This window comes from Nanorana parkeri, unplaced genomic scaffold (assembly GCF_000935625.1).
Source record: "Nanorana parkeri isolate BGI_ZX_2015 unplaced genomic scaffold, ASM93562v1 scaffold2182, whole genome shotgun sequence".
NCBI classification, from domain to species: domain Eukaryota; kingdom Metazoa; phylum Chordata; class Amphibia; order Anura; family Dicroglossidae; genus Nanorana; species Nanorana parkeri.
Window position 1 is genome coordinate 125,884 of NW_017308450.1, and position 69,747 is coordinate 195,630.

A 69,747-nucleotide genomic window follows, 5' to 3' on the forward strand; every position below is an offset into this window, starting at 1 on the left:
ACCTAAAATATTGTTCTTGGGTGTACTTATCCTTTATCCAGTTTACATATTAAAAGGATACTTTACCATATAAATGTGTCAATACTCATAAAAGAGGTTCATTTACTTATCTCGTATTATATGGTTTACAGAGTTACCCCCGAAGGAGCAGCTTGATAGATGGGTGCTTCTGCCACTCCCAGTGACCAATCTGATACACCAGAAGCAGTTGAGTTGGGCTTTATTGAAAACAGGTAAAAAGCCCTTTAAAGGGCATTGGATTACACAAAGCAATAAGGACAGATTAGAACAAGGGATGCACCGATACCGATACAAGCATCGGTATCGGCGGCGATACCGAGTATTTGCATGAGTACTCGTACTCGTGCAAATACTCCGATACAAAAAACGAGTACCTGTGCCGCGTCCGCCATCTTCATGGATCCTAATCTGCCGCACACAAGACCTCCATCGCGTCTTCAATGAAGCAAGATGGCCGCAAACTCCTCCTCCAAGTCCTCAATCACCTGCTCCATTCTGACCTCTTCTCCGCTGATTGGCCAATTGGATGATTGACAGGCTTCCTCACCAGTCAGGAGTGACTGGTGAGGAAGCCTGTCATCATCCAATCGGCCAATCAGCGGGAGAAGAGGTCAGAATGGAGCAGATGTCACAGCCTAGTCATCTGCTCCATTCTGATCTCTTCTCCCGCTGATTGGCCGATTGTTTTCAAAGTTTTTTATTGGTTTCCATGCTTATAAAACTTTTAATCGCACACAGAAATAAGGTAAAAAAAATTATATAACATATATATCATAATAGGCATTATCTAGCAATCAATAATCTTTCGACAGCAACAAAGCATGAGATACATTGCTTCTTCCCCTGCCCTGACTTCTCTATAGAATTCAAACATTTCAAAAAGCCCTTGATACTTATTAAATTTCAAATACAAGCTCAAACAACCACAGACAGGATGAATCACAGCACAGTAGATTGTGAGTAGAGACTGTAAAAGAGAATGCACTATCTCTTAAGCCAGAGGCTTAGTCCTGCTGGCATAGGGGGCCCTTCCTTAGATAATTTGAAGCATCGCTTACTGGGAGTATTTGTAATCCCAAGGTAGACAGAAGTAGAACAACAATCGACTGGACAGAATTTCTCAGCAGACAGCAGAAATGGCAACCACAGCCAAACAGACACATCAGTGTGGTGGCAAGGACTCTCACCACTCAGTTGCTTTGGCAAGGTCCCCCCAGACGCAGTCTGGTCCTCCTGGATGACTGCTCCCCCACTCAAGTTGGATATGAATTGGAGCTAGGCAGCAGTTTCTGAGTGAGGTCAAGCAAAAGATGCTCTGGGCCTCCCTCTTGCCTGCACTTGTTTGATGATCTCCTTCTGTTGATGATCTACTGCAGTCAGCATACAGCCCATGTATGTCCTCCTGGATGACTGCTCTCCCACTCAGGTTGGATATGAATTGGAGTTAGGCAGCAGTTTCTGAGTGAGGACAGGCAAAAGACATTTGGGCCTCCCTTTCTCCTGCACTTGTTTGATGATCTCCTTCTGTTGATGTACTGCAGTCAGCATACAGCATATGTCACAGCAGCCAGTCTCTTGCTTGCAGCAGAATAGGACGTAGCCCAAAGTTCAGGCCACTCTGCATCAACATAACACGTGGCCCTGGACTCCCTAGCATACAGTCAAGACACACCATCTTGCAGTCTTATCTCTCTGATGTGGGCACCGGCCACTCAGCACAGCCTCCTTGAGCCCTGTCGCCAGGCCCAGCAGCTTATACAATGGCATCAGCAGCACTCAAGCCCTCTCTGTTGGACGGCTTACAAAGACGCATTCGGCACTACAGGCTCTAAATGTGTGATACTAAACAGGAACTGCCTAGTTCCCATACTCATTTCTACCTATTCCATTTCCATTTGTCAAATTACATATAGCTACTGGTAAACAACAATAACACCATGCTGTTTATGCAACTGGATCATATTCTTCCACTCAGGTGCAAACAGGCCTACTTACATTGACCACATTTTGCCCTGAACAGCCAAAATGAAAGATTCACTTTGAAGTGGACCTAATGTAAAAAATGGCTGCATAAGAGCATAAACTGTGTATGTCTTTGAAACTAGTTTCACTTAGATTTAGTGGCGTCCCAACTAAGCTTCTGGTCTAATGAGAATGTCCTTATTGACCCATGAGACACTTTCACCAAATTGGGAAATGCCAGTTAATGAGCCTTGGCTCTTAAAAAGGAACTTTACCTATATCTTCAAAATAACAACAAATGCACCTTTAGAAATGTTTAGTAATGACAATATACAAACACATCCTCATAGATAACTGCCAGCTTTTTATTTTTTGCATACCTTGTTTTCCTTTTCCTCTCCATTCTTTTCACAGTGGCCATTTTTACTAAGGGCAGATGAAGCCATCTCCCTTTACTTCTGAGAATTCTGGCACATGTGACTAGGAGATGCGACTGTGCACATCATCTTAGGGGAGAAAAATGCCTTTCCCTGAGATCTTGTGAGATTATAGATGAGATTTCTCAGGTGTGATAGATCTCATCTTCCCTGGACAGAGAGGTTTATTCTCTACCACAGCCCACAGCGCTTCTTGCTATGGTGCTGATGGGTTTCAGGCCAGATCCTTTTTGCCCCTCTGTTGCAAGATTCTCACAATGGTTTCAAGCCTCTCTGGCTGGGCAGATCATCTCAGTACCTTGTCAATGTAGGGTCTCTGGAATCCAAGCTATCAAGCAACCTGCTGGACAGCCAGGCATTCTAGCTATTCCTGCTGAACTGAATGTAGCAATTGAAGATCCATCTAAAGTAGATCCAGTCTTACAAAACTACTGTGTTGTTGTACATAAATCATGAAGGCAGCATATGAAGCTTGGCGCAGCTTGAGAAGTGGAATGCATCTTTTATTGGGCAGAAGGTCAGGTCCCAGCCTTCTTGGAGGGGCACATAGCATGAGTCATCAGAGTCTCGATCCAGTAGCATGGTCACCTCCCCCTCTCTTTTGAGAAGTATTTAATTAGATCTTTTAACAGTGGGGAACGCCAGACATAGATCTAATGGAATCCTATCACAATCATGCATAGCTTGTGCAAGAGAACCGATGGAAGATGCTCTGGTGGACCCCAAGACGTAATCCTTCCTTTCTACCGCCTAAGCTTTCTCCCTCAACTCATGCTGATGAGCACATCAGAAGATATCACCACCATTCCAATAGCTCCAGACTGACCAAGAAGAGTCTGGTACTCAGAAGTCCAGTGGCGGATCCCAGCTCTTCAAAGCCTTTTGTCCCAAGATCTGATCTTGCACCCTGCTTCTCAGATGCTGGCTTTAATTGAAGCACAGGCTCCGGTTTGCAAAGCACCTTTTCACAGGGTGTGTATTCATAGGTGGAAAACTTTCTTCCCATGGTGTAAGTCCCTCAGTTTAAAACATTGTGCCTGCTTGGTTGCTAAAGTTCAGAGCTTTGTTCCTTTGGACATGCATCAGCACTTAGAGCTGAGCACCATTAAAAGTCTCTCTCTGAGGCCCCCGTTTTCCTTTTTACTCAAGGCTGCATCTTCATTTCACAATTTTGAAGACATAGTGCTTCTGTCCTTCACTCTCTTATCCAAAGGAGATTGCCTTACATGTTTAAGATGAGGTGAGGACTGTATTAGTTTATATGGCAGCCACAGCTTCCCTTCAAAAGATGGAGTCTTTAATTATAATCCCTGATGGTTCTTTTAAGGGGTCTCCGGCTTCTATTGTGACCATCTGTAGATTTGTCATGTAATTTCTCAGACTTTTTTCTCAAGGGACAGAATCCTCTGTTCTTTGTCACTTCCCTTTCTCTAATAAGTGCGTCCTGTGCCTTCAGACACCAGGCGTCCATCATCCAGGTATGCAAAACTACTACTTGGTCCATATAGAAAATGTAATCATGTGGATGTGGCCACATCAGTGGATGCCAGCTTTGTATGTAAAGCCCTGCAGCCTGCAATGTCACACACTATTCTTCTTGGGGTTGCCATAACACTTGTCCTAGGTCTTGTCTCTTCCTTTTTTGGGGAGTACTTTTGGATGTTTAATATGCAAAAGAATGAAATTCCATGTCCCCTAATGAATCCTGAGAGAAAATAGTATTTTTATATACCCAACATAAAATAGTAGTTATACACACGAGGACTTTAATGGTATCTCTATATAATTAAAGTAAACCTTGCAGTAAAATTAAAGGTCCATTTACACTGTCTGGGCACCTTACACCTTCACAAATCAACCTACTATTAGTAGATGTAAAATGTAGCAAAGAAAAAAGTTAGGGTTATACTTCCCTCATCCCTGTGTCTTGCCTGCACCATGAATGACATCACACTCTTTCCAGCTAGATTCTGGGGAAATACAGAGTAGTCAAAATCTTGTGAGATGATGCTCTTGCAATGGACTAGAATGTGTTCACATGAGATCTCGCCTGCTCTGCATTCCCCAGGAATCTCCCAGGCGTTCCGGTAACATAAATAGATGAAATTTAAAACAATCTACTTCTCATTTGAATTCAGTATTTATACACTGTAAATAGCTACATATACAGATAATTATCAAGAGTAGAAATACATACTGTACTAATTCTGTCTGTATACCTCCTCTCCAAATCAATACCTATGTTCCCTGTCTCCCTAAAAGGGTGGCCACAGTTTGAGGACTAACGTAATTAGTGGACTCTAGATAAAAAGAATATTTTCTCTATATTTTCGGAAGCAGTTAACAAACCCAAATAGTCTCACCTCCCCCGTCAGCCAATGAGCCCACATCCATGTGCTCACATAGTAAACTTACTCCCAATCACAGAAGAGGCCCCCCTCCAACCCTAGGATCCCTGAGGTAAGAACAGTACTAAAGGTCAATATGGTAGAGAAAGGAAGGCATGATACCTTAATACCTGTTATCTCCAGCCAGATTACCTCACTGATGCCGTTGCATGGTGATGTCAGCGACAAGATGCGGGCCCAGCTAGAGTGCCAGAAAGTATGTTTCAACTTGGAACACAGATACACTTCCGTGTTGACTCACCATAAAATCCTTTCTCCAATGGTTCATTGGGGGACACAGTGACCTCCCTTTATGTGGTTGTTATTTTTGCTCTGTTGGCCAGTTACCACATATGAGCGTTTTCTCTGAATGGTTACCTTCCATTCCATGGTTTGCTCACTGCTTACTAATCCTGACCCTGTGTTGCATATGCAGAGGTAAAGCCACTGGATTGGGCTGTGGCCTTGCTGCTCTGCATAGAGTCCAGCCTTCTAGAAGCAACAGCCAGGGGCGTATTTACCGCGAGGCAAAGTAGGCGTTTGCCTAGGGCGGCCCCTTCCTGGGGGACGGCCGTAGTCAAACGCCTATGTTGTGAAGAGGAGGGGAGAGCTGGAGCCCGTCTGTGTGTAGGAGTGGAGGGCGGCTTGCCTGCTTGTGAAGAGGGTGGGAGGACGGATGGAGCCGGACAGCGCAGCCGACGGATGGGATCGTGACTCAGAAAACGAAAAGCAGCCGGCGGCCACTTACTCGATCTCACTGCTTCCTGGGTCACAGAGCCGCTGTGACCCAGGAAGCAGTGAGATCGATTAAGTGGCCGCCGGCTGCTTTTCGTTCTCGAGTCACAATCCCATCCGTCGGCTGCGCTGTCCGGCTCCATCCGTCCAAATCCTATTTTTTTGCTGCTCACATATTGTGGTGTGGCAGTAGGCTTAAGCCACATTTAGGTGTTAGTTTAGAAATAGGTAAGTTTAAATGTTATCCAAGATAATTTTTTTGAAGCCCGAAAAAACTACCAAACAACTATATTATGTATACTACTTTTTATATACCCTTTTTTATTTTGTGTGTACAACTTTTAATAAGTTTTAGTTTTTCTGTTTTTCCCTATAGTAGGGAGTGTCAGTTTATGATTATGAATTTCTATACCATGCACTATATTAAAGCTGTACTTTGGGCGCCCCCACTAATTACTGGCTTAATAATAAAAGAAACTCTACCTTTTACGGACCTAAATACGCGGTGGCTGGAAGTTCAGGTCCCAAGTCTTCTTCTTCTGTACACAGGTGGTGGTGTTTTTGTATTTTCTAGGGCACCGTCTGCAGGATGTGGACACTTCTTATTGTCTGTACAGCGCTACAGTCTTCTCAGGATCCAGAAGAGTGTTTGCAGGCAGTGACATCAGTGCAAGAGGATCAGCCCACATAGGCACATCTGCAGCTATGGATTACTGGTCTCCACTCCCAGAAACTGCGCCAGCAATGGATCTGGACAGTGGTGAGTATGATTTGGCTTCAAGAGGAAGGGAGAGGGTCACAATTTGTCTGGAGATGGGCCTTAAGTAAATGTCAAGAGACCATAAAAAAGGGCAGTGGCTGAGTTATTTCTATTTATTTATGCAGAAATAGATAAAAACTCATTTTGAGAGTGATCCCACATTGCCTCGAAAAACACCTTCTAGTGCAACAATCTACACTGTGTGTGTCTATCTTCAAGATTAGTGTATGTATAAAGTCAGTCGCACTCCAATAGAATTTCAAGTCAAAAACGGTTTATTGACTCGATTGCTATCACATCAAATAGTGACGTTTCGGAACAACAGCAGCTCCTTCTGAAACACATTCTGTTTGCCTGAAGAAGGAACTGCTGTTCCGAAATGTCGCTATATGATAGCAATCGAGTCAATAAACCGTTTTTGACTTGAAATTCTATTGGAGTGCGAGTGACTTTATACATACACTTATCTTGGATTGCAGAGGCATCTGCAGTCACTTTGGCACCCACCCGACTCTAAGGGTATTATTCGGTCAGGAGTGAGATGGGTACACTGGATTTGGACTATCTTCAAGGTTAACCATCAAGGCTGTCTTCTATGTTCAGTATGTAAATTATCTGCTATCTCTGTATGTATGAAACAGATTTCCATTTCTGAATAAAATGTTTATAACAATATACTAGCATAACTTTTACCAATTTTTTTTTATCTCTTGGGTAAATTTAGGGAGTACAATGGTGGGCGAGGACCTTCCCCTGCAGGTGGACCAGAAAGAGAGTAAGGTCAAGCCAAAAAGGCTTGACCTTACTGCTGCCATACATCTGGCAGACTAAGAGACTGGAATGGATAGACTAAGAGACTTGGAATGGATAGTTGATGATGTAAGACTATATAGACTGCGCCACCATTAGAGAACCTGTCAGATAATAACAGGCTTTCAGGAAGCTCATACCTGTAAAGAGGCTAAATATGTATCTTTTCTGCTGCTTGGACCACTTAACGATGCTCTGTTGCTGGTCCCCTGACGTCCACTGGGAAATTGACATTTCCAGGAGTGTTGATCTCTGGTTCCTCGCTCTGATTTAATTTCACAGTAGGATACAGTAAGGACGTAAGCTCACAATGAGGAAACTGGCAGGGAACCACAGAGATCAGCTGCAGGATAGAAAGTTCACACAGATAAATCCAGAAGCACTGGCAACATTGTATCATTTGATTTGCACAACATGTCTACCACTTGAAGATGCAAAAATTTTTTTATTGTGATACAAACAAAAAATAAGACAAAAAAAAAATGAAAACTTGTGGGTGCATAACTATTCACTCCCCAAAGTCAATACTTTGTAGAGCCCCATTTTTATGGTTGCACAGATAACATTTTTTCAAGACCAAGTACAAGTACTTTCCCTCAGGTACTTGCCGATACCAATTACCGATATGTGACATTGAAAAAAGGAAAAAAAAAAACAATACAGACTAATGATTTTAGGTCAGTTTCTTTACAATTAGGAAGAACTGGAACTCAATACATGATTATTCAGCAATGGAGAATGGCAACCAGCAATATAGGACTACAGATCCCACCAATCCATGTTTATAAAGCAATGGAGAATGGAAACCGGGTATAGAGAACTACAGATTTCATTAATCCATGATTATACACCAATGGAGAATGACAACCGGCTATGGAGGACAACAAATCTCTGCAATCCATGATTATTTAACAATAGGGAATGGCAACCAGCAATCTTGGATTGCTGAGATTTGTAGTCCTCTATAGCTAGAGGCCCTGGTGCGCCCGCACCGTCTGCTCCAGCGGTTGTTCCGCCACTGGTTCGCATGTCACTAGGGCTATAGGTGGGGCTCACTAGAACTGTACTGGCGAGCTCTCCACGGCTGCGTTTGGGTCTCATCAGGTCTGCATGTGGGTCTCTCTAGGTATGCATGTGGGTCTCTATAGGTCTGCATGTGGGTCTAACCAGGGTTGGGTTTGGGTCTCACCGGGGCTGCATGCAGGTCTAACCAGGGTTGTATTTGGGTCTAAACAGGGCTGCATGCAGATCTCACCAGATCTGCATTTTGGTCTCTCCAGGGCTGCATTAGGGTCTCACCAAGCCTGCGTTCGGGTGTCACCAGGGCTGCATTGGAGGGTTCCAGGCTCTCCAGGGCTGTACTGGTGGGTGCCGGGCTCTCTATGGCTGCACAGGCTGGGGTGGGGCTGTCCAGTGCTGTGCCGGTCTCAGAAAGGAGATGTGCAGTCGGACCGGCACTGTCAAAGACAGCTAGCAAGTGTGGGACCTCAGGCAGCCAAATCTATTAAAAAATTTAAAGCATCAGTATCAGCGCTATGTATCTGGGCATTTTCATCAGTACAAGTACTTGTGAAAATGCCCAGTATCGGCACTGATACTAGTACCGATGCATCCCTACTCCTTTTGTAGCAATTACAGCTGCAAGTCTCTTGGGGTACGGCTTTATAAGCTTGGCAAATCTACCCACTGGGATTTTTGCCCATTCTTCAAGGCAAAACTGATCCAGCTCCTTCAAGTTGGATGGGTTTCACTAGTGTACAGCAATCTTCACAGATTCTCAATTGGATTGAGGTCTGGGCTTTGACTAGGCCATTCCAAGACATTTAAATTTTTCTCCTTAAATCACTCGAGTGTGGCTTTAGCAGTATACAGGTGAAACTCGAATAATTAGAATATCGTGCAAAAGTAATTGCAGTAAGTGCTGCAAAAGGGGCCCAAACCAAGTACTGAGTACATATGCATGCTTGTACTGTACTTTTCAGAGGTCCGATATTGTTCTATGTACAATCCTTGTTTTATTGATTGCATGTAATAATCTACTTTTTTGAGGCTATGGATTTGGGGTTCTTGGGGTTTTCATGAGCTGTAAGCCATAACCATCACAATTATGACAAATCACGGCTTGAATTATCTTGCTTTGCATGTAATGAGTCTATCTCATATATTAGTTTCACCTTTTAAGTTGCATTAGTGAAATAAATGAACTTTGCACGATATTCTAATTATTCAAGTTTCACCTGTACTTAGGGTCATTGTCTTGCTGGAAGATGAACCTCCCAGTCTCAAATCTCTGGCAGACTGAAACAGGTTTCCCTCAAGAAGTTCCCTGTATTTAGCGCCATCCATCATTCCTTAAATTCTGACAATTTTTCCAGTCCCTGCCGATGAAAAACATCCCCACAGCGTGATGCTGCCATCCTTCACTGTGGGCATGGTGTTCATGGGGTGGAGAGGTCTTGGGTTTGCGCCAGACATAGTGTTTTCCTTGAAGGCCAAAAAGCTAAATTTATGTCTCATCTGACCAGAGTACCTCCTTCCATATGATTGGGGAGTCTCCCACATGCCTTTTGGTGAACAGCAAACGTGTTTGCTTATTTTCTTTAGTAAGCAATGGCTTTTTTTCTGGCCACTGTCCCATGAAGGCCAGCCCTGTGTACTGTACGACTGAAAGTGGTCCTATGGACAGATACTCCAATCACCGCTGTGGAGCTTTGAACCTCCCTCAGGGTTAGCTTTGGTCTCTTTGTTGCCTCTCTAATAAATGCCCTCCTTCCCTGGTCCGTGGGTTTTGGTGGGCGGCCCTCTCTTGGCAGGTTTGTTGTTGTAATGATTGAGCGAGTTTGGCTGAGGATCTCAGCTGCGGAGAGGCTTTGTGGATGGCTCAGGTGGGGGGTTCACACTTACACTCTTTAGTGTGGCTGAGTGAGGTTGGAACCCTTAACACATCATATGCCACCACAGGCTGTAATTGCAGAGATAACAACAAGTGAACCTTCCCTCTTTGCAATATTGTGGTTAGTTGGGGCCTGTGGGGATTTGTAGTTCAAAATAAAGTAGTTCACTCCATGAATGCAAAAAACTATAGCAACTACAGCAACTTGGCAGAGGAAAGAAAAGTAGTCCCGTATTTGTTTTGGTATACAGTAGTTCACTCCACTAATGCATAACACTATTGCAGGCTTATCAAACAGTAATTAGGAGTACTCCTGAGCAAGCCCCCTTTGTAGAGCAGTGTCTCTTTAAACCCCACTGAGTTGCAGGCAATGTAAACAATTACAGGGTCCAGGATGGTACTTGCGGTTTGTTGGGGTATTCAGAGCCCTCCAGGAGTACAGGGCGAAGGATCACTGCTGTGCTGGAAGAAGTCCGGATTAATGCTGCTGGAGTGAAAGGTTCATGTGCTGGAGCAGAGGTATGAGCCCTAAGAAATTGCTCAACGTTCTACCTCGCTAGAACATTGAGCAAGTGTGCCTTCCAGGCTTTTATGAGTAGGCAGGTGTGTTGGGGCGGAGCAGTCAGCAGAGGCCCTCCCGAACGTCTCCTAGCAACGGGATGCTTCCGAAGGGCCAGGCTGCTACGCCCTCACTCCTATGTGTGACGAGTCCGAGGGAGACGTCTGGAGGGAGGAGCCGAATACTCAAGCCTGCCGGCCCGTCTTCTAGCACCGAGACGGCGCCGCGGTTCGTGACAGTTGTGCTGCCATATTATTTCCATTTTTTAATAATGGATTTAATGATGCTCCGTGGGATGTTCAAAGTTTGGGATTTTTTTTTATAACCCAATCCTGATCTGTACTTCTCCACAAGTTTGTTGCTAACCTGTTTGGACAGTTCCTTGATCTTCATGGTGCCGCTTGCTTGGGAGTGCCCCTTGCTTAGTGGTGTTGCAGACTCTGTGGCCTTTCAGAACAGGTGTATATATACTGAGATCATGTGACACTTAGATTTCGCACAGGTGGTCTTTATTTAACTAATAATGTGACTAAACCTAATTAGTTGCGCCAGATCTTATGTAGGGGCTTCATATCAAAGGGGATGAATACATATGCACCAGCACTTTTCCGTTTTTTTATCTTTTAAATCAAGTTAATTTCTTGATTTCACTTCACCATTTTGGACTATTTTGTGTCTGTCCATTACATGTGATCCAAATAAAAATCTATTTTAATTCCAGGTGGTAATGCAACAAAATAAGAAAAATGAAAAGGGGGTGAATACTTTTGAAAGCCACTGTAGATAGAGGAATAGAAGGGGGCTATTGCACACAGGCATACAAAAATAGAATCAGGCATAAAATGACTAGTAGGTTAGTGTAGAACTTGTCCTTGGAGTCTACCTTGTTGTGGTGGTAGGCTTGCAATCTGTTGGCCAAAAATGTATTCAGAGATACGGTATAAACTTATCCCCACTGCATTTCAGTACACTTTCTGCCTCTTCATGGGCTCCCTGACATCTGCTCCTTATATCATGCCTATTTTACCCAATATCGCATGTATCACGTCTGGCCCAACTTCTGTCATACTTTATCCACCCTTGGTATATAACACTTGTTGTCGAATGTCCTGCCACCTTGGGGAGAAATATAAGGAATCTGTTCTGAGTGTAATAAAACAGCACATGTGGGAGAAGAGAAGCAAGAGAATTGTAGCATATCTGTCTCTCTCTCTCCCTCCTTGTAGAACTACTCTGGCATCACCAGACTCATGTCTAGGAGTGTTGGATGCCTGGTGTCCTGACCGTTACATCACTATTGTGTCCTGCAAAGAGGTAGCACACGTAAAACTAAATTGGACAGCAGGGCACCAGGCATCCGACATTCCCATAAGTGTGTTGGATACTGAAGATTCTTCAGCCAATGTAGTTCTTAAGGAGAGCAGGATCCAAAGCATGGGAGTTGGGACAGGTATTATACCTCTTCTTTACAGGGTTTTTTCATTTTTAATATGCACATGTTATTAAAGTGTACCAGGCAAACGGGCATATTGATAAAAGCACAAGTACCCAAAAGGTGCCTGAACATATCTGTACCAGCTCCAAAACCAGGGATGTCTTTTTACACAAATAGGGACAGGTAGGGACAGCCCCAAAGTGTCAGATTCTGGGATGAAGTCAGCATTTACATTATCAAGTGAACAGGATTTCAGGGTTGCTTTTAAAGGCATGTGTAGACACCCCTTGGATAATTAGGGCCGGCTTAAAATCTTGTACAAATTCATGTTAGTAATTCACTATTTTTTTTTTTATATTGCATGCATTACTATATCATCATACTGCCCCCAGACTCACACAAGGAAATGAGGAGACGCTAATACATATGACACAAGGAGACACAAATTAATTTGACACACACACATAGATAAGAACTAATAAATATACCAAAGGAGGATGACAGTCAAAAGAAAAAAAACTCTTATTCTCATACTGGTTTCCTCCTTTCAGAGCAGTCACCACAATCAAGAGTGTGCAAAAACATTGTGCATTCACACACAGGTCTTTGTCTCTATAAAAAGATCTTTTATATAAGCATGACAGGGCAAAGCTCAAGCTTCAATTTGACGTAGCACCGTTTATGGCCACACGTTTAGGAGCAAACTGCCATACTTTGCCAAGCCAAGGCTTGACAAAGGTCTAGACATGACCCAAAACGATGTTTTGTACTGCCATGCTTATATAATAAAGTAATAGTTGTTTAAAGTAGTATTACAGTCACAAATCTTTTCGTCATTGTCCCCCATGCTGCTTTAAGGACTTACCTTAAATGATGTCTCTTGATCCGACCATCTTCTGATCCAGCCCAGACTCCTGTCTCTTACTGTCCCACAGTGTCTGTCCGATGTGCACGTTCACGGTTATGTGCATTCACCTCCGCTGTGTCTCTCTTCTTCTCCCCACTGAAGATCTCTACTGTGCATGCGCCCGCCCCATCATCCTGTTTGGCCCCTCGAGAAGCTCCTGATCTTCAGACGGGAGCGAGCGGCAGTGACAAAGGTAACTAATTACTTTTTTGGTACATTTAAAAAAAATTTTTTTGCATATACAGTTGTGTGAAAAAGTGTTGGCCCCTTCCTGATTTGTCATTGTTTTGCACGTTTGTCACACTTTAATGTTTCAGACCAAACAAATGTAAATATTAGTCAAAGATAACACAAGTAAACACAACATGCTGTTTTTAAAGGAGGGTTTTTATTATTAAGGGAAAACAAAATCCATACCCACATCGCCCTGTGTGAAAAAGTGTTTGCCCCCTAAACCTAATAACTGGTTGGGCCACCCTTAGCAGCAAGAACTGCAATCAAGCGTTTGTGATAACTTGCAATGAGTCTGTTACAGCGCTGTGCAGGAATTTTGGTCCACTCATCTTTGCAGAATTGTTGTAATTCAGCCACATTGGAAGGTTTTCGAGCATTAGCCACCGTTTTAAGGTCATGCCACAGCATCTCAATAGGATTCAGGTCAGGACTTTGACTAGGCCACTCCAAAGTCTTAATTTTCTTTAGCCATTCAGAGGTGGACTTGCTGGTGTGTTTTGGATCATTGTCCTGCTGCAGAACCCAAGTTCGCTTCAGCTCGAGGTCACGAACAGCTGGCCGCACATTATCCTTCAGGATTTTTGGGTAGACAGCAGAATTCATGGTTTCATTTATCACAGCAAGTCTTCCAGGTCCAGGTCCGATATTGTTCTATGTACAATCCTTGTTTTATTGATTGCATGTAATAATCTACTTTTTTGAGGTTGTGGATTTGGGGTTCTTGGGGTTTTCATGAGCTGTAAGCCATAATCATCACAATTATGACAAATCACGGCTTGAATTATCTTGCTTTGCATGTAATGAGTCTATCTCATATATTAATTTCACCTTTTAAGTTGCATTAGTGAAATAAATGAACTTTGCACGATATTCTAATTATTCGAGTTTCACCTGTACTTTCTTTCTCATTTGTTCCTGGATTTCTTTGGATCTCCGCATGCTGTGTAGCTTTTTGAGCATCTTTTGGTCTACTTCACTTTGTCAGTCAAGTCTTATTTAAGTGATTTCTTGATTGTGAACAGGTGTGGCAGTAATCAGGCCTGGGTGTGGCTAGAGAAATTGAACTCAGGTGTGATAAACCAGAGTTAAGTTATGTTTTAACTGGGGGGGGTGGTATTTATGGCAGAGGAGCCATAGGCTCCTTCTGCCATCAATCAAACTGTTGGGTGGAGAGAAGGGGCATGGCCTGCCGCAGGGCTTTGTGTCTATGGACGCACACAGCTACTGTGGGCGCGGCCGGGAACGAGCATACACGAGTGCCTTCACAGCAGCGGCGTAGCTGATGGAGCCACCAATGCAGGAGGGGAGAGCGCTGCAGGGACCCACTAGAAAACGAGGAATTGAAAACTTTTAAGGAAAAACTACAGCAGTTTTATACAAAAGTGGGTCTCAGGACATTAGTTACAATACAAATCAAGACAACATGGTAAGAAGGGCCCTGCCCATGAGAGCTTCCAATCTATACATACAAGTAAGGAGGTACGCCCCTGGATGCAGACTGTACACGTTTATACTCCGATGAGTTTTACCAGCGTACAGTCATTTATTTGTACAGGCTGTTGCAAACACCTGTGACTTCCGGGGACAGAAACATGGCCATTTTTTAAGATGTACAGCCCACCATACCTGCGTGAATGATCCCTTAAATGTAAAAAGCCCAGCGTGTGAATGTACAACATTTTTGCATGTTTGGATTTCCTCCTAGTTGCCTCAAGAGGGTCCATTCTGTCACCAGGCAGTGAACATGGTGTGTGCTCCTGAAGTACCAGTTTCTTTAAAACCCTATCTAGGGTGAGGAAAAAAACTACTGTAGCCCTGTTTCTGGAGTCATGTGAGATGACCGTCTCCGATCAGCTACCGCTGCCAACCTGTGGGTAACTTGAAAACCCTGAGCTTCCACTACGTGGCAGTATGGGACTGGATATATCTTTTAGCGACAGTGCCTCCACCCAGCTGGGCCTTGTACACCCAGTGGTGTACAAGTGGGACCCTCAGTTGAGAATTACCTGGTCCTTGGGCATATTCGTCTGTACTTACAATTCTGATCAGTAGTGGATAGGAGTAATGATCTTCAGTCACTTGGGATATACCGTATTTTTCACTCCATAAGACGCACTGTTTTCCCCTTAAAAGGAGGGGGAAAATGTGCCTGCGTCTTATGGAGCGAATCCTGACGCCCGAGACATGCAGTTTCGGGCACCGGGCGAGTAGTTTTTTGTACATTTAGCCCTGCTAAAGCAGAGCTAAATGTACAGTAAGAGCCACTGCTCGTTTAATACGAGTGATCTAATGAGATCACTCGTATTAAAACCGAGCAGCGGCAGCGATCGAGATCACCATAGAGCAGACGAAGAACGGACGTTTTTCGTCTGCTCTGTGTGATCACTGAGACTGTGGCGCTGTAATCACAGCGCCACCTGTCTCAGCGGTCAATAACTGCAGCTTCTGTCACAGAAGCTACAGTCTGTCGAGTGCTCCATAAGGCGCACCGGACCTCCCTGCATCCTATGGTCCGGTGCGTCTTATGGAACGCAAAATACGGTATTTGAAGTAGTTTTATTCTGCTTGTGCATGGAGAATAAAGGTAGGAGGATGAGGAAGCACAGGATACCCTTTTTGGTATAACAAAACATATTCCTCTGGTCTTCTATATAGATGTACGTCTTTCTGATTCCTTCTTCTATGCAGCTATACTGACTGGACACATACCATGTAAATGTGGCTCCTTGTAACTGAGGTTCTAGTGTATGCTCAGTCATTACACCAAGTCAGGACAGCAGTGGAAGGTTCTAGTGTTTGCTTCCGAAGCTCAGTCCGTCACTCACCATCTCTGTGGGGGACACCTGCAGCTTGTTTCCGCTAGGCCAGGATAACACTCAACACAGCATGTGACTAGGAATAATCATTGCACGTCTAACCAGCACAGCCAAGCTGACTAATCTACCCTAATTGATCACAAAAGTGTAGAAGGAGAACTTGGAAACATTCTAGATCCCTACAGTACCTTTGCAGTGGGGCTACCCAAGCACTGCAAGGATTAAAGTAGAACTGAATCCAAAGGCTTTTTTTTACTTTGTATATAACTTCTAGAAGGCTTTTTATTGCCATCTGTGCCCCTTTAGGTAGATTTCACTTTCTGTCTGATAGTCGCAACAGGAAGTGAGAAGAAATACCTACAAACGAGGGAAATCCCTGGAAGATCTCTCATCTATTCCAGTTCTGATGACCACCCAAAATTTGGGATTTTGTTTCACTTTCAGGCTGGCTTCATACTCGATGCGCTGGGGCTGTGCTTTTTTCAGCTAAGCCCCAATGCTAGAAAAGGCAAATTGCCTTGTTTCAAATGGGTTCAGTTTACACCACCAGGTTGTGGTGCTGTGTTCTGAAACAAGTATTGCATGCAGTTCTTTTTCTCAGCGCACAACCACATGGCTGTCACATTGGCTTCAGTTGCATTTAACCGCCTATTAATGTCAGGGCTTACCTTGCCTCCTACACACCAGGTTGTGGAATGTCCCTCCATGTCATAATGTATAATGCAGAGCTATAGGTTCTACATTATATGTCATGTTGTCAGTGGGTCTCTGACTGCCAGAGCATAGAGGGGGGAAGAGCCTATGGGGGGCGGTCTTGGAGCCTGTGCGGGGAAAGAAGTGGAAATCACTCATCTCATAGGTCTCCTTTAAGGGGATGGTCTCGGAGCCTGTGGGGGAGATGGTCTTGGAGTATGCAGGGGGACAGTCATGCAGCCTGTGAGAAGGGGTCTGGGAGCTTGCTGGGGGTGGTCTTGCAGCCTACTGGGGAATAGTTTTGGAGCCTGTAGGGACGATCTTGAAGCATGCAGGGGACGGTACTGGAGGCTGCTGGGGGATGGTTTAGAGCATATTGGAGCCTGCAGGGGGATGATCTTGGAGCCTGTGAGGGAAGTTTTCTAACTTTGAGATGGGATTTAGACCGCTCTGGTGGGCAAACAGACATCAATAAAAGTTCTGCCCCTACTATGCAGACCTATAATAGAAGTTTGTTCTGTGTAGAGCACTGACATTGTGGCAGTCCCTCAGTCTGTGTGTGAGACTTCCCAGAGAAATGATGCCGCTTCTATTTAGGGCCGGGATGCCAGCATTCTATAATTAGAAGACAACACATGCACTGTATGGGATGCCCGCCTCCCCTTTCCTTTCAGGGCTAAACACTACAAATTCTGAGTGCCCCCCTCCCCCTCCATTTGCCCTCCTTATCACTGCTCTATGACATCCCTCAGACAGCCGCCCGCCACTCTCCCCGGGGCCCTATGTCCGGCCTGCTCCGGTCTCCTCCCCTTCCTCCCCTCCCTGGCTCTCTCTCTCCCTCCCTCCTTGGGTGACGCAGAAACTTTCTAGAAATCCTTCCCATCGCCCTTTGCGTTTCCAACATGGAGGACCTGACGGTGGAAGTGCGCGGCTCTAACGGAGCTTTCTACAAGGTAAATGGGGCCGCGGCTGTGTCTCCGGTGTGTCGGGGAGCCGTGCGGCCGGGAAGAGAGCAGTTTGGTGCGGAAGGAGGAGGCGGCGGCCCGGGGGAAGCTCAGCTCTCAGGCTGGGGATGGCGAGCAGTGGAGGCCGCGGCTTTGCGGCGTATGGAGAGCATTGTGGTGCCATGTCTGGGGGGCTCCCCATGGAGTCGTTGTACGGGACATTCCTCATTGGGATGGTGCTCGCATGTCATTAATCATTCATGTGCTGGAAGGGGATGGGAGGATTGAGTGCACATCATGGGGCTTCCTACCCCCTCATAGGGAAACCTCCCTATATTTACCTGTATCAGGATGTCGGAGGATCCGTTGTCCTATCTGCTTATTACTGGCTGCATGTCATCAGATTCCATGATCAGAGCCCTGTATATGTATACACCCATGCCGATTTTTCACCCAGTGCGTCTTTATTGTAAAATTCAGTCCTCTACATAGTTGGCCGTTCACCACTAACGTGTTTCGCCCAATCGGGCTTAGTCGTGGAGTGGCAGCGCCTGGGGTTGCTCTGGATGGGGACAGTGTTCTACTTTTAGAACATGGATGGGATTGGCTTATTTGTTTCGGGTTTTTCCAAATAGATTGGTGCAATCTTTGTGTTATGTTCTGTCCAGGCCCAAACCTTTTTGGTATTTAGAGCCTGGTGCTCAACCTGCGGCCTGGGGGACCCATGTGACCCATTAACCTTTTTTTTTAATTTGTGCGGGCCCTAATACTAGCACAAGTCATGTTTAAGGCGCACAAATATGGAGGCATTTATTTGTAATGGGGTTGGAATAGGGATCTTTTTTAGGGCTCGTATAACGTGTCTCCAATTTGTTACTAGCCATACATGGCCCAAATTGTGTCTTGATGCCTGCTGAATCAGCTAACATTCTAGCCATGGATGGCTCAGTTTGCACCCCCTACTGCGTGACCTACATTGATTACAAAATCTAAGGACTCGCTGCTGCAGGTTGTTGCCGGCAGTCTGACTACAGTAACTGTCAGGTGTAATCTGCAGTCTGACAGCTTCCTCTACTCCTCATTAAGTGAACTGAATCTCATGGTGTGGTCTTTTGGCAGTGTTGGGGGGCCACACCACTGTTCTAGAGCAATGGGGAACTTATTAGAGTCCCAGTACATTTATGAGGGCCAGCATAAAAAAGGGCTGCAGGTATGTAGTTTGTATTATTTTCTGTTTCTCACAACTGCCTGTTTGTGTCCAGCCCTGGTATTGTTATTGGACCCACATATTGTGCCATGGAATACCAAGTCCAGCCATCGGTTTGCTCAGGAAAGTTCTGGGACTCATGTTTTGGGTCTTGACACCAGGGCTGCAACTAATGATTATTTTCATAATCGATTAGTTGGCTGATCGTTTTTTCCATTGATTATTCGGATAAAAAACAATTAAATACCATCCTTTAAAATAAAATACACAAATGCAGTTACAACGTTTACTTCAGAATAAAACTGCATGTACAATTTTTCTGTAATTGGAATGCGCAGCATTGCGGTACCGTGCGTTCCAGAGCGATCACACTGTGGGTGGAAGGCGCGTTTGGGGTGCCAAATTAATGGCACTGCAACTAATCCCCCGCAGCACAATTTCAGTCCAAAACCGAAAATGACTTTTTTCTTTTTTTTTTTTAATGTATTGCAAGCACAGCCAGGGAATGGCAGCTGCCAGTGGTAAGATTCCACAGACAGCAGCTGAATGTAAGTACAGCAGGTAGTGGGTTGGTTCAAGAGCCAGCCTGCTATTGGCCATTTCAAATTGCAATAGCAGGCTGGCTATTGCACCCACTCACTTGCTGTTCCCTCCTCCCAGCATGGAGGAAAGTGCTAGGGGATCCAACCAACTCGATAATAAGAATAGTTGACCACTATTTCCATTATCGATTAATCAGTTAGTTGCAGCCCTACTTGATGCACAATTTTTAGTATTGTGTTAGCTGTTATCAGAAACCTTCAGATGACATTAAGCACATGGCCACCACATCAATCCCAGTATTAACCACCAGACTGGTTTTAGTTTTGCCCCTGTGGAACCTCTGAGTATGTTTATAGGTGACCTGTTAGTTGATGCCTCCTTGCTAGGAAACCATTCAGTGCTTGTAAACAAGCAGGCTTTTCACTCCTTTCTTACAATAACTGCTTTCAAAGTATAGTTCACACCAGTTCACTCATATCTCTACTAGAATTTGGTGATGTCCTTTATGGATAAAGTGTGTGTTCAGATTAGGGGCTTTTTTTTTTTTTTTTAAAGGAAAACTATGGGGTAAGTGTTTTTCCCCATAGTTCTCCTAAGGGTCACGGGAGGACACAAACTAGCGTTCTCCCTCGACCCAAAGCTCAGTATATCGCGAGCCACAGCTCACGGTATACGAGATCCACCCAGCTATGTGATTGACAACTGGCTCTGCCTATTGTCCGGTCCACCAGTCAGCGCTGGAGGATCGGAGCGGGAAGGGGGGGAATCCCTGCAGGGAGCCGTGAGTGACAGTCACGGCTCTCTGCAGGGAGATGATCGATCAACGGTATGTGTTCGCTCACTTCCCGATCTATTGAGCCAACGTGTGACAGTTTTAGAGCTGCAGCTAACGATTATTTTCAAAATCGATTAGTTAGCCGATTTATTAAGTTCGATTAATCGGATAAACAATCAAATACATTTTTTTAAATGGCTCCAGTGATGGACTACTAGTTTGTATTGAGATTGTAGTCCATCACAGGAGCCAGCTTTGGAGCGGTGGAAGTAAAAAAAGTGTGGTGTGCAATATAGTGAAATGGAAAGTTTACAATTATACAGCAATCAATGCAGAATGACACCGGCTATAGAGGACAACAAATCCCAGCAATAGTACATTATAGCTGGCGGTATTCTGCATTGCGCTGTATAATGTACCTTTGCTGGGTTTTGTAGTCCTCTATAGCTAGTGATATTTGGCATTGCACCAATGTATAATGTATTATTGCTGGGATTTGTTGTGCTCCTCTATAGCTGGTGGAATTCCGCATTGCGCTGTATAATGTATTATTGCTGGGATTTGTAGTCCTCTATACAGCGCAATGCAGAATATCACCAACTATAGAGGAGTACAACAAATCCCAGCAATACATTATACATGCAGTGTATAATGTATTGCTGGGATTTGTATTCCTATGTATAATATACAGCACAACGTACCATCAGCTATAGAGGAATACAAATCCCAGCAATACATTATAGAGCACCATGTGTGGGAAAGTGCAGGCTTACCTGAGCAGTCTTCCAGCAACAGCAACGGGCCTGTCTGTCGGCGGCTGTCACCCCCCCACACCTCCTCCTCACTACATCTCCCCGCGCCGATCGTGGATGTGGGCGGGTGGTGAGTGTGAGGCGGGAAGGAGGTGCGGCGTGTAGAGCGTGGATGCGGGTGGGCGGGTCTGGTAGCGGTGAGCGTGAGTTGGGGAGGAGGTGTGGCGTGCAGCGTGTGTGGAGCCGTGAACAGGGCCAACTGATCGGACGCCGATTAATCGATTATTGAAAAAGTTGACGAAAGTTGACAGTTTCATTGTCATGTGTCGGCTCAAACTATGAGGATGAGTGAAAATCACTCACCTCATAGTTCTCCTTTAAATCAAACATGAAGTATTTTAGTGACTCCGTCTAGTGTTGTAAACATGTTGGTTGGGCTTTTGCATCCATTGTAGTAATATTTTTAATCCGCTGTCAAAACCTTACACCCGGTGATGTTTACCCTAAATAATCGGTTATAGTCTGGATTTGTCTGCATGTCTATCTAACCTTATTTGTCCTTTTTTTTTTTTTCTTTTTGCCTTTTGAGAAGCATTGTCATCTTATTTCTTGTGTTGGGGAGTGACCAATCCCTCTTCCCACTTAGTTGCTTCTTTTTTTTTTTCTTTTCACACGTGTGCTATAGGTGCCACTCGTTGGTGCTTTCGTCTTCCTTAGGCAGCTGGGAGCCATCCATCCTTGTCATTCATATTTCTCCCACCAAGTCAGAGGAATACATAGGTTGGGTATGTGCCTGTGTCAGCATGCTTGAACCTTGGCCTTCCTGTTCTCCAAGCTCCATTAGCTCACAGTGCACCTAGAGAGTATCATTCCCCTGTGGTCATATTAGAAAGGGGGATTGTCAAAGTGCCCACAGCAGCACATGTACCATAATTTAGCAGAAAGGAGAAATTAGAGGGCCTACTCTCCATGATTTGGAGTCATCCTCTATAAAGCTGTTGCAATTACTGTGAAAGCGACCCTCTCACAAAGAATAAATAGAAACGAGACGACCATGCAAAGAAAGGGTTTAATAATTGTCCCATTGCCTGAACCACTGAACTTCGCTGCCTTTTAAGCCCTCGTTCATACCTCAGCGACAGCATCTTCGTGACTAGAAACGCACGTGTTGTGTAGCACATTCTTTGCATACAAATAGTTGCACGTTTTTGCTAGCAAGTCATGGCACATCGATGTGAATGGACAAACATGTGCAGAAACGCAGCAAACATGCATTTTTGAGCATTAACATTGAAGATGCGGCTGGCGCTTTGCTACAAGCGACAACGTTTAGATGTGAACATAGAAAGTGAACAGGCTTTTTTTGGGGGGGGGCGGGGTGCTTCGGGCAGAAAAAAGCGCCACAAAACACTGTGTGAAATGAGGGTTAAGAGATAATCTTGCTGAGGACTTCTAAGCATCTGGCACATCTGTGTGTGTGTGTGGGGGGAAGCCTGGCCACCCGCTGTGCGCTGTGGTACCCTCTGCTAGTTCCTACGTCACTGTAGGACAGATAATCTCAAAGTAGTCCTGTGGTGACAGGATAGTTTTCAAATAGAAGCCTGGCGGCGTCTGTTACTGCTCTGGACGAGGGGCGGCGTCTGTTGCTGTAGGTATTCCGCACTTTTGGGTACGTGATTAACTGCCCCCTCCTGTCGCAAACATTGGTAACCTAGCTGAAAAATCAAATACCTATAGTGGCTGGAGGGCAGTAAATTGGAAGCAGGCTGCTGTGAAGGCAAGTATAGTGCCTGTTCTTTTACAGTACTGGTGGTCTTGGGGTTTTTTAAGTGACCCGGTGGCAGGACAGGCAGGTATTAAAAGAGAACTATGAGGTGAGTGCTTTTCACTCACCTCCTAGTTCTAGCCGACCTGTGACAATGACTGTCACAGGCCGGCTCAGTAGATCGGGAGGTGAGCGAACACATACCGGCGTTCGCTCACCTCTCAAACCTGTCGCGGCTCTCTGCCGTGACAGGGGAGGGGCTGGATTCTCCGCTCCGATCCGCCAGTGCTGACGGGCGGAACGGACAGGGGAGGGGGCGGGTACAGCTGGCTCTGCCTCTAGATAGGCAGAGCCAGCTGTCAGTCACGCAGCTGGGCGGATCCCGGGCACAATTGTCGGGATACGCTTCAGCTGCGGCGTCTCAGTATACCTCGAGCAGCTGCTCGCGCTATACTGAGCCTAGGGTGACGGGAGGACGCTAGTTTGTGTCCTCCCGTTACCCTAAGGAGAACTATGGGGAAAAGCCTTAACCCCATAGTTCTCCTTTTAAGCCTTCTCTTTGCAGGTTTCCCTTATTTTTTTATTTTAAATAGTGACAGAGCCAATTGAAGTCTATCGGCATGCCACGCAAACATCTCTTTACCTTTTTAAATTTAATGACAGATGTCCTTTTTATTCTGAGTGTATGGAATGGGTCAGTGTTACTATATAGCTAGTAAGAGACCTAAAATATGTTGCCAGGGAGTTGAGAGTTTCAGTTCAAGAGTATTTCAGCTGTTCCTGTCACTCTCCTATCACAGGCGCATTGTCAGCTATTTGAAGCATGTTCGCCTTTCTATTTATAAGCTGGCGCTCCTTCATGTGGTGGTCTGTGTAGAATATTCATTTTTAAATAATATTTTTTAAACACATGTAAGCATAGCTAAACCTGAGAGAAAGCAGGTGCTTCTAAATACAGGAGAACTGGATTTGGCAAGTAGAGCCGCAACTAATGATTATTTTCATGATCGATTAGGTAGGCTGATTTTAGTTTTCAGATCAATCTGATATTAAAAATGTAATTTAGAGAAAAAATTATTTAGTTCTTGAATTAACTATTTATTAAATATTGATTATTATGTAATTAGAATGTACATACATATACATTAATGGACATATATTCAATCTTTCTACATAGCTACATTTCTACATAGCTCTCATCCCTGACATATGTCACAGAAAGAACTTGTGCAGGAAGGAAAACATTACCAAGCAGACTCCTCTCACCAGATGCTTCTGTCTGGGGGAATCTGATTAGCTGCACGCTTGAATACGCGTCCTGCCGCGCGGATTCATACATGTGAGCCGATTGGCTAGAGAGGAAATATTTCCTCTCACCTACCTTGGCGCAGGAAAGGATATTGCTAGATGCACTGCACACGAAGCTCCGCATACCGCCATTTGCCTCACTGCGCAAAGCTCTGCGTGCAGTGTGGTCTCTGCTCGGCTAGTGCCCCTATCTTTATGCCAGGGGGAGCTTGAACCATCTTTCTCCTCCCACCCTGGTTGTTATGCCACTGACTCCACGCAGTACACTTATAACACATAACATACGCGCACACACGCACAATGCTCAATTTGTGCTTCCTGCATTTGGTTTATTTAGACCAGAGGTAGGCACCCTTTGCACTCCAGCTCCACCATACCTCGGACTCTGGGAGTCATGCTTTTAGCTGTCATAGTCTTGAAATGCTTCATGAAAAATGTAGTTCCACAACAGCTGGAGGGCCAAGTTTGCATACTCTTGATTTAGACACAGGAGGAAGTATAAACATAGGGTATCTACTTCCCCGATCAAATTCTCCTGTGTTTAAATGCATCTGCGATAATGCTCATTTGTATATAATATGCCTCTGTGTTCACATAATTTTATTTTCTCTTTAAAGCAGGTAAATGTGTGAATTTATAGCATTTAAAATTATTACTTTTAAGTTCTTTTAGAAAACGCAGATGCTATAAGCAAGTCAGTTGGTGCACTTTCAAATTTACAGCTGGTTACCTTTTACCTCCATCTTCCTTTTTTTTTTGTACCATTTTGTTTGGACTATGGAAACAGATACTGGGTACTCCTGATGGCAAAGCATCCTTAACTGGTTTTAATCTTCCTGGTGGATGTTTTGTAATGTAAAATGAAATGTACAGTCCAGTGTCAGGATTGAGGCTTCCTTGTAACAAACTCAGTGGTGTGATGGAATCAGAAATTGGAAAGTCAATATCTTGGCCCCAGCCACTGAAAAATACAGGAAGGCAGGGAGATCTTAACCAGTGAATATATGCTGTCAGTGATGCTTTCACTGACCTGGAACAAAGTACAGAGATTAGATTCTGATGCTACCTGTTTGCTTTATGTTTGCTTCAGACTGTTTGAAGTCCCAACAGCCAGGTAATCGGCATACTTGAAAAGTTATCAGTTACAGCCCCCACGTTTTGCGCTTGTTTTTTTTCAGACTACTGATTGAATGCATGAAAACATCTTTTTTTCTATGTGAATTTAAAGTGCAGATTTAAAGTAGATTGCGAATGTGGTGTTTTTTCACTTCATTGGCAAAAAGCTAGATTTCACTGCTGTACTCAATACACTCCTTCATTGAAATGGATCTTGTAGCGAAGCAGTAACTTGGAACACGAAGGGTATAAATAAGACGTAGAATAGTCTGAGTTGTAGATGAATGGCCACAGGTGCATGAGGCACACTTGGCTAGAAATATTTTAGGTATTTAAATACAACTGCTAAAACAAGCGTTGTTTCCGTACAAATTTTTATTTGTGGCTTTATATGTATGAAAATATAGTTTGTGTGTGTAAATAGATATATAATTTTCAAAATATGAATAAAGACACTCTCAGGTCTTATACCGGAGTCCATTAACGTGTCCATCGTTATCAAGACACATGTCTTGGTAAAGGTAGGCATAGCTCCATCATTGACAAGAGGAGGCTGATGCTTTAACTTATCTCTGCTGCAAGTGAGTGTGTCTATACTGCGGCTGTTAGTGGACAAGGGGAGAAGAGGGATTCCTTGTATTCTGTGAATAGAATACAAACTGTTTTATCAATGGATTGGGGGAGTGTGAGCGATACTCCCCAGCAAGTGTGCAAGTTTTTTAAACTTGTCCCATTTACACCCATATATTTTTCAGGTTACATTCCGTTGGCATCTGTTGAAAGTCGGATTGTAAGCCCCCTTATGTGATAGCAACTAAGTTAAGTACAAATAAAATTAAACAAATGTAAAAATAAAAAAATTATATTCCCCCGTCCCCGCGAGCGCACCCATATTAATGTAAACATGCGTTGCTTGTGCGCGTATGTACGAAAACGACAGTTGCGCTACACGTGGGTTATTGTCGTGTGCACCGGAGTGAGAGCCATAATTCTGGGGCCAACATTCACTGATGACCTGTAGGGGTTTTTAAAGTGTAACCTATGAAGAATTTGGGGTACTGTATATTGTCGCTGTTTCATGGTAGCAACTTTTAGGAGAGGTTGCAAAGTGAGACTATAGGTATTAGCTGGGTGGTCTTGGCATCAAAGGAATCCTAGCATTTTACCTTTTAATTAGACATGTAACAGTAGCTGTGTTGGACTGTAAGAGATTCATGCATATCAAACAAGCTGTAGGATACAAATTGGTAGGCCTCATCAGTAACTGGAGCATGGATCTCGAAAGGCAGCAAGTTAATGATTCCGGCACCAGAAAAGGTCAGTAATGGACATTTAGTCATGCCATACAAATTTTATTTTACATGTTCAATGAACTCCAGTTTGCATATCCAAAAAAAACATTAGATTGTTTGAAAGATGGCAGTGATTTTCAGTTTTTAGATTGATTTCCCATAAATCTCATCTACGGGGCTTGAAAAATTCACTCGTCACAGACGGCGGAGCCCGACGAGAAGCTTGCCGGCCGTTGTAATTACACGGCCGGCCGGTAGCTTTACATTCAAGCGATCGTGCTTCTTGAGGCGCCCGATTGCTTGTATTACCAGCAGCTGTCACTGCCGTTGCTGGTCCCGAGATCGGCTGTGCCCGATGCGGCCGGGACCGGCATGGCTCTGTGACAGGAGATCAAAGAGAGATCTGTACACAATCTCCCTTTGATCTACTCTCCAGTCCCGACATGCAAGAAGTGATGTATATTGCATTCAGTGTCACTTTTCAGCTACAGAAGCTGATGAAGCAGATCTCTGCTTCATCATCTTCTCTGGGGGTCCCTAGGTGACATTAAGGGTTTTGGAGACCCCTGATGTCTTCATAAAGAGGACCTGCCATGTAAATTGGCTATCCCATAGGGGGCTTCTTAGCCCCCCATGTGATGACATAAAAGTTGAGTTAAAAAAAAATTAAAGAATCCTACAAACTGAAGAGAGATGCCGATTGGTTGCCATGGGCGTGTCACAGACTCCTACATAGATCAGGGGAGTGGTGTGGGGACGCAGTCAGCTGTCAGATGAGACTGAGCTCTTCTCCCTGCACCACCCGCTCACCCTCCTGTGACAGCGAGTCAGGATGGAGAGCGGGTACAAGCACTCAGCGATCAGTGATCGCTGAATGTTTGTAAATAACTGGACATAGTATGAGTTACTATGTACCAGTTATGAATGAATGGCAAGTGATCTACATCTCTTCCCATTCATTCATGAGTGTGTACATAGTAACTCATACTATATCCAAAATGTATGAATGAACAGGAACACTCAGTACAGTTTTATTTTCAAAATCGATTAGTTAGCCGATCGGGTTAAAAAAAAAAAAGTGGTGTGCAATATAGTGAAATGTAAAGTGTAAAATTATACAGCAATCAATGCAGAATGGCACCGCTATAGAGGACTACAAATCCCAGCAATAATACAATATACAGTGCAATGCAGAATACCACCAGCTATAGAGCAATACACCAAATCACAGCAATAGTACATTATACAGCGCAATGCAGAATACCACCAGCTAGGGAGGAATACAACAAATCCCAGCAATACATTATACATACAGTGTATAATGTATTGCTGGGATTTGTATTCCTCTATAGCTGATGGTACATTGCACTGTTATACAGCTCCCTTGCATGCCCTGTAGAGGTGCCTAGACTGGGGGGACATCACATTCTGGCTCCTGGAACCTCTATGGGCACGCATGGGAGCTGTATGCACATATGGCTGGAGATCCATCACAGCGCAGCAGCCCACACTGGACCCCAGGTTGAAGATCCATTCCAGTTCCCGTAAGGAAGGGAGACTGGATGGATCTTAAAAAAAAAAATTGTGTCAGTTTTTTATTTTATTTTATTTTTTAGGGCCCATTCACACCAGTACAGTGCAATAATCGCACAGTCCCATGCGATAAACACACTGTACCATGCAATCGCACCTACCACGTGTTCTAGTGAGGGAGGTACTTTGCATTGCCATTCATTTGAATGGCACCCCAAATGCACCTCCCATCCACAGTTCGATCGCCTGCACCGGAAAGCATGGTACCGCAATGCTGTGCATTCCATTGCAGTGCGACTTTGGTCGCGACTTAATGACCGAAGACAAATGTGGATCCTGAGGTTACACAGGTTGAGAACCACTAATTTAGTGGACAGCAACAGGTTTTGCTATAATTCCTTTTCCCTGCAGCATATGTTTACCCTTTCCTTCACTCCTCAACTTTTCTGTTCAGGCCCTGGGAGTGAAAATAATTGCTCGGTGCTTTAGAGCAGAAGCAGGGAGATCCTTGCACTTTAGATTCACAGGTACAGTTTCCTCTCCAGCAAGAAGAATAGTATATAGGACAGTAGGAACATTACCAATCTCGTGAGACTAGCAATCAGAGGCAGCCGTGTCTTGGAGGATCTCATGGTGCAGATATATAGTTGTAAGTCTTACAAGCTATAAAACACGAGAGTGCCTAGTCACAGGAAGTGCGCTACTATTTTTCAGGAGAAATTCAAGACAAAGGGTGGTATTGCTCTGGGTACTGCTTGGGCGCAATTGACATTTCTAGGGAATCTATTTTTTTATGTTTCTACCTAACAAATGCACCTTTTTATGCAAGTGTTTATAATTTCATAATTTTTCAAAGTACTTTGTGCCTGAGGGGAGGCTAACAAGATGTAGCCATGTTTCCTTGTGGCAATCTTGTATGTTGTTGTTTTTATGTGTTTGGTGGAATTTAAATGATTTTTTTCCAATGTTAGCCCTGTGCTATTCTGGGAATGTATTTGTGCTTGTTTGTGTGTGGTTTTTATACAGAGATATTGGTATATAGTTGTAGGTACATGGATAATATATAAATATGTATATAATATTGAAGGGAGCTTTAGGGCTTGTTCACACGACGTCCGGATTCTGTCCAGAGCAGATCCGTGCGCTCCTGCACCCAAAATGCATCCCAATGTATCCCTATGTGTTTTATGGGCTACAGTTCTCACATGCGCAGTCCGGAAATGCACAAACGCAACGAAAACGCACTGCAGCTAACATGCTGACAGCCCCACTCCAACCAAAGGAACACATCTAAAACAAATAAAAAACGCACTGCATGCATAGCACCGCTTCTCCAGATCTGGACCAGAAAATCATGTGAACGAGCCCTTAAGCCTAGTTCTGTTGTAATCCAGGAGCCAGTCTGTCCAATCCAGGAGCCAGTTGTTGTCAATGTAGGAACCAGCTTAATTGACCAAAATAAGAGAACCTCAAAGTTGGGCTTCGGCTGTAATTTGTTTTTAAGGAGCATCGGCTACCCTGGCTCCTGGTATTTGTCCAGCCCTGGTTTAGGAGTCTACCTTTTTAATAGTTTCAAACCATCTTTTGCAATGATTAAACCTACAATTAACATGTGTCAAGTCATATTCCTGAAAATATTACTTACCCCTCTGTTTGGCACACTGCAATTGAGCCCTGATTTTAACCACTTCAAGACCAGGTGTTTAGATCCCCTACCTGGCCAGGCCATTTTTCAGTGTTCAGCGCTGCGGTACTTTGACTGACATTTATTCCGTCACGCAACGCTGTACTGAAATGAATTTTATACCATTTTTTGGGGACAGATAGAGCTTTCTTTTGGTGGTATTTAATCACCACTGCATACACGTTTTGGAATCTGTTTTACCAGTTGTAGACCTGATCAGCACTGTAGTACACTGGCCAGGGGTAAACTACAAAGAACTGAGCAAGCAATACATTTTCCTCCCTCCTGTGACAGGGAGTTGGAGCCATGTGACTTGCTTTCGTAATTTTTTTGAGCTCAGCAGCCTATCCATTCTGATCATTTCAGGATGCCTGAAGTTTAGACTGATGGGAAGTTTTATGGTCAGGCATAGTTTCCACTGCGGGTGGGTTAAAGGTATATGAGTTTAAGGAGAAAAATTCCTTTGTTTTACCCAGTGAGGTGGTCTGTGATTTGTATTATAATTCTTAATTATATTATGAAAAAAGTGCATGCTGCAGGATTAAATGATCAAAGGGTCTGGCACCTGTAGGTGAGGTTTATTTCCATCGCACCCACGTGTGAAGAAAGGGGTGGTGACAGCATTAAACTACTACGGGCAGTTAAAAAGGTATATTCACCCGATTCTTGGTACTTCCTAGTTGTTAGACCTGTTTCCAAAGCCTCTTTCCCCCTACATATGGAGGATCTAAGGATCGGTGAGTCATCACGCCTAATACAGTGTATTCAACTTGGGGATGCTGAGGGACATTCCATTTGCAGAGTGGAGGGGGGTGGGGAGGTTAGCGGTCTCTGCCATAGATTCAAGACTCCAGTTAACATTTTTCAGTGTAGGGGTAGCCCCACTGGAAGGGTTTATTTTGTAACTGCCTGGAATTCTTTAAATCACCATCTTTTGTCTACATACTGTTCATAGGGGTAACATGTAAACTTGATGTGTACTCAAGACTATCTTTTCTCTTTCTAGGGATTCATAAAAGATGTCCATGAAGATTCACTCACGGTTGTTTTTGAGAACAAGTATGTATGCTCTTATTTTGACTTGCTGCTCACGCTTCTGGTGAGTGGTTTACTAATACAGAATTGCTCTTCTATCGGCAGCTGGCAGCCAGAACGTCAGGTTCCATTCCACGAAGTTAGAATGCCACCCCTACCAGATATCAAGAAGGAAATTACTGAAGGGGATGAGGTTGAGGTAAGTTTCAAAGTATCAGCATTTTTCAGTCTTATTGATGAACAGTGTTTCTAAGATTTTCCACCTTTTGGAAGGTGCACTGTGTGCGCTCGCTGCATGGATTATTTCTCCCTGTGCAGTAACTTCAGAATTCTGTTTCCATAATGTGTGAAAGCAATTTTGCTGGTGTAAAAAAAAAAAAACTGCCAGGAAGGCTGAGCAACCTCTGAGGTGCTTTGTGCAGTATGCAAACTGCTAGTAGTTTGAATTCCTGAACGGAGGAGTACTTGATTGGTCTGCAGCAGGTTCATAAAAGTTCATAGACAAATTAGCAGTCCACCATAAACGTAGTGAGGTTATGCACATATCAATTTACACACAAATACAAAAGATTTAGGTCTTGCTTACCAACACATTTAGGATATAGGCAGATTACTGTGAACAACACTGTGCCTCTGATCAGATGTATAGCTGTAATTGAACATGAACGGAAGCAATCCAAAGAATCCAGAAATCAGCTAATGAAACAATGTGTGATTGGATGCTGTGACTTTCAGCACATTTCTCTTTTGCACTCAAAATCAATTCTGTATTCTCTTCCGTGTGCTGTAATTTGTAATACCTAAGCTTGGCTGGATGGCTGTTTTTTTGGCAAGCCTTCTGTGGTATGCCCAGGGAAATAAAAATAAAGGAATTACTTAAAGCAGAATTCAGGTACATTTTATGTTTAATGTTGCCAGCTGATGGCGTATAGTTTGCACCATAAGGTGAATGGATATACTGGAAGCATTAAATACTTGGCCCATCCCTCTTTTGGGATGTATTATGTAGAGCTGCAGCTAACGATTATTTTCAAAATCGATTAGTTAGCCGATTATTAGGTTTGGTTAATCGGATAAACAATAAAATAAAGTTTAAAAAATGGCTCCAGTGATGGGACTACTAGTTTGTATTGAGGTTGTAGTCCATCACAGGAGCAAGCTAGTAACTCATACTATATCCAAAATTTATGAATGAACAGGAACACTCAGTACAGTTTTATTTTCAAAATCGATTAGTTAGCCGATCGGGTTAAAAAAAAAAAAAAGTGGTGTGCAATATAGTGAAATGGAAAGTGTAAAATTATACAGCAATGAATGCAGAATGACACCGGCTATAGAGGACTACAAAACCCAGCAATAGTACATTATACAGCGCAATGCAGAATACCGCCAGCTATAGAGGAATACAACAAATCCCAGCAATAGTACATTATAGCTGGCGGCATTCTGCATTGCGCTGTATAATGTACTATTGCTGGGTTTTGTAGTCCTCTATAGCTGGTGGTATTCAGCATTGCACCACTGTATAATGTATTATTGCTGGGATTTGTAGTCCTCTATACAGCGCAAAGCAGAATATCACCAGCTATAGAAGAGTACAACAAATCCCAGCAATACATTATACATACAGTGTATAATGTATTGCTGGGATTTGTATTCCTATGTATAATATACAGCACAATGTATATTAATCAGCTATAGAGGAATACAAATCCCAGCAATACATTATAGAGCACCATGTCGGGGGGAGTGCAGGCTTACCTGAGCAGTCTTCCAGCAACTTGCTTCTGAGATCGGACCTGTCTATCGGCAGCTGTCATCACCCCACACCTGCTCCTCCTTACTACATCTCCCCGCGTCCCTGTGCCGATCATGGATGGGGGGGGGGGTGATGAGTGTGAGGCGGAGAGGAGGCGCGGCATGTGTATGCGGGTGGGCGGGTCTGGCAGCGGTGAGCGTGAGGTGCGGCGCACAGCGTGTGAAGCTGTGAACAGGGCCAACTGGTCGGAAGCCGATTAATCGATTATTGAAAAAGTTGACAACTTTTTTCAATCGATTATTTCGATTTAGTTGTTGCAGCCCTAGTATTATGAGGTCCCAGTGGTTCCAGATGTACGATCCGCCCTCTGTGTATGTGGGAGTGTTCAACTTAGTGCTTGTTACTAACTGAAGCTATGGTTGGCAGGAGGGGGTTTGGCCACCAGCAGAGGCCGCCCCAGGCTTTTTTGTGCCAGGCTTCCTACTCCTGCAGGTTTTTACAGTAAAAACTTTGTGTTTATAAAGTTATTACCCACTAGTTCCAGATCTATGATCTTCGCTGTTTTTGTAATGGATGCAAAGAAAAAGATTTTACGGTGAGTACAAAAAAACGCCTAGTTTTTTTTTTTTTTTTTCTCCATATGGAAATATTACCTATTTTATAATGGTAGTAGTACTACTACTAGTTAGTCATGTTTAATAATGTATTTTCATAAACAATGTTTGGGGGTCGATCATCTGAACTTTCATGAAGAGCTGGGGACCCCACCTTTAGCACAACAGGCTTTATTTTATTAGGTGACTGGCAGTTTTACATTTTATTTTAATTGTTGCATATAAATGTTGGTGGTCATTTTAATGTTATGGGTTTGTTTGATTTTACCAATGTGAAGAATTAATATTTCCACATACTCCTGCCTATATAGGTTTACTCAAGAGCCAATGACCAAGAGCCTTGTGGATGGTGGCTTGCTAAAGTTCGGATGATGAAAGGGGAGGTAGGTTTTTGTCATTATTTCTGTATTATGAATTTTCTAATGACTTCACAAGTTACTGATCCAACTGCAAAATTGTTGAAAGTTTTTGTTTATTATATATGAAACGTAAACCTATGAAACCATTCTTATTTTCAAGAGTAAACAAGAGACTTTCCACTGTAATATTGTGTGGAAAAATTTAAGACTGAGTGGTAAGTGTATAATGTTTGAAAATTTATTTTGTTATTTTTGCAGTTTTATGTTATTGAATATGCTGCTTGCGATGCTACCTACAATGAAATTGTCACATTTGAGCGGCTTCGACCTGTGAACCAGAACAAGCCTGTCACAAAGAATTCTTTCTTTAAATGCATGGTGGACGTTCCAGAAGACCTCAGAGAAGCGTAAGTTCTCTGATTTTTTTTTTTTTTTTTTAGACCCTGCCTTTTTCCCATCCTTTTTTTTTTTGCACATGTATTCTATTTATAATAGCTTAAATGTTATTCATTTTTAACTGTATTCATTGGATCCTTGTCACAAGTGTGGTAATTCCTTTCAAGAATCATTTTTTACAGTTTTATTTATGAAATGTATTTATAGCTAAACTGCCAACACGTGTGAGTTGTATTGTTGCTAACGAACTGATGAACTTGAGAGCACAATGATCTCAGCCGTTTGCTGATTGTAGAGCTCTGCGGGGTGTGTACATTTTTTAATAAACTACTTCTCCAAGGACTAAAGCGAGGGCCCAATCTACTTGTCCTGATACAAAATAACAAAACATATTTAACCGTGCTAGGAAGCGCTTCTCATTGGTCAGTGCGGTTAGGTGACTGCTCTGACCAACGAGTGCTATTTGTCTCAGTGTTCACTTATACTCTCCATCCTGAAGGCATTTGCTGTTGTCCCGAGTCCACTAGAAGAGCGGGGGACCCTGGAAACCATGGCAGTGAGGGAGGCGGCCGGAGGGGACATAGGCAGCCGGGGGGTGGAGGACTCCAAGCGGGCTTATTACAAGTGATCTCGGCGGCATTGCCAAAGAACCCTACTGACAGACCTCATCTGGATACAATTTGCCAGGTGCCTAGCATGGGTAAACTTGGTCATCAATGGGCAGAGTCGTGAAGTTTAAATCCTCGTCAAGAAGTCCATCCCTGTGGATCTTTGTATCTGTCAAAGGAACTCCCCAATCTTTCCCTTTCAGGGTTTGTATAGTAGTTGGGAGATGCCCTTCCAGTATGGTCTCCCCTTGTGTGGTCTTAGTCCTTTTTTAGTATCCCTTTATCTGTGTGGGAACCTGGACTCTGGATATAATCCATGAACCCATCTCACTCAAAAACCGCTGTTCCAAAGAGATGAGGGTGGGTGCTGCAGCAGTCAAAGGCTGGAAACCGTGGTGATATACAGAGACACCAGCACTCCTATAGTGAATCAAATAAGTCTGTTTATTGACGTGTGAGTAGCATAGTGTAATACACATAATGTGACATTTCGGGGTCACACAGGATCCCCTTCATCAGGCAGAATTGATCCTGTGACCCCGAAACGTCGCATTAAGTGTATCACACTATGCTACTCATACGTCAATAAACAAATGTATTTGATTCACTATTGAAGTGCCCGTCTCTCCCTTATATTCTACTGGACTCTGGATAAGACACGCAGATGGTCTTGCTGGACCAAGAAGTCTCAGACGCAATCTTTCAGTCTTTGGTGGAGGATGCAGTGGTTGCCTTCCCCCACCCTGAGAGGACCACTCTAATGCGTGCACCCCATGCTTGGGACTTTCGTTTGGTTTACCAGAGTAAACACTTCCCCCTTTGTCAGGAGATCCTTTTGTGAGTTGGCATTCTGATCTTGTCTCAATTAGAAATCACTTGTGGTGCCGAATCTTCACCTTTTGGGGAAGTCTGACTTCCCCATAGATGAAGATTCTGATAGTTCCCCTATCTTGAAAAGGACCTCGCCTCCCCTAGCCTTGATTTCAGGCATTGCTCCTTCAGATTACTCTAAAATGATGATGGTTCCTAAATTCTATGCGCCTATCAGTAGATGTTACCCACTCCTCAGTTGGCCTGCATTAGGACATACCGACTGCTACTGGGTATAGTGTATATTTTTGTATTATATAATTGTTTGTTAACCTCCCTGGCGGTATTCCCGAGTCTGGCTCGGGGTGAATTTTCAATGCTAGGAGCGGTAACCCCGAGCCAGACTCGGGGCTGCAGAGAAAACTGACACTCACCTTGTCCCTGCAATCCCACGGCGTCCTCTGCTGTACGCGGCTCGAAAATGAAACTAAAAGCCGGCATCTGACTTTTAGTTTCGTTTTTGAGCGTCACAGCCACTTTCCTATGCCAGGCTTTATATACCACAGAATGTCAAAACATTTTTAGCTAAAATAATTAAAAGTGAAGAGTGTGATTCACAATTTGCTAACTCCGTTGCTCAAAAAAATACTTTAAAATATTTGTGCTGCTGCAGTTCTGTATAAGATGGGTTATTGGACATATGCAGTAGGTGTTTTCTTTGTTTTTTTTTTGTTTTTTGGTACCATAATACTTCAGCAAAGTGTAGATTACCAATACAATATACTATCCGATATTATTGCAAACAGCCAGAGGTGCCAACTCTGGACTCCCAGTATATACTTACAGCAACTTGGTTTACAAAGTTGGCATTTGCCCATACCTCCAGCATTTCACTGTTGATCCAGCAGTATTGTACGCTACTGTACCTGACCAATGTTGAGCAGGGCAAAGATCTCACTTTTTAGAGCTCCTGTTATGCTCTGAAGATAACTGAACTTTGTGCAGACAGGGGTGTCTACACTATTCTTTTCATGGCAGTTCAAATTCTTTACTAGTACTCTTGAACAGTTGAAATTGCGTCCATCAACTTTTCTAAAACCTCTTTTTTTTTTTTTTTTTTTTATTACAGGTGTGCCAGTGAGAGTGTGCATAAGGAATTCAAGAAAGCTGTAGGAGCATGTCGTGTATATTTTAGTGCAGAATCTAATCAATTGATTATACTGGTAAGGATGTGCTAAAGCTGTTCACACTCAAGTACAGACGGGCAAAGCAACTTGGCTGCACTAAGATGGACCTATATTTGAACATTAAATCTGAACTATTGCGAATATGTAACTTATTAAGGTGTGTTTGGGGGAAAGTTGGACTCTGGGCTCCTTTGGACTGCTTGTCAGATACCAGGCATTAGTACTTTGGTCTCGGCAGAAAGGAGTCTGGGGTCTGATGTCAGACAGATCTGTCAAGTTAAAGGCTCTTCAACAACTGAAGTCCTCTGTTACCAGAGACCATGTTTTATATATTGTTGTAATTGGGTCCAATATCGGTATAGAGGATAAAATTGCTGTTTTGTTGAGGTGCAGTGAAATCTCTAATTCTGACGTTTGCAAATCTACAAATTACTGTTATGTGGGGCAAACATCATTTTACTCAAACCACTGAAATGTAAAACAAATAATTACCTAAAGTGCTAAAATTCCCCCAACCTGTAATACATGGTCATGGCACATAGTTGGAGTTATTGCAGTGTCCACATTAAAATGCATTTGTATTCAGCTTTATTATTTTTGCAAGCTTGCTGGTACATGTCTTCTATATTGAAGCAAACCTAGATATTTGTATATTAGCCACTATAGAGCTTTAAGTGTAACGACAGTTTCTCTTACCTTGAGATATCCGCCACATAGGGGCTGAGTTTAAGGAGTCACCTCTTGCAAAGATTGCAAAAAGCAATAAAACACAAACATTTTTGTAGTACTGGGCATATGAAATAAGCAAATTTTTAAACTGCTGCCATTTACATATGTAAAAATGTATTAAAGCATTAACATATTTTGATTCAGTTATTTACACAATGATGATTTGTTTTTATTTTTTTTTATTCACAAGTTTACAAAATACTGAAAATAAAATAAATTCAGTTTTTTGTTTTTGTTGAATTGTAATGTGAAACCCTATCCTTGCCCTATTTACACACAGTATTGTGCTGTCTATCTAGGTAATTATCTGTCACTGGTAACAAGCTGTTTTTAGCCATTTGCTGAAGACATTCTGTTATGTGTTAAGTGCATTTATATTCTTTCTCATTGTCTTTTTATATATATTTAAAGTCTGCAAGTGAAGCAACAGTAAAGCGGGTAAATATACTAAGTGACATGCACTTACGCAGTATTCGCACAAAACTGATGCTCATGTCAAGAAATGAGGAAGCCACCAAACATTTAGAAGTAAGTATTACCTGAGAGTATAATGTAAGCCCTCATGCAAATCTTTAATAGGCACTGTTGTTTTCTCACTTGTCATTAGTAGCTAGACGTGTTGAGATCTGTTTTGAAATTTGCGATTGCTCGCCAAACATATAGTTTTGCATTAAGATGTCTGCTAATAACAGTGGGATGTATGTCAACATTGTGGGTCAACAACCTCATATTGTGCTTACAAACTTTTATTGTTTCTAGTGTACAAAACAACTTGCAGCAGCATTTCATGAAGAATTTGTTGTCCGAGAAGATTTAATGGGGCTGGCAATAGGTACACATGGAAATAACATCCAGCAAGCCAGGAAGGTTCCAGGTATCACAGCTATCGAGTTAGAAGAAGACAGTGGAACGTTTCGAATCTACGGTGAGGTTAGTATCTTCCTAAAAAAATTTTTTTTTTTTTTTTTTTTTTTTTTTTGGCCCCTTTTTTTTTCTGGTTTTTTTTTATAGTAATAAGTTCAGACGAATGGATACTAGGACACAATGGGGGATTTTGATCAAAACTGGGGCAAACAGAAACTGGAGCAGTTGCCCATGGCAACCAATCAGCGTTTGTTCAGTTAAGATTTGAAAATGAGAGAGAGAAGCTGATTGGTTGCTGTGCACAGCTGTTCCAGATTTTGTCTACTCCAGTTTTGATAAATCCCCCTCCAATGTCTTCACTTTACAATTAAATTATGTTTCTAGCCATTTTTTTTTGTCCCTCTCTAACAGGGACTGAGAGACATCTCGCCTCTTGTTCTAGAGGCAGCCATTAAATTTTGGGTTTCTCATCACATTCCCAGTAACAAAGGTAGAGAGAGTGAATCGGGCATGCAGCAATAAAAATCACTATACTGTTCCTTGCCTCTCCAGTCCAAAGCTAAAAATTAAATATAAAACCGTACACTATAAAGTTGAGTGCATGTGTGTTGTATCTCACCACATTGCATTGTAATCTATTATGCAATTTAAAAAAAAAAGTGCATGGACTTCTTCTTTTACTGCATTTTAGCTGCAGTAGGCAGCCCATTAAAATGAATTGGTTGTCTACCTCCCATCCTGCAGCACATCTTACAGCACCTTTGTGATGTCGCAGCGCAGAGGTGTGAACGAAGGATTAGTCACTGACGTAGGAACAAGCATGCACATTAGGGTTAGTATCACAGCATGGCAGCTAGCATTTTAGGGAGGTGTTTGGCAGTGGCACATTGCTGCTTATGACAAGGTTAGTTTAATAGAAACGTAACTGAAGCACCCGTTTCATACAGTATTGTAAGCTTAAACATTTGGCTTGCTTTTGTAGAGTGCAGAAGCAGTAAAGAAAGCACGAAGTTACTTGGAGTTTGTAGAGGACTTCATTCAAGTTCCCAGAAATCTTGTTGGTAAGAATGTTTTGTCTATGCTGGATATTTTGACATTTTAAAATCCTACAAAATAATTTATAAAATGTCCCTATGTCTTGGGGAAAAACAATGTAATGTGCACCCACTCGAGAAAGATTAAGAGAATGAGTGCTAAATTCTGGGGGTTAGGGTTACACATTCATTTGATTGTATATAATTGTGTATGCCATTTTATCTTCAGGAAAAGTCATTGGCAAAAATGGAAAAGTAATTCAAGAAATTGTGGATAAATCTGGAGTTGTACGGGTGAGGATTGAAGGAGACAATGAAACAAAGTTACCCCGTGAAGATGTGAGTTTGGTAACTTTTTTTTTTTTTTTAAACTTAAAAAAAAATTAAAACCTTTTATTAGTCATTTCTTTGCCTGTCACGTGCATTCATTCAGTGGCTTATGTTTATCTCTGCAGGGCATGGTTCCATTTGTTTTTGTAGGAACAAAGGAGAGCATTGGGAATGTCCAGGTTCTTCTGGAGTATCACATTGCCTATCTTAAAGTAAGTTTAAACTCTTAGCTGATGTCCTTGAGAATAGCTGTGGTGATGAAAAGAAAAGTTAATGTATACTTGTGCTTTTTTGAAAACTCAGGAGGTAGAGCAGCTAAGAATGGAAAGACTTCAAATTGATGAGCAGCTTCGTCAAATTGGTATGGGTTTCCGGCCATCTTCAAGCAGAGGACCAGAAAAAGAAAAGGGTTATGCAACTGATGAAAGCACTGCCTCTTCTGTCCGTGGAAGCAGATCTTATAGTGGAAGGGGCCGAGGACGCAGGGGCCCAAATTACACATCTGGTTATGGTATGTCTTTGCCTGAAGTTATTTTTTAGCCTTGTAATGTATATATTTTTTTTCAACTCCGATTTTTTTTATTGATTTCAAAGTTTGGATAACAAGATAACTTAAAAACAAACTGTACAGACATCAAATGGACAGAGTCCAAGACAATAAAGGCACAGATATCCAAAATATAGTAGTCAAAACATATACTGCCTGGCCAAAAAATTTCACAATCTTCATTGGACCGCCTTTAGCTTTGATAACAGCATGCATTTACCGTGGCAATGTGAACTTATGCAATGTCACAATATTTATTTCTGTGCAGAGTTGCATTAGTTTTTCACCAAGATCTTGCAGTGATGATGGGAGAGTTGGACCATTGCGTAAAGTCTTCTCCAGCACATCCCAAAGATTCTCAATGGGATTAAGGTCTGGACTCTGTGGTGGCCAATCCATGTGTAAAAATGATCTCGTGCTCCCTGAACCACTCTCTCAATCTGAGCCTGAAGGATCCTGGCATTGTCATCTTGGAATATGCCTGTGCCATCAGGGGAGAAAAAAAATCCATTGATGGAAAAACCTGTACCACCTGAATATACCATTCAGTATATTCAGGTGTGCAGCTGACCTCCTTTTTTGGCGCATAACATTGCTGAACCTAGACCTGACCAACTGAAGCAACCCCCAGATCATAACACTGCCCAAAATCCCGTTGATTACCTTTTTTTGGCCTACAGTGTATCTCTTACGGGCACATAATGCGTGGTGATGATGGAATGGTATCATCTGGCAGCATGCATGCATTAGTTGTAAATAATTCAGGTACTCATAAACTGATAAGGTTAGGTGTGTAACAAGGGTTGGGTAAAAATAGGGCAAGCCATCTGTTCCAGATCATCAAATGCTTGTCAAGGGTGCCTCGGTGCTAATTGATTTTCTGAACCTCTTGCCGTCCGCCCGTAGTAAAAAAACGGACAGACGGCACTGCAGCATCTGCGGGTTGCCGTCTCCAGACGGCAATTTTTTTCTGCTCGCGCGTGCCCCCTAGCGGGCACGCACGGGCAGAAAAGACCCGACGATTAAACACACCCGTTACCGGGTGTTTCACTTATAGGCGATCAGCGGGTCCATAGATAAGCGGTCCAATTCCATAGCCCATGTCTCCGCAGTGGGGTAAGGGATACCTGTTTCATAACAAAGAAGTCCAACACAGAGGACTCAAAAATAAAAAGTGGAATATTGGAAATTAAAGTTGCAATAACAGAATCCCCACACTAATAACTGCATTGCAGTATCTCGCCAATTTTGGGCAACGCCACAATAAATGAATTGGAGATCCTTTTTCCAAACCACATTTTGAACATTTCACATAATCTCTGCGATATGTTCTTTGTAAGAGAAATGAGCAGATGGGAGGCAGGGACACCTGGACTGACCGCAGGACCTCATCTGAAAGTGACCCAATGTTTGATCCATAGCCCTGTCTACACTTTAGTGCACATTTCTGTAAGAATCTAGAGAGCATATGAGCAAGCCTCGAATATTTTGAGCATATTTCTTATGAGTACAGCAAAGTAATAAGAGACTACAAGTAAAAGACAACTCTGTCTTGGTTACTCTCCACTGTCAATTTCGTTATGCTCTAGTTAACCAGTAGTCTGTTGCTTCTGAACAAGGTTCGCTCTTAAAGCATGTGTAAATGTTAGATACAAACTGTTCTTGTTGCCCATAGACAATCACACTCCCTTTTCGGGTTTCCAGTATAGTATTGGAGAATGAAAGGGGGAATCCTATTGGTTGCTTCTTTTAGCTAAAAAGTATACATGATGCCAAAACCTGCTTGCAGTTGAGCTGATATTTTCTGACTCCTATGTGGTGAAACAACTGAGTGTACAGAATCCAAAAGGTTCCTTGAAGAGTTGTAGAAAGCGGCAGAGTAAACGGCCCAATTCTTTGCCTTTTCTGTGTGCATTTTCTTGCATTGTCCTACCAAGGGTTAGCGCCTTCCTTATACCAGTTATCGGAGTATCTTTCCCCTTATGTGATTTATTTAAGGCTTGCTTCACACCTAGGCGAATCCCCGCAAATACAGATTCCCATTGAAGTTCACACCTTAGGCGATTTCGGCCGCGCAAAGAGGTGCAGGAGCTATTTTCGGGTGTTTGTGGTCCCAAAGACATCGCTATGCATTGGAGGCAGCACAGTTTTCAAAGCAAAATCATGCAAAAAAAGCTTGTCGGCGCAAACGCCTAGGTTTGAACCTAGCCTCCGATTCATCTTGATTTGAATACACATACGAAGTGTTATCTTTTATTTACATTTGTTTTTGTGGAGAAAAATAAATAAATAATTATTGCCTTTTACTGTTACTTGGATTCTTACCTTTTTTAGCATTACAAATCTTTAAAATTCAATTTTTTGTACAAGGTACGAACTCTGAGCTGTCCAATCCCTCTGAGACTGAATCAGAAAGGAAAGATGAGCTAAGTGACTGGTCACTAGCTGGTGAAGACGATCGCGAGAGTCGCCAACAAAGAGACAGTCGAAGGCGTCCTGGAGGCAGAGGTCGGAGCGGATCTGCTGGACGAGGGCGTGGGGGATCTAGGGGTGGCAAATCTTCTATTAGCTCTGGTACAGTTATTTTACTTGTGTGCTAGTTTTTTTCCTTAGTTCTATTACTTAAATCATGAATGCTAAAGGACCTTAGAAATATAGCTTGAATTCAAAATAATTCAAAACACTCTGGATTGTGAGTGCAATGTGCTTAACACTTGCTTCTGTGGAGTCCTTTGCTACATATGCTGCTGCGAAAGCTGATAGCAACAGTCTTTCTCTTAGCTGCAGCTTGCAGTCCCTGCATGTTCCTTGAATTAAAGTAGCCAACCAATAGAAGTCTATTGGACTGACTGCTTCAATTTTAAGTGTAGACAGTTGTGTTTCCAAAGAAAAGGACTTCACATGGGCTAATATATATTGCACATATCTCCCAAGGTGCTTTGGGTTTCTACTTTTGCAGGGTTTTTATTTAAGGTATATATTTTAAACTTCTTATGACAAATGTCTTTAGAAGACAAGATTTTGCAAAAGCTGACTAGGCTGTTTTCATGCCCAGTTCTCAAGGATCCTGACAGCAACCCATACAGCTTACTTGACAACACAGAATCAGACCAGACAGCAGATACTGACGCAAGCGAGTCTCACAACAGCACTAACCGCCGCAGGCGATCACGCAGGAGGAGGACTGATGAAGATGCATCTTTGATGGATGGGACGACTGAATCCGATAATGCATCCGTAAATGAAAATGGCTTGGGTATGATTTTGTGATGCTACATTTCAATCCAGTGTACAAATACAGAAAGTTCAATGGGGGGAATTTATCAAAATCTGGAGCAGATGTGCATGGCAACCAATCGGCTTCTCTGTCTCATTTTCAAATCTTACCTGAGGAAACTGAAGAGAGATGTTGATTGGTTGCCATGGGCAACTGCTCCATATTTTGTCTGCTCCAGTTTTGATAAATTCCCCCCAATGTGTTTGTGGGTATGCATTGTAAGATGTGATTCCGAAATCATGAAATGTTTACAGTGTAGATGCGAGTCTTATCAAATCCTGTTTATGGTTTAACTGTAAATCACCGATTTGATGCTTTTTATGTCGGTGGTTTTCTGGTTGTGCATTTTTGTTCCCTATTTTTGTATTTCTGAAATATTGTAAAGATTTACTATTCTCCTATACATAAATGTCGCCTACCTGCCCAGTGTAGTACTACCTCATCACTGTGACTGTTAACTGTTTGTGTGGTTAGCTGCCAGTACAAGGCGTTTGGGGGTATGCCTTGTGTCAGCCAAACTTTACAGTTGGCACATGTGCAGTTTGATCTGGCAGTGAGGGTCTTGGAGGAACTCAGCTGTTATAGAACGAGTTGTACTAGAATGGGTTTTTGTAGCACTGATGAGGTATGTTGCATTTATGGAGGGGCTAGTTATATGGAAGAAGTTAGTCTCTTTACAATAGTGTTGGTGTAATTAGGACAATATCAGAGTACTGCATGTTTTTTGTTTTCATCAGACTTTGGATAATTAGAAGCTCCTGTTCATGACGAGCTTATGTTTCTAAGCATCATGACACTGATGAAAGTGTTTGTAAACCGTGTTTAGGCTTTAATGTATGCTTGTCTAGTTTGGTTCTTTCTATAAAGCATGACACATTGATTTTTTAAAGCTTGGAGTCTTTTATACATTAAATTATTACCCAGGATTAAAAATTACAGAATAGTAAAGTTTTTATTGCACCTTACTGTTACAGATGATAGTGAACAAAAACCCCAGCGACGCAATCGTAGCCGCAGGCGTCGCTTCAGGGGTCAGTCAGAAGATAGACAGCCAGGTAACTAAAGCGGGTGGAATTATTGGTAACTAATCTGCATGGAAATGCACTGCTCGGGGTATTTGTGCAATAATTGGCAGTGTAAAGTTTAACAAACGGTATGAACCTCATTAGTGATCTGTAATTCTAGACTTCATTACTAAAAACTTACCACTTAGAAGTGGAATTTGCTCAAATGCCTGCCCTAGTTACCACTCTGCTTTGCAGTATGTTTGTTTTTGTTATTGGTCCATACTAATAACCTGATAATACAAATGAAGCAAGTAAAAAAGGAGGAGGACTGATGAAGATGCATCTTTGATGGATGGGACGACTGAATCCGATAATGCATCCGTAAATGAAAATGGCTTGGGTATGATTTTGTGATGCTACATTTCAATCCAGTGTACAAATACAGAAAGTTCAATGGGGGGAATTTATCAAAATCTGGAGCAGATGTGCATGGCAACCAATCGGCTTCTCTGTCTCATTTTCAAATCTTACCTGAGGAAACTGAAGAGAGATGTTGATTGGTTGCCATGGGCAACTGCTCCATATTTTGTCTGCTCCAGTTTTGATAAATTCCCCCCAATGTGTTTGTGGGTATGCATTGTAAGATGTGATTCCGAAATCATGAAATGTTTACAGTGTAGATGCGAGTCTTATCAAATCCTGTTTATGGTTTAACTGTAAATCACCGATTTGATGCTTTTTATGTCGGTGGTTTTCTGGTTGTGCATTTTTGTTCCCTATTTTTGTATTTCTGAAATATTGTAAAGATTTACTATTCTCCTATACATAAATGTCGCCTACCTGCCCAGTGTAGTACTACCTCATCACTGTGACTGTTAACTGTTTGTGTGGTTAGCTGCCAGTACAAGGCGTTTGGGGGTATGCCTTGTGTCAGCCAAACTTTACAGTTGGCACATGTGCAGTTTGATCTGGCAGTGAGGTTCTTGGAGGAACTCAGCTGTTATAGAACGAGTTGTACTAGAATGGGTTTTTGTAGCACTGATGAGGTATGTTGCATTTATGGAGGGGCTAGTTATATGGAAGAAGTTAGTCTCTTTACAATAGTGTTGGTGTAATTAGGACAATATCAGAGTACTGCATGTTTTTTGTTTTCATCAGACTTTGGATAATTAGAAGCTCCTGTTCATGACGAGCTTATGTTTCTAAGCATCATGACACTGATGAAAGTGTTTGTAAACCGTGTTTAGGCTTTAATGTATGCTTGTCTAGTTTGGTTCTTTCTATAAAGCATGACACATTGATTTTTTAAAGCTTGGAGTCTTTTATACATTAAATTATTACCCAGGATTAAAAATTACAGAATAGTAAAGTTTTTATTGCACCTTACTGTTACAGATGATAGTGAACAAAAACCCCAGCGACGCAATCGTAGCCGCAGGCGTCGCTTCAGGGGTCAGTCAGAAGATAGACAGCCAGGTAACTAAAGCGGGTGGAATTATTGGTAACTAATCTGCATGGAAATGCACTGCTCGGGGTATTTGTGCAATAATTGGCAGTGTAAAGTTTAACAAACGGTATGAACCTCATTAGTGATCTGTAATTCTAGACTTCATTACTAAAAACTTACCACTTAGAAGTGGAATTTGCTCAAATGCCTGCCCTAGTTACCACTCTGCTTTGCAGTATGTTTGTTTTTGTTATTGGTCCATACTAATAACCTGATAATACAAATGAAGCAAGTAAAAACTATTGTGTGTGTTTTCACCTGCACTTTATTAAATGTACTGATACTTGTGCAGTTTGTAGTGTTTGTTTGAATTGCCTGGGGGTCACTTTTATGGGTAGTCTTTTATAATTGAAAGCTTAAGCTTCCTGTTTCACTTCACACATTTGATTTGTTATAATCTGTTATCGCTTCACAGTTACAGTGGCAGACTATATCTCCAGAGCCGAGTCTCAGAGCCGACAGAGAAACCTCCCTAAAGAAGCACTGGCTAAAGGCAAAAAAGAGAAGGTACGTTCTGTAGCTTGGTGCTGTGAAGGATTCGTTTTAGAGCCTTGGATTTCAATTGGTGGGTCGTGACCCCATGTTCAGTGGGTTGCCTCATGCCTTCAACTTTTCTAGGTGAGAGGTTCCTCCGCCTCCTCGTATCGAGGAACTGCCACCACCATGCTTCACTGTCACTGTTCACTGGGGTTGGTGTTCTCGAGGTCTTGAGAGGTCTTGGGTTTGCGCCAGAAAGTGTTTTCCTTGCAGGCCAAAAAGCTCAATTTTAGTCTCATCTGACCAGGGTACCTTCTTCCATATGTTTGGAGAGTCTCCCACATGCCTTTTGGCGAACAGTAAACTTGCAAATGTTTTTTTCTGGCGCCTCTTCCATGAAGGCCAGCTCTGTGGAGTGTACGGCTTAAAGTGGTCTTATGGACAGATACTCCAATCTCCGCTGTGGAGCTTTGCAGCTCCCTCAGGGTTATCTTTGGTCTCTTTGTTGCCTTTCTGATTATTGCCCTTCTTGCCTGGTCAGTGAGTTTTGATGACTGGCCCTCTCTTGGCAGGTCTGTTGTGGTGCCATAGTCTTTTCTTATTTTAAGAATGGATTTAATGGTGCTCCGTGGGATGTTCAAGGTTTCGAATGTGTTTTTTTTTTTTCTGTAACCCATCCCTGATCTGTACTTCTCCACAGCTTTGTCCCTGACCTGTTTGGAGTGCTCCTTGGTCTTCATGGAGCCACTTGCTCAGTGGTGTTGCAGACTTGGGGGGCCTTTCAGAACAGAGATCATGTGACACTTAGATTGCACACAGGTGGTCTTTAATTATGTGACTTCTGAAGGTTATTGGTTGCACCAGATCTTAAGTAGGGGCTTCAGAGCAAAGGGGGTGAATACAAATCCAAGCATCACAGCTCCATTTTTAATTTTTTTAAACAAGTTATTTTCTTGAATTTACTTCACATTTATTTTATGGATATCCACTATTTTTTGTGTACATCCTTTACTTGTAATCCAAATTATAATACATTTTAATTCCAGGTGGTAATGAAGCAAAATAGGATGCCAAAGGGGTGTATTCTTTTACAAGTCACTATATAGCTAAATATGCAACTTACAGCTGTTCAATATCAACGCAAAGTTTATTGGCTCCCGGCTACTTTTTACTTTTATTCAAAAGTTGAGTTTCAGAGTTGAAAAGATCTCCTAGATTCATGGTTTTCTAGGCATTATGTTTTAATGAAGATACATTGCAGCCACATCCTAAATCTACAGATATACTTTTCTTAACAATAACACATACTGTATATTTTATATGACAGGCCTCTTCAGTGATCCTGACAAAACCTGAGATGCAGTTCTGATATGCACGGTCCATATTTAATGTTTGCTTTTTTAGTAAAATGGATATCAATCATATTTGGAAGGTCAGAGTGAATGATTCTGCCTCATCTGATCTTTTTTGATGTTTTTCTGTTAGCCATGGTATAGTGGCCAGTGAGTTAACAGTTTACAAACACCCAGAAATTGTCATTCTTTGACGTGTAGTGAAGTGACTATGACTTACCCTAATGTGGTTCCACAGCCAGGACTACCTTGGCAGCCTAATTGTTCCTAGTTTTTGAGGCAAAATCTCCTCATTGCATATGACTGCTTCTTCCACAGAGGGGAAGGGACTGCTGCAGTATCTTCATGGGAGTAAGATAAAGTAAAACGATCTACAAGATGCTCTTGTACTTGAGATCTAAATGGAGTTCCCTTTTTTTTCATCTTTTTCTGCCAATAAAGTACATAGATTTCCATTATTTGCTTGTCTGAATTTGACTTCTCTTGCTTGCGTTTTGATAGTTTTCCTTTTTCAGGTAAAGGATGTAATTGAAGAACACGGAACTGCAGAAAAGGTCACAAATGGTCCTCGAGGGTCCTCTGGCGACAATGCTTCAAAGTCTCAGACATCAGCCCCCGAAAGAAATGATGGAGGAAACCAAGAAGCCATACTGAACGGGGTGTCCTAAAATGGAGTTTCCTAGTTTACAGTTCCTTTACATTACATTTTACAATAGTGCTTGTACAAGCTTGCCAAAGATAGATTAAGGATCGCCAGTCTTTACACCACACTTTCAGTTCCTCCATTTGGAATAAAGAAAGGGGAGGGATCCTGATACACATGTTAAACATAAGTTGATACCTACTGTGTTCTAAATACATCATCAGATGTGCCTTGAGATAGTATACAAAACATTAAAAAAAAAAAAATTAAAAAAAGAAAAAAAAAGTGCTGGCTAAAGGAAATGTTCTGTTTTCAAATATAGCATTGAATTGGGGAGATCTGCATAATATTCGTTCTGAAAGCATTAGCTGCTTTTGTTACATTTTTAACAATATGCAACCACTTCTTCACCTGAGGAAAAACTAGAAAATGCAGTCTAAAAGTATTTTGCACTGAACTGTAACTTCTCTATTGGTTAGGTCTGGAAACTGGTCGTTTTAATACATGTGTTTATTTTTTTTTTTTTTTATTAAAAAAAGAAAGCTGTATGGAGGAAACTGCAGACCACTGGAACAGACAAAAACTCATCTGCAGCTATTGGCAGTGACTGTTCTTCATTGGGGCTTTGTTTGGTTTATTTATTAAACTGTACAGTATTTAAAAATCAAACATTGCTATAAACACTAAACCGAACGTAGTCATGTCCACAAAGGCATAATCCTAACTACTGATGAAAAGATACAATTTCCAGAATGTTTCTCCTGTATAAAACTGCATATGTTAGTCCTTAGTATGGTATTTTTATTTTTGTTTTGGTTGTTTGATGTGCAATATGTTTTTGTATGCAGGTAGTAAAAAGAAAAAAAAAATAAACTTTGATCTTCCATTTTTGATTATCTGCCTAGTTTCCTGTGGGGAAGATGTAATGAATTCTTAAAGCTGAACTCCAGGCAGATATAAAAAACAAATGAATTTATTCATAAAAAGTCTTTTTTTTAAACTTTTTTTTTTTTAATGAAACAGGTGTAAGAATTAGTCTTGGTATCAGCTTCTTCTGATCCCCTTCATAGGCACAGGAGGGCTAGTAGTTGGATCCAGTCGGCCCTTTTCTGCTGACGGGGAACATGTTAACAAAAGTGCACAGAGTGATTATCTCATCAATGTGCTGCTACTTTTTCATTGTCCAATCTGCAGGCTGGGTGTACGTTCTTGGCCAAATTCTGCTGCAGTGCAGCCTGAAGGCTTGGCTATGTTGCCTGGCAGGGTTATCTGGCTTACAAAACTGGCTGCAGAGAATTGCATTTCTTTTCCCAGAATGTCATTTATTGTATTTAGCTGCTTACCAGGAGTTCAGCTTTAACCCCCTCAGTTACTTGCGCATCCAGCACCAGGGAGGTTAAAATGTGTCTACATCATAATCTCTGATTGAATAATGTGATCACAGTTGACCAGTTTTGAGATTTAAGTGCTTGATAAAATTCACAAGAACTAGGTGATGACAAATATGATTCCTTTTTGTACTATACAGATTTCCTTGATTTTACATCGTGTCATAAATAACCCTGGTTTTTGGTTCTGCTGATGTTGGCCACACATACTGAGGGCCCAAGTACATAACTGGACAGAAATCCAAGAAATAAATATCTTTCCAGCACATACTTTTCAAGCATATCTTGTCTGCTTCTTTTTCTCTCTCGCATTTCTTCATACAGCCTTTGTTTGTCCTTCACCAGTGCTATGTGAGTTTCTTGCTGCAGTGATGGTGGTTCTTACAGTAGCAGAAGAGCTTAAATGTTCCCTGTAGTTGCCAAGGGCTTCTCTGTATAAGTGGAGGTGGTGTCCTTAGTGACCAGCGCAATTCCACCTGCAATTTCAATGCCTGTTTTAGCAGTCAGACAGCTGGAAATCTCTGCACTATGGACAATTGAACTTCCAGGGGTGCAGAACATGCTTTAAGAGGAATATTTTGGCTTGTTCTCATTTTAATCCCATTAGTTCAGCCCTTGCAGATGTAAAACTATAGCTTTAAAGCAGAATTATTGAGATTTACCTAATGCCTCCATAATTTGGTAAACTACTTTTGCTTTGAAATGCAGTATTTGAATAACTAGAAGTTTTTTTTATAGGTTAATCCATGAAGTACCAGTATCTACTTAGAAATGGAACTGTGATTGCATTTTGGTGCTAGCACCTTTTTAAAGATTCAGTTGGTTTTAAGTGGCTGCAGTTGGTGCTGCCTTTCAGTGACTCAGGGCCAGCTCTATGCCCTAAAGCAAATAGACTAAGCAATAAAAGGGGCTCTTGCACTGTGTAAACACAAAGGGGAATTTATCAAAACTGGAGCAGATACAATCTGGAGCAGCTGTGCATGGCAACCAATCAGCTTCTCTCATTTTCAAATCTTAACTGAATATAGAAGTTAATTGGTTGCCATGGGCAACTGCTCCAGTTTGTCTGCTCCAGTTTTGATACATCTTCCCCAAGGTTTTCTATGTTTACATAGGAAGTCATAATTACTTTAGGATACAGCTATGCCCTTAAAACAACAATGGATCACTATAGTAGTGATCTACAGCTTACTAATGATATTAAATCTATTGCCCAGACCTGGATCTGGGCAATGGATGCCACACCCCTGAGGGATAAATATCATGAAAAAGAAAAGCTGGGGTTTTTTAGGCATCTAAATGACTTATTAATGATAGCTAGTAATAAATAGGTGTTATTGAACTGTTGCTGCAGAGGTGCGTAGGGTGGGGCTAAAACAGATTCCTCCCTGACATGATCTTTCTGTTCATGAAGGAAAAATTGTAATTACAAAAAAAACCCTCATGTTAAATGAATCATCCTCCCAAAGTAAATGTCTGCTGCTCTGAAAGGCAAGCATGTATGATGTCATTCATAATTGTGGGATCTCAAACTTGTGAACTTTGAGCATCCACATTAATTCTTGCCCAATACAGTCTTTAATGTTACTCTGACAATTTGTTGAGACATTGTTTTCTGCATGGATTGTATCTGGGGGGGGGGGGGGAATTTTTAAATGAATTGTGAACGTTGACTGTGGGCTTTACCACTCTATGCTACGTAAACATGCTCTTATATGGTGTTCCTGCAGTCAGTAAGCTTTGTCAATTAAATTTTGGGTACAAGTCTGAGGCTGTACTTTTTATTTAAACATGATTAGGAAAAATCACTGGAAATTTAAGAGATGTCAGTTCTGTCTTGAAAAAGTGGTATATTGTCACCACAAACTAAAGATGCAAAAAGTAATTTAGAATAAAATCAACATACATGTAACCCTCCATTTACGCCAGGGTTAGGTTCCAGAAGGAATGGCTGCAAATAGAAACCTTATATATAATGTAAGTTAATGGGAAGTGAGGGAGTTGAGTTCAAGGCTTCTGTCAAAAATGACATAAGTGACATAATACACTATATTTAAAGCTTTAAACAAAAAACAAACGTGAGGGTGCGAGGCTAGGGGGACTATGGAACTGGTAGTAGCACAGTGGAGAAAGTAAGAGGAAATGGTTCACTTACTTTAAGTGGGGTCTCGGGACCAGATGGATGTAAGTGTGTCCGTGTCCCCGCTGAAGCAATGTGAAGTGCCAGTGATGTGAGGACTGATGTCAGGCTGGGCTGCAGCTGCGAGTGGGGGAAATCGGGCTGTGAGATGGATGTGTCTGGGCCGGTGTCCGTGCCGTGGTGAAGATGCAGGATTGAGAATCGGCCGGGATGGTGGTGAAGTGAGGAAGGATCAGGTAGGTGAAGTAGGGGGGGGGGGCTCGGGAGCAACGCGTTTCGAGGATGTTACCTCTTTGTCAAGCTCATTAGGAATGGTGTCTATATTTAAAGCTTTGAAATGAATGTCCCAAGGTACCCCTGTGCCCCTAGCATGGCTCTATGTGCCTCAAAATCTCCAAATGAACTTGTGTGCTCCATATCTCCAAGTGTACCTGTTGTGCTCCTCCAAGTGTGTGTACCCCCGTGCCTCATTCATGTCTCTATGTGCCTGTGTACATCTCCAGGTGTATCCCTGTCCCACCAACGCATCTCTATGTGTGCACCATCATACCTCCAAGTGTCCCGCTGTAGGTTCCCACAGTTCTTTGTGCCCCTTCCTGAGCTGCAATCCTCCATCTGTGCCCCGATCTAGCTGCCAGAGACTGCACAGTACTGTGCTTTTGTATTATAGCCACCTGCAGTTGTACTGTATAGCGTTCCCCTCCCCCCTTAATGATGCACTAGGTGGCGATGTTTCAATGGTGGTCACGTGACCAGCCAAAAAGGGCACCATTTTGAATCGGTGTAAAATGAGGGTTACCTGTATCTGCGAAACCTGAAGAAGACTCCGAGACAATCCCCTCTAAGTGCTTTATACATATTGCATCGATTTTGGGAACCTTTGTTGCAGATTCCTATCGGTTTCTGTTCTAAAGAAATCGCTATTTCCCCATATCCTTTCCAGACAGATTCTTGAATGGGGGAGTCTTCATTATCACCACCTAAACACATCTAAGTGTTCTAATACGTAAAGTGCTAATGTCTGCATCTCTTTAACCCTATCGTGACCAGTGAAGTACCTAGTACATGGCTGGCAGCGGGCCTCTGTAACCGGACTCTGTTTACCTTTTGTAAAGCCAGCTGCTGTCTTTACAATAGAAGCGATTCTGGTGGCTCAGCTGCCGCCAGATCGCTTCTATGAGCCGGTAGGGTGTCCACCTTCCCCGTGTTTTCCGGCTTCTGTGGGTTTGGGGCCAGCATCTTAAAGGGGACCTGTCACCACCAATATGCTATCTCATGGGGGGCTTGTGGTAGCAATTAAATGAAAAAAAGTTTTCAAAAATAATCCAGAATAAAATGAATGTAAAAATAATTTTAAAACTGTTTAAAGTCCCCTGCGAGCATGCGCACATTCATGTAAACACGCGTTAGGTGCGACTACAGAAAACGTAGATCATGCTACAGATGTTGGATATCGCCGCGAATGCCAGATTCTAGGGCGGCCAATATTTATGCGTATCTTTAAACTGATGACCTGCAGGGGCTTTTAAAGCGTTGTCTGGACTTTTTGGGGTACTGAATTTTGTTGCCGTTTCATGGACGCACGCAATTATTAACCTGGGCATGTCGGGTATTTATTTCATCATCATTTTATTGTGTTTTGGGGCACTAAAATTAACTGCATTGTTCACTTAATTTTTGGCTTTGACAAAAATTTGCAACTGCCAACATTTCATTCTATAAGGTGTTGGCTTTCAGAAAATATGTTTTGCGGGGGTTTTAAGTAACTTTCAGGCCTAAAACGTGGATTATATTGTGTGCAAAAAAATGAAAAAAAGTCCTTAGCAGCGAAAGGGTCCTTATGGGGTTGAAAGAAGGTAAGTCTTAGGCAGTATCATCAAAAATTAAACTTTTTGCAGGAGATTCCTATAACTTGTATCTGTGCATACTTTCTGGTACAACCAGCGAGCCAATCGATCAAGCAAAAATTACATTTCTGGGGGCATTCTGTATATGCACTGAGATATACACCGATCAACCATAACATGATGACCTCTGGGAGGTAAAGTGAATATCTTGTTACAATGGAACCTGGAAGTAGGTGGAATATATTGGGCAGCAAGTGAGCATTTTGTCACTAAAGTTAATGTGTTCGAAGCAGAAAAAAAGCAGCAAACAAAGATTTTAGTGACTTTGACAAGGGCCAAAATGTGATGGCTAGACAACTGGGTCGGAGCACCTCCAAAAGTGCAGTCAGGACCTACCAAAAGTGGCCCAAGGAAAGTAAACCGCTGGACCAGAGACGGGGTCATTGGTGGCCAATGCTCATTGATGCATGTGGGGAGTAAAGGCTGGCCTATGTAGTCTGATCCAACTGAAGAGCTATTGTAGCTCAAAATGGCAAAAAAAAAAAAAATTGTGTCCACTGCCAAAAGTGACTAGAATGGGCACGTGAGCATCAGAACTGGACCACAGCAATAGAAGAAGGTGCCCTTTTCGGAGGAATCATGTTCTCATTACATGTTGATGGCCAGGTGCATGTGTGCCTCTTACCCGAGGAAGAGATGACTCCAGTATGCCTTATGGGCAGAAGGCAAGCTGGCAGGGGCAGTGTGCCTTTCTGCTGGGAAACCTTGGGTTCTGCCATTCATGTGGATGTTACTTTGACACTAGTCCTCTGATAACGGCCTTATGAGCATTCCACACTAACGTTTGATTGCTTACAGAAGCGGTATTGGTCTCAAAGAAGGATCCTATCTCAGTCTGGACCTGCTGTTTAATGTCAGGATGAGAAAGTAGACTAGAATTCAGTCTCCATGAGGTGGAGAGGTGGGGGGAGTTAGCAGAAAAAAGGCTGAGCGAGATAGGCGATGAGTTGTAGAGTGAATGTCTACTAAGAACATGTCCAGCCTGGAATAGGAGCCCTGCGTATGAGAAAAAAAGGTATAATCTTTCTCACTACCGTGGATGCACCTCCAGGCATCGTGTAAATCAGCTGATCGAAGCAGTGAGGGATGGGAGCGATTACCTTTTCTATGAGGGTTGAAGGAGTCTAAGGACGGATCAAGGACATCGTTGAAATCGCCACATATAACAAGGTGGCCTTTGCGCATGGCCTCAATTTCACTTAGTACCTTAGCAATAAATTTCTTCTGATGAACATTTGGTGCGTAAACATTGACTAAGGTGAGCTTCCGGTTGTTGACCGTGGCAACTAAAGCTATATACCTGCCTTCCGGGTCTATCAGGAGGTCATGTTGGAAGGTGACGGACGCCCCGATAGCTATCATTACTCCTTTATTTTTTCCGAATGGGCAAAAAAATAGTGCGAGAAGTATCTGTTTTTACAGATAGGGGGTTTATCTTTACAAAAGTGGGTCTCCTGTACACATAGAATATCACTACGCAGGGTGGCCGCCTCCTTCCACAACATCGCTCTCTTGTTGGGTCTTTTTAGACCCTTGGCATTTAGTGAGGTAATTTCTAGACACATTTATGTGCAAACCATGCCCATACAGTATGCCACGGGTAAAGTAGAGCCTGCAGACTGATGGATGTACACCAGACCCTGAATTCCATGGTACTAAAATGTCCATCAGAAGCAAATATAGCTACTAGTGAGACTGCGCATACATGTGTAAAACAAAAACTAGTAAGACTGAACTTAAATCGTACTAATAGAACAATTGCTGTGCAACAAACAAAAACACAGAATAACCATACTGTGTGCATGGCACACTCTTATGCGGGGGTAAGCAACAAACCCAAAGAGTAGCGGCCACAGGACCCTGAGCAACAGGAATAAACTTAAACTTAATCTAACAAAAGGCGGATTCTTCCACTGGATTTGAACAAGCTTCCTGGGATCAGCGGGAGGTCCAGTCCATGGGAACCTTTTTGGCAGGCTGTGGTTTGGATGCAGCTATAGGCATAGTGATAGAAATGTTCCAGGAATGCAGGATCCGAGCACCATCAGCTGGTGTCAGTATTGGGATTGTCTTGCTGAGGTGAGAGACCAGCAGTTTAGTTGGAAAACCCCATTTGTAGGGGATTTGATTGTCACGGAGTGCCCTAGTGATCGGGGCGAATTCCCTGCGTTTCTGGGCCGAAGCAGCTGAGATGTCAGCATATAGCGATATGTGGGAATACGGCTCGGGTAGGGCAGGAGATTGCTTGGAGGCAGACATGAGTCTCTCTTTGATGTGGCAATCCTGGCAATGATATCTATCGGAACAGATGCAGGCAGATGGTGAGCCCGATCAAGCAGGAGTTCAGGGCCAGAGCAGTTCGGCAGTAAAGCGTGAAGAAACTGCTGCTAAAATGGCAGAATCTTGGTGGGGCCCACAGATTCAGGGATCCCCCTGAATTTTATGTTGTTTTGTCTGGATCTGTCTTCCAGATCGGTCATTTTTTTCTGGAGTTTCTGAATGAGGTGCCCCTGATCATTATATGCGTCTACCAGATCGTTATGAGCGGCTGCATAATCCTTAAAGTGCGATTCCACTTTTTCTGTGCGGGAGCCCAATTCAGAAATTTTAGATTGCTGGCCAGAAAGTGAGGATTGGAGATCATTCTGAAATTCTGAGCGCAGGGACAGCAGCATGTGTTTTATACACGATTCTGATGCAGGGGTGTCAGTGGCCTCCTGAGGTAACTGTGACTCCTGAGGTAACTGAAACTGAGGGGCCTGGGGCTGTAGATTGCCTCTTACTCACTGTTCCCTTGGTTCGTGGCGAGCTTAAGGGTGAGTTCGCAGGTCGCTTAGGGAGATCCCTTCCATGAGTGCCTTCCAGTCTGCAGCGAAACTCCATGTCCGGGATTGTACTGCCCTGTGTTTCTGAGGGCCGTGAGGTGAAGGCGCCATTTTGATTGATCCCCCGTTCAGGCCGCGGATAGAAGTCCGTCAGCTTCTTCAGTCCCTTAGCCTTGTCTTTGCTTTTGATCATGGCTGGAGCAAGTGCGGTACCTAGCGGAGTGAATCCGACGGGTGATTTGCTGTTTTATATGCCGTAAGTTGCTAATCTGAGAGGTCCTGTGATGCAGCTCTCAGATCAGGCGGCCATACTCGATCGCGGCCAGACCACGCCCCCAAAGATACAGTTGTTGCTACAGCACCGCCTGCAGTGATGAGTGGTCCAAAGCTATTGTTTTGCTTCAACCTCAAGTACACAGCTGGGCCCAGGCCTATGAGTATTCCTGGGGAATTACATTTAAAAAAAAAAAATACAGAAAACTTTTGGTCATAGTCAACTGGCACCAAGGGAAGGGCGATTCACCCTGCGATTCTGGGCAAATCTTCTAATCAAGACCTAATTTGTACCATGTGCAAGATTGGGCTTGGCACAGGAAAAGATTGTGCCATTTGTACTTTTGTCCAATCTCAGTCAGAACCGTCTGCGTTGGTGACTATTTCTGAGGGTGTCCATTTAACTTCCTGTCTTAAAGTAAAAGGTAGAAGGGGAAGAGAATTCCACATTTTCACTGCTCTAACAGTAAGGAACCCCTTTTCACAGTTTAAGATTAAACCTCTTTTTGCCCAGTCTGAAATCATGGCCAAGTGTCTTCTTCAGTCTATCCTTAGAGGAAACAGGTTATTACAGTTTATAATCACCTGTGATATAATTCTAAATTTTGATCAAATCCTCCCTTAACCACTTGCAGCGGGTTCACGTAAATGTACGTCCTCCGCTGGAAGTGGTTCTACCAAGAATACAGCTGCTGCTGCAGCGGTGTTCTTGGTACCGTTTAAACAGCCGGCAATTGCTGTTTAAATACAAGTTAAATACCAGTGGAGGGACAGCGTCCTGGGCTCCACTGTCCCTCCACTGGGACCGGCACGGCTGGTCTCCCTTGATGGATCGGAGGAACGATTAGCGGCTTCCAGCCGCTGATCTCTCCTCTGATCACTGGACCTGGAAGTGATGTGCATTACACCACTCCGGTTTTACTGGCACATTCTCTGGCTCCTAGAGACAGAAGAAGAAGCTGGTGAAGCAGATCTCTGCTTCATCAGCTTCTTTGGGGTCCCTAGGTGACATTAAGGGGCTGAAAGACCCCTGATGTCTCCATAAAGAGGACCTGTCCCATTATATTTGCTATTACATAGGAGGCTTGTTAGCCCCCTATGCATTAGCAATAAAGCTGAGTGTAAAAAAAAAACATTTGTAAAAATTAAAGAGATAAAAAAATAAAAAATGAAAAAATTTGAAATCCCCCTCCCCTCACATGCATGCACATACAAAGCAAACACACGTCAGATGCGTCTACGCGCAAACATGAAAATTGTGCCACACGTTACATATCGTCACGAGCGTTGGAGTAAGAACAATTATTCTAGGCCCATCAATCACTGATAACACTAAACTGATGAGCTGTAAAAGCGTTTAAAGCATCACCTATGGGAAATTTTGGTTATTGTAGTTTTCGGCGGTTTCACGGACGCACACAATTTTAAGGCTTGACATATTTGGTATCTATTTACCCGGCGTGACCCCATCTTTTATAGTTTACCAAAAATTGGGTATTATATTCTGTTTCTGTGCACTAAATTTCATTTTAGTGTATTTTATTCTAAAACTTGTTTGGTAAACATTTGCGCAAATATCGTGCAACAGAAAATCGTTAACTAGCATATTTTTATTCTACAGAGCCTCTGCGTTCAGAAAATATATAATGGGGGGGTCTAAAACTATTTTCTAGCCACAATTCTGATTTTATCATGTGTGTGCAAATGTAAGAAATTACTCTGGGCAGCAAGTGGTTAAGCGTCTTTTCTCCAGGGTAAATGCAGTCTCTGTAATAATTTTCCATAACTGTGTTCCTTCAGTCACCTTATTTTTCTGCCCTATGTTGAACTCTTTCTAGTTCAATTACATCTTCCTATGGATTGATGACCAAAACTAAACTGCAGATTCAAGACGAGGACACATCTGTTTTTTTTATAAAGGATTAGAATTATCGATTCATCTCTTGATAATATGCCCCTTTTAATGTAAGCGGGTACTCTGCTACTTCTGTGTAGATTGACATTACATGCTATTGCCAAGTGATCTACAAGGACCCCCAAATCTTGTTCTTTCACAGAATCACTCAAAGGAACCCAAGTGCATAACTTTACATTTCTCTATATTAAACTTAATCTGCCATGTAGCTACCCACCTCCTAGTTCATCTAGGTCTTCCTGTAATAATGCTACATTTTTATATCTGCATAATTTCTTATAGTTAGCAAACACTTAAATTTAACTTCAACCTTAATATCGTTATTAAACAAGTTAGATAGCATGGCCCCAAAACAGATCCCTAGGGCACACCACTCACAACCTTATAGTTTAATTCTGAGAACGCATGGAAATCCAAAAATCACTATGGATGTTACTAAATAATTATGTTAATTTTCTTCAATCAATTTGTAATGTTTTTGGTTTATATAAGTCCAAGGATTGCCTGAACACCCACAAAGGCTGCAATAATAAAAACTTTCAAGTGGTAGCCTTAAAGAAAAATAGCATGCATATTTAATCCAGTTATGGTATGCTTTATATTTATCTGCTTTCAAAACTCTTGGACCAATGGAAACCATCCTTAACTTAGCAGTATTATGGAGTCCTAACCCTGATTGCATCTGGTAACAAAAGGTTGACCATACCATAGTTGCAAGGGGCCACCCCAGCTCAATTTAAAACCTCTGCCATGTGTGCACTAGCAGTTGTGAACGCAGTGGCCACCAGTGATGGTAGACAGCAGAAAATTCACATGTGTAGACAGCACCGATGACAGAGAGGGGCCAACACACATTACGCACCTCACTAGGAGTTGGACCACTTAACACAAACAAATCACTTACAAACAAGTCGCTTATGTACAAGTAGTCTGCCTATGAGTATGGATAATTTGCCACAACTCACTTGGTAGACATGATCGTATATTGCGCAGCGAAACTGCTTTTTGGTTTTTCCTGTGTATAATGTACTACAGGTACAGTTCATTAGACAGACTACACCCATAGATGAACAGTCAACAAAGTGTTTCAATCTACAGCTCAGGTTTGCTAAATCCTGAGCTACAGGTTTGGAAACTTCTTGATAGTGTCAAGTGCTAGTCATGTCCCCTCACTATGATAAGTGGCCTTATTTGGCAAAAGGAACTTGCGGAACGCAGGAGGGAGGTAGGACCAACATGTGACATTACCAGAAACTTGCTTCTTACAGCACTTTGGTATTCAAAACACCTTGGCTGCAGGAGAAGGCCTCTAAAGGTAGGAAGGATAGTGTCAGCACCTAGGACGTTTTAAGAGGGGGAACCTCAACTGCGGAACTGGCAAGAATTAGTCACCCTCTATGGAGGTAAGTGGGCAATCAGTCGGGCACTCCTGGCGTCGCTCTCAATCTAGGGCGGAGAGTTAGGAGTGGTTGACATCATGAGCCCGTATTCTCCAGATGGTAGTTAGCTACAGTTAGTGAGTAATGTTGGGGTATTCCTTAATAATCCCCTGAGAACGGGAGTTAAGGGTATAGGCAGCAAAGTGTTCTAAGAGTACGCACGGCAGAGCCCAGTTGCCCAATCACGCTACAGTCCTTAGTATGAATAACGCAAGAGCTCGGTAACAGTTATATACAGATCTTAGTGCAGTAGATGTATCACTTAGCTAGAGTATATTTCTATGCACAACAAGAACATGCAGGATTGCATAACATGGCAGGGTACTTGCGGTTCCCAGGGGGGATAGCAGCTGTCGGTCACTGGCGTGTGGGGGGAGTCCGTCCAGAGGTGGTTTGGTGAAGGAGGGAGACTTCAGGCTCTCTGCAGGGATAGCAGCTGTCGGTCACTGGCGTGTGGGGAGTCCGACCAGAAGTGGTTAGTACACGCAGGGTTTGATGCAGAAGGGAGACTTCAGGCTCTCTGTAGGGTTGCCGGCGTTCGGTGGTAGCAGGTGTGAGGTCCAAAATAAGCGAACACCTTACCCCCGAACCGGCTTTAAAAGGAATCGCGGAAGTGCGGCTGGGAGGAGCATCACGCCGGACACAGTGCTTCCGCGTTCCACCGTGGAGCGCAACGGCGCCGCAGTATATGTCACTGTGTCTGCGCCGGCTGCGCTCCACGCCGGAACGCAGCCCGCGAATCATTACAGATAGGTTGCCTATATTGTAGTGCTGGAGCTGTCAGTACCATTTGAGATGAAAAAGTGGGAAAGCATTTAGCACAAATTGCACAAATTATGTAGACAAAAGTTACACAGACCATGAAGAATTAATATATAAAAAACATATTAGTTAAACCCACTGGTGTTTTTACCACTACATTTATATTGATTTTTTACAAAATGCAATAATTTAGAGGTTGGATACATTTTTTTTACTGTAGTATAAAAAAATAATTTCTTAATTTTTATAGAGACAAAAAAAGTGACAACTGTGTGGGAACAAGGGACAGGGATTTGCTTTCAAATTGGAACAATTCCTCTAAACAAGGGAAAGTTTAAAGAAAAACTGTATGGAGAGAAATATGTAGGCTACCATTATAGACAACCTAAATGTTAACTATTTAAAGGAGAACTATGGGGTTAAGGCTTTTCCCCATAGTTCTCCTAAGGGTAACGGGGGGACACAAAATAGCGTCCTCCCTTCACCCTAAGCTCAGTATACTGAGATGCCGCAGCTGAAGCGGATCCCGACAATTATGTCTGGATCCGCCCAGCTGCGTGACTGACAGAGGCAGAGCCAGCTGTACCCGCACCCTCCCCGTCCGTTACGCCAGTCAGCGCTGGAGGATCGGAGCGGGGAGGGGGGAATCCAGCCCCTCCCCTGTCACGGCAGAGAGCCATGACAGGATCGAGAAGTGAGCGAACGCCGGTATGTGTTCGCTTACTTCCCGATCTACTGAGCCGACCTGTGACAGTCTCATTGTCACAGGTCGGCTAGAACTATGAGGTGAGTGAAAAGCACTCACCTCATAGTTCTCCTTTAATACTGAGAGGGCTCAGTATGGGGAAACATGCAACCTCCCTCAAATGCCAGGCCTGAACACTGTCACATAGGATCAATTATATCATCCACCCAAGTAAGTTCCAACACCAGAGTTTACTCAGGGTGGATTTCTGCACTGGGGAGGGAGTATACCTTGCTGGAGGAATGGGTTATAAAAGGAGGCAGCTGGCAGTGTCTCTTTAACTTAAGCTAACTGGCTATTTATAAATCTACATTTAAATATTTCTAGTGTAAAAGTATATTTTAGGTTAAGGACTTAGGACAAAAAATGTCCCTCCTGAGGGTAATTTTGAATGCATCCCAAATGATATTCTGAGGATTCACTATTAAATTACCTAAAAAGGGCCAAAGATCAAGCAAAGGGTCTTCAACAATAGTCTTTTTAGTGTGAAAGTGATGAGCTGTAATGAAAATAATGTTGTCATTATGTAGTTATATTTTAAAAAGAACATTTATAGTATATTGTGTATGCACCCTGATTCCTGGTTGGGCTTTGCTGTGCCCCTTGCTTCACTAAGTCTTCTACATAACAGTTGTGTAATTGAGAAAAAGTAGACTTCCTGCAGGCTAATCATATAAAGCACTTATTATGCTCTGGTAGCAAATATGGGAGCTTTGCCTGAGCTATATATACTGTATGTAATGTAAAGGTGGCCATACACTGTACAACCATCGCAAGACTTTAGTCTTGCGATGGTTGTAAAGGGATTTAAAAAACGTGCGATCTGCCTATCTTGGACAGGCAGATCGCACTCTCGATCATCGCAAGCCCACCCCCCTGAGGGGCGGGCTTCCGATGACCGCAATGCTGAACGGGCAGTGTGCGCGTGCGCACACCGGCCCGTTCAGCATTTATCTTCCGAGCACCGTTCTAACCAGCCGAGAATCGTACGATTCCCGGCTGGTTTTCGAACATGCTGGTTCGACAGAAGACGTGCGACCGTACAGTAGAAACGGTCGCACGTCTCCGTTCACACTGCTCGATTATCGTACGAAAAACCGATCGCATACGATTATCGTACGATAATCGTGCAGTGTATGGGCACCTTAAGAGAGATCAGAGGCAGTATTCTTTTTTTATTTTGCATATTTTGATAATGCTGATATGTGCGCTTTGATACATTTGAATTAAAAACAGAACTAATTTGAAGTGACAGTAACTCAGGAGTTAAACCTTAAAAATGCATTCACGTACCTTAACCATTAACAAAAATGTATTTGATTTGTGTATCGCTCAGCTGTAGATCCTCAAATCCTCTCTGAATTCATGCTGACACTGTCCTTGTGTCCCTGTGTGTGTTGTAAAGTAGCCACGGCTCCAAGCTTGCTCCCGTGATAGACTTCAATCTCAATACAAATTAGTAAACTAAACATGATATTGTAGTCCAGCATCGGGAGCGAGCTTGGAGTGATGGCTACTTTTCAACACACACAGGGACCATGGGGAACAAAAGTAGCCACCCTCCAGAAGGAAAGACAGTGTCAGCACCAATTCAGAGATGATTAGAGGATCTACAGCTGAGTGATACACAAATAAGCTAAATTTTTGTTCATAGTTGAGGTATTTGAATGCACTCTTAAGATTTAACTCCTGAGTTTAGAGTCACTTTAAGTAGATATCAAATATGATATACTGTGTAGTAACTGTAACTCTGCTGGTTGAATTGTAAATCAGACCACCAATACAATATATAGACATACACAGCATATAATTCACATGCTGCTGTGGCTCCTTACCCGTACAGATCAGTTCCAAGCTTCTGAAACTAGTACAGCAGCATCTCTCCTCCAGAACCTGCTGCTCCTACACACAAGCTACCTTTTCTATAGAAACATTATCTCTACAGTTGCTGCCCTCTCTAAACTGCAGCAGAGACCATAAAGCTTGTCAGTCATTTTTTAACCAGTGTCTCATTTACTTGAAATTGCAGCCATCCAATTAAGCAAAAATGATTCTAGCTGGACGTACCCACTCAAGGAAAAGTACAATATTTTTGTTGTCAACCTTGCTGTCTTTCTGGACACCTTCTGGAACAACAAACCATGGTATATTTTCTCCGCCTTAGATCTTGAAACTACAACAAAATTTACAAGCAATGGGACATAATGCTCAGTGTTTACACATTGTATGTGATTTGGTATCTTTCTATAGCAAGGCAGACATTCCAATTTTGTCTTAGCAAGAACAACATTCAACACACATGATTTCTTGCTCCAAATCTTCTAAAAAAAAAACTAACAAAAAGTGATCATACCCTGTCCTAAAAAAAACAGTCCCCTTACCCCAGAGTGATCTCCCACCACACGGAACTCACCCGCGCACTAAATGGGAACGGAATCTCCACACCACGATCCCTGAGGACAAGTGGATGGACATCTGTTCAACGGTACACAAATGCGCATTTAACAGCAGAATGCAGGAAACTAATTACAAACTCCTAGTCTCTTGGTACAGAACTCCCCACTTACTACATCGCATTCACCCAGCCGCTGTGCTGGAGGTGCCACATAGAAGATGGCACCCTCACGCACATTTTTTGGTCCTGCCCCCAAATACAACCGTTCTGGAGGAGGGTATACGAGGCAATCGTTAAGATCACAGGAGCCACACTTCCCTTCTCACCCACACATTCCCTACTACATTGGGAACCTGACCAGCCAACAGGCGCGTTTAAATCGCTACACAGACACCTCATTAATGCTGCACGCACAATCATCCCCCGCCACTGGCGGCAGATCGACGTCCCCACGATCCGCGAATGGCTGGCACAGGTTGGCCATGTCTATGAAATGGAGGAACTGTTGGCCACCAAGCAAGACAAACTGGATCACTTTAGGTCAATGTGGGCTTGCTGGACCTACTTTACCACGATAACTGACCTAACCACCCTTTATTGAGCCACCTTCAGGTCTGGTAGGAACCAATTCTGCACCGCCTCCCCCATATTCTCGTCTCACATCCCTAACCCAATCCCTTCCCCATACATTCCCTCTGACTTCCCTTTGTCCTCTGCATACAACTCTATGCGCCAAACTGACCTTAACCTCTCGGCCTATCGACCGCCCCGACAAAAGACAACAGGTTATCAACTACGGATATATAGCACTCACTATGCGGATACGCTACCCAATTAGCATGCCTAGTTCAACAGCTAACTCGGATTACCTAGAGGTCGCGACGAGATAGACCGGGAAACTCTGCTGCGACTCCATTGAGCTCAATGGAACATTTTGGTAACACGAGAACACTGATGACACTTAAGCCCTAACCCTCCCTTCTCTTCCCGTACCCCCTACCTTTTACTATCCCACTGGTCCCCTCTCTGTTACTACCCAGGATTTCAAAGCTTTGTATACCTGACATATCAAACGACCCATAGGTAGGTCGACAGCATCTGTATGTATCCCTATTGTACCCATGTAAAATCTTAATAAAAATCTATTTGAAACAAAAAAAAAACCACAACAGTCCTAAATGACAGTGCTAAGTGCAGGTACCTACCTTATTCAAAAAAGGTTGAAGAGTTTGGAGAAGGCAGGAGAAGTGAACAATCTAGGACAACATAGCTGAACTGGATAGTGATCTGAATTGGAGAATGTTTCCAAATCAGCTATTTTGGCCTAGATTGTTCACTTCTGTCTTCTTCATACTTTTCCCCCTATTGTGAATAACCATGTAACAGTTGTTTAGCCTTTAGCACTGTTCTTACCTTTGGCACAACCTATATGACTTTACTGTACTAGAAACAAAAAATAATGTAAAACTATCTAGAAATACCAGCAAACTTCAGAGGGACAGAAAGTGGATTTTGCTTCTACATCTTTCCCCAGAAAAATCAACTTTGAAGTACTTGTCTGCTCCAAGTTTCTTTGAAAGTTTGTGTTGACTCCTTTAGCACTACTAGAAATGTATCTGTTTTTATTATAACTATAATGTGAAACACACCTCTTTATTTTCTGTGTGGGGTGTTGTTAATGCTTTTACATTTTATTGCTGTTCTTCACAAAGAATCAATGCTTACTTATAAATCACAAATCCTTCTATTCTGCCAAAATGTCATTTTGTTTATTGTGTTGAGGTTGGGATTCTGTAAAGCTAATTACATATATGGTGCCTTCACAAAGTTCATTCACCTGTTTCTTTTGTGCTTAAAGTAGAATTAAATATTTTCTTTTTTTGCATATACCTACTGCTAGCAATCAGTAGTTATATGCAAAAACATAAAAAAAAAAAAAAAGTTACCAAACATGTTATTACTTACCTCTGTCTCTTCCGCTCGCTCCCGTCTGAAGATCTGAAGATTCTCAAGCGGGGCAAGTCAATGCACACAGCCCGGCAGCGTGCACGCGCACAGACACCATGGGACCCAGAAGACACAGCAGTCAGCGTTGGATCAGAGACCGTCACCTGCGCTGGAGGGACTCCTGGAAACTACTAGAAAGAAGAAGAAGATGACCGAATCAAGAGGTATCATTTAAGGTAAGTCCTTAAAGCAGCATGGGGGGGGGTAAATGTGACTTAAATGTCACTTTAACTTTTGCGTTACCAGAACCTTACACTGAGCATACTGATGAATTCAGCAAACACCTTACCAAGCCTTTGGCACTGCTTCACTCGTAGAACTGTTTAACTACCTCCGGGCTGGCCGTAGTAAAAAAACGGCCGGCCAGGAGCTCTCTCGATCTGAGCGGGCGTCTCTAGACGTCCGCTCAGACACGCCCCACGCGAGCGGGAAATGGCATTTATTAAATACATCACCTCCTTTATTATTGTGGTTATTCATTCTCTCGCTCTCTCACTGCTTAAAACCCAAGCCATATGTGAAGATGTAAAGGGGAATCTAAACAGATACTTCACCTTTACATTAAAAAGAAAACATAAGAGTATTTTCTTCTGCTTCTATATCTAGGAGTTTAAATCAGAGTAAAAAAACACAAGCAACTACCGTTGCGCATTTGCAAACTATTTGATTGCCTTTAGGGAGCCTCCATATTCATGAATATGACCTTCATGATGCGTATTGTAAATAATTATTTGCAGCAAATGGGGAAATGAGTGAAAAATTATATTTAAAATCCATGGTGGCCACTTTGAATATTTAGTCATGACATTCAGTTTTTTGCAAAAGTTCTGCCATCTTTTAAAACTTGAAATCTTTTGGCACCTACCGTACCATTTACTTACGATATTTTCACCAGATTCAGACTAAATGTTCTCTGCACCAATCTGTTTGAGGACTATGTGTCCTCCCTGGGAAGCATTATTCTTACACATGGCCTACAAAAAGACTTCCAAAAGATTCCTATAATAATCAAATGGTATGTGACAATGTGGTATATGACAATGTGTCAAAAAGTTGTACAGAGCCTTTTCAAATTTTGCGAGTATAGCTGGCTGCATATCAAGTACTACTCATCTCTGTTTGCCTTCATCCCATCTTTGCCTGAAAAGAAACTAAGCCCCTTTCACAGCTGTGTGTTGCACTGCTGTGCATTGGGAAAATAGCACAGGTGCGTTTTGTGGTGCATCAGTATGCATTTTTTGCCCCATAGACCTCAATGACAGCGCACAAGCGTTATTTACATGCTTTTTGGTGCATGACAACAAGCCCCTATGTCCCAGCAACGTCTAGTTTATTTGACATGAACGTGTGTTAAAATGTGCATCAACACGCATCAGTAACATGCTAAAAATTGTAGAAAAAGGCAGACGCAAAGGTGTGATCCTTGCCTTAAAGTGTAGTTCCACTTTTGCAGCCAAAATAGGGTAACACCTACTTTATATTTGTTATACTGTATGTTCCCATTCACATTGCAAAACGTATTATTATTTAAAAATAAAAACAAATGCTGCTTACATTTGTAATTGCTTTATACCTGTTTAAAAAGTCTACCTAGCATACATACCTCCCTCGTATGTAATGTTAAGGTGAGAGCTGTGCAAAGTTATTTTATCTATGTAGTTTATCTAATGAACCCTTTCTGTAATGTGCTGGTAGATCTTATTATCAGTTGTAAACTAGGTTTGAACACTGTCTGTGCCAACCAGGGGCGGATTCAGAGTCTATTCTCGGGAGGGGCACTGCCAGAAAATTAAGTAGATTCCTGGATCCAGATAAGCCCAGCCTCCTGTCTCCCACGCTGTCAGAAACTGCATACAGCGTGTGCTGGTTACCACTTAAACCGGCGCGCTGTTTGCAGCTTCTGAGAAGAAACGCTATTAGCATAGCGAGGAAGCCGGCTGCGCATTTTGCATCACTCCCGCTACGCTAATAGTGTATCTTCTCAGAAGCTGCACACATCACGGCCGTTTAAGTAGTAACCAGCACGCTCTGTAGGCAGCTTCTGACAGCGGGGGAGACGGGAAGCTGGGCTTGTCGGTGGATCCAGGTATCAGGTGAGTATTAAAAAACAAAAATGTTTTATTTTATGTTCCTGGGGACATGTAGGGCTCATTCACACTGGAAGCGGCCGGCACGTACAGCTCCGTGCTGTGTGCACAGCCGTATCGGGCAGCTCCCGGGAAGGACAGTTGCTGCGTATGTTTAGTTTTCAGCCCCTGTCCTTCTCTATGGGTGTATGCAGCCATACACCCCCTACGCTCACCCGTCCAGCACGTCCGTACTGGTGTATGTTTCCTTGCTCGGACGCAGACAGGATCCATCCTGTCAGCATACGGGTACGCTCACCCGCACCGATGTAGAGGACGGGTGAGAGCGGGGCGGTGTACTGCCGCATAGTCTCATAGAGAAGAATGGGGGATGTGTACTAATCACATGCAGCACCCGTCCTTCCCAGGAGCTGCCCGATACGGCCGTGCACGCAGCACGGAGCTGTATGTGCCGGCCAATTCCAGTGTGAATGAGCCCTTAAAAATGTTCCTGGATTTTAAAAAACTGGTCACCTTATCCTGGTGGTCAGTGGGGGCTCTGGTTGGTAGTGAGGGCTCTCCTGTGGCCGCACCAGCCAGTTTGCCCACAGTAGATCCCGTCACTGAACCCCCTGCGCTAAATGAAGCCCCCGGCCGCAGGTGCAGTGGCTCCCTCCACCGCCTCTCTGCCACCTGCACCGCTACAGATGCGGCTCTCTAATTGCGCAGCTGCTCGCTTCTCAAGGTTATACCGAGGCGATCCGGGCTGGCTGGAGCAGGCAGATACGGTCCTCTAATCAGGTATGTTAGGGGGCTGCACGCTGGGGCCTCCCGAGTACCCCTTGAGGAGTGAGCGGCCGCACGATTAGAGAGCCTCATCTGTAGCGGTGCATGTGGCAGAGAGGAGGCGGAGGGAGGGAACCATTGCACCTGCGGCCGGAGGCTTCATTTAGTGGGGGCAGGGGGGGTGACGCCCGCGGGCCCTCACCTGGTGGTATTCAGCATTGCTGTAAAATCATTATACAGCAATGCTGAATACCACCCAGCTACAGTCCCCCAAGCCAGCCATCACCCACAGACTCCCCAACCTTACCTACATCCAGGCTGCAGCACCTCTCCTTGGCCGCCAGTGGAGGGGAGGGGGTCACAGGAGCGGGTCCTCACTCCCGCTGACCCACATACCAGGATGTCGCTGTGGCTTTGGCTGCCTGCAGAGATTGATATCGGCTCCGCCTCCACCCGGCTAACAGTGATGACAGGCAGCCGCCTGTTGTATTCGGATCCCTGCACAGCACACACACCGGAAAATACACCTGTCCCTCCGTGTGTGTCTAGGGTTGCCACCTGTCCAGGATTCACCCGGACAGTCCAGGTTTTGAATGCTGTGTTCGGGTTTCATGGCAGCAGAAACCCGGACACAAGATGTCAAGCAGACAGGGGCAACCAAAATTATGATAGGGGCTGCTGGCCCCCCACTGAAAACAGTCTCAACTGTGATATTTACATATGAATGGGTGGCGCTATTCACATATGAATAAGCTACGACTTCTTTTCCCAAAAAAATGTCTGCGCGTCGCGAGTGTTCGGGTTTCGCTTAAAGAAAAGGTGGCAACCAGGGCCGGACTGGGACTAAAAATAGGCCCAGGCATTTTAGACTGAGCAGCCCAATCACGTGACCACCACCAGGCCCCACCCCTCACAACAGGGGGCGGAGCCAAACACAGAAGCGCAATCGAGGGGCAGGGCCAGCCACTAGTAAGTACCGGAGGGCTACAGCTGACA

At 43.0% G+C, this 69,747-nt stretch overlaps 1 protein-coding gene across 2 annotated transcripts; it reads left to right on the forward strand.

Annotated features, from left to right (window-relative positions):
* The first annotated feature begins 17,483 nt into the window (after positions 1-17,483).
* FXR1 (FMR1 autosomal homolog 1) lies at positions 17,484-48,961 on the forward strand. 2 transcript variants are annotated; one of them, XM_018572946.1, is made up of 17 exons: positions 17,503-17,602; positions 30,575-30,627; positions 30,709-30,802; positions 33,288-33,359; positions 33,594-33,742; positions 36,279-36,372; positions 37,477-37,593; positions 37,825-37,995; positions 38,912-38,990; positions 39,193-39,302; positions 39,419-39,505; positions 39,597-39,804; positions 42,211-42,414; positions 42,896-43,096; positions 44,092-44,172; positions 46,047-46,138; positions 47,976-48,961. In XM_018572946.1, exons 1-17 carry the CDS (start codon positions 17,552-17,554, stop codon positions 48,126-48,128), a joined length of 2,016 nt encoding a protein of 671 aa, XP_018428448.1. In that variant the 5' UTR covers positions 17,503-17,551; the 3' UTR covers positions 48,129-48,961. The 2 variants fall into 2 exon arrangements, with proteins under 2 accessions (XP_018428449.1, XP_018428448.1); XM_018572947.1 differs by lacking the exon at positions 44,092-44,172 and having other exon boundaries at positions 17,484-17,602.
* Positions 48,962-69,747: the final 20,786 nt, after the last annotated feature.

Bases quoted from the DNA above. Each gene is read 5' to 3' on its own strand.
- FXR1 (XM_018572946.1), top strand. From the start codon at position 17,552: ATGGAGGACCTGACGGTGGAAGTGCGCGGCTCTAACGGAGCTTTCTAC. The intron at 17,603-30,574 runs GTAAATGGGGCC...TTCTCTTTCTAG, and splicing joins CTAACGGAGCTTTCTACAAG to GGATTCATAAAAGATGTCCA. The intron at 37,594-37,824 runs GTAAGTATTACC...TATTGTTTCTAG, and splicing joins AAGCCACCAAACATTTAGAA to TGTACAAAACAACTTGCAGC.